The sequence below is a fragment of the Miniopterus natalensis genome, chromosome X, assembly GCF_054644295.1.
Source record: "Miniopterus natalensis isolate mMinNat1 chromosome X, mMinNat1.hap1, whole genome shotgun sequence".
Lineage (NCBI taxonomy): Eukaryota > Metazoa > Chordata > Mammalia > Chiroptera > Miniopteridae > Miniopterus > Miniopterus natalensis.
The window spans coordinates 33,606,410-33,678,498 of NC_142103.1; the positions used below are offsets into that span (position 1 = coordinate 33,606,410).

Consider the following 72,089-nt stretch of genomic DNA (forward strand, 5'->3'; position numbering starts at 1 on the left):
TTCTTTAGATTTCACATCTGAGTGATATTATATGGTATTTGTGTTTCTCTGTGTGGCTTATTTCACTTACCATAATATGCTTTAGGTCCATCCATGCTGAAGCAGATGATTAAGATTTAACTATTTTTATGGACTAGTAATATTTCATTGTATATATGTACCACTGCCTCTTTATACACTCATGTATTGATGGGCACTTGGGTTGCTTCCATATCTTGGCTGTTGTAAAGAACACTGCAATGAACTTAAGGGTGCACATATTCTTTCAAATTAGTGTTTTGGGTTTCTTTGGATATAAACCCAGAAATGGATTCCCTGAGTTATCAAGCAGTTCCATTTTTAATTTTTTGAGGAACCTCTACACTGTTTGCTATTGAAGCCAAACTGTAATCAAAAAATAAAATTTAAAAAAGGGAGCTTTTTATAACAGAGCTAAAAGGTATACATAGAGGACAGTATATTTCAAACTTGGATTACACACCCAATCAGTGAAATATTTTAAATGCCTTTCAAATATATGTACATTTATTTTTGTGTAACTTATATATAACAAACTATAAAATGAGAAGATGGTATATATGTAAAAAAAAAATGGAAAAATATGCAAAATTGTTAAAATCTTTAAACTGTACACTAAGAACAGGTAGATTTTATGATATGTGACTTATACTAAAATAAAGCTGTTAAAAGATGAATGAAATTCTGGATAAGTAATTATTTCCTGTAACTATTTTAATGTTATAATTCTATTGTCTCTTTGTTTGCATGGTTTTGTTGAGAAGTCTTCTGTAATTCTTATCTTCCTTTGTCCCTTGGGGTTGTCTTCAAGATTTTCTCTAGTTTTCAGCAGTTTTGATATGATATGCCCAGTTTACTTACTTTTTAAATTTTTATTTATTCTGGCTGGTGGTCTCTGAGCTTCTTGCAGTTTGGTTTCTGCAATTAAATTTGTAAAATTCTTGGCCATTATTTTCCCAAATATTTCTTTAGTTCCTTTTTCCCCTAGGATTCTATTTATGCATATTTTAGACCGTTCTATATTGTCTTACTGATTGTGGATATACTGTTGGTATCTTAACTCATTTTTCCTTTCTTTTATTAAATTTAATGGGGTAACATTGGTTAATAATATTATATAATTTTCAGATGTATAAGATTATAATTCAACAACTTTGTACACTATTATGCACTCCCTGCCCACAGCCTGGTTACCTTCTTTTACCATATATTTGACTCTCTTTACCCATTTTACCTATGAATTTATTGATTTAGTTCACTTGTTACTTTTTGTTTTATATTTCCATATATGAGTGAAATCAAGTTTTTTTTTTCTTTTTCCATCCAACTTATTTTACTTAGTATTACTCTTAAAATTCATTCCTGTTGTCACAAATGGCAATATTTCATCTCTATATGGTTTAGTAGTACTCTGTTCATATATATATATATATATATATATATATATATATATATATATATATGTATATGTGTATATTGTGCCCAAACAATGTATACACACACTTTGAATAATTATAAAGGCGGTGTTTATTATAATACATTTCATTTTCAAAATTAAGCTATCAGCTGTTAAAATATGTATACATTTTTTGGGACACTGTATATGTGTGTTTGTGTATGTGTGTGTGTGTATTCACAACTTTATCCAATCATTTGTAATTGGATATTTATATTGTTTTAATGTGTTGGCTATTTTAAATAATGCTCCTATGAACATAGAGGTACTTCAGGAGGGTGAAGCTAGTGGATCTTCTGAGAGGGTGATACGTGGGTCAGTCTCATGGGAAGGTGGGGTGAATGGCTCCTGCCTCAGAGCCACACAACTCAGTCACTGACACCCCCCGAGTCTGCCCAAACCTCTACACCACGGTTCAGGCAGCTGACTCCTCTGCAGCGCTCAAGCTCTGCAGGGTGGGGCAACAGGAAGCCTGGAGGGTGGGACTATTGCATTCCCCCATGCAGATTCCCTAAGGAGGGGAATGCTCCACCCAAGAAAGACAGTGTCTGCGCTGTGGGAGAGGGACTCGACACAGAGATCCTGGTGGCTGTTCCTTCAGCTTTTTCCTCACATGACTGGTCTGTTCCACCATCCCTCCACTATAAATGAGATTTTGTTTATTGGCACTTTGAGAGGGTCCCTGTGTTTCTAGCACACGCTCATCTCTCCCTGGCAGACAGAGTCCCAGATGTTATGTGAGCACCTCTTCCAGGCTCCTGTGCTCCTGGCTGGGGAACCCAGTGTGGGATTGAGACCCCTCACTCCTCAGGGGTAATCTTGGCAGCTGAGATATCCCCTCACCATCTTGGACCCTCTTATTGTGGTTTCCAGGGAAGGAATGGGTGAGGCAGGGTAAGCAGGCTAAGCAGGTTTAATAATTGTGGAGGGGCTCTGAGGTTTAGGTGCTGTCCCTAGTTGTTGGGTACCTGGCTCTAAGGTAATTAGGGCTGGGGCATACTGGTTTGAAATGTAGGAGCCCTATAAAGAAAGGAGAGTTTGTATGGGTTATATATTGGTTAGTTTGCATATAAAAGGTGCACTTACAAGTCAGTCTTTTGTTATCTCAAGGAATCATCTCCTCCCTGTTCTGCAACCTCAGATTTTGAAGCATCATGATACAGAAATATTTTTTAAAAGGGAGTTTACTTCACACTTCCAACTGCAATAGTTTTTTGTTTTTGTTTTGTTGTTTCCCTAAACCTCTTTTTTCTCCCAGCCAGAATTGGTTTCCACAAGTGCTTTAATGAAGTTTCCCTTGCTCTTCTCCCTGCAGGGTAATACTTTTTTTCATATGGGAAATAGAGGACATGGCGAGCAGTGGTTCAGCAGGGACTACTTTTCCCTTTCTCTAGATAGCACCATAAGGGAAGTTTTCACAGGATTCTCCCTGATCTTTTCTGTGAGTGACTAGTAGAATTCTTGGAGAAAAAGCCTGTATGTGGATGAAATTCCCACTTTGTCTGGGAACGGACTTGACACGTTCACAGTGGCACAGTGGTTTTTAGAAATCATTAAAGTCTTTTTTTGAGTCTTCTAACTGGCTTATGTCGCATGTGATGGTGTCTACCTTAAGTAAAAAAAAAATGCTCAAGACCTCTTTCTCCTTAGGTTTTGGGTTAGCTATTTATCCTGTAACATTGTTCCCTAATGAGTTCAAGAAAATTATACACTTTGCTCCCCCTTCTGTAGTTGTTTTCTTAACATCTATGAGCTGATAGTATAAGTAGTTTGTAAGGTTTTTCACTACAAATTATATATATATATATACACATATAGTGTTATTCAGGTTATTCAGATCTTGAGTGGCCTTGTCAATTTGTATCTGTCAAATACTTATTTGCCTCTATTATGTAGCTTGTCATTTTTGGTAAAAATGTGTTCATCATATTCTCTTATATTTTTATTACTGCTAGAATTTATAATGGTGTTCTCTCTCTCACTCCTGATACTGGTAAATTATATCTCCTGTATTTTTTGTCTGATCAGCGTTGATCACATTTATTTATCTTCTTAAAATGCTGCTTTTATTTCACTGATTTTCTGTATGTTTTTTCTGTTTTCTACTTTACTGGTTTTCACACTGAAAACCAATTTTCTTCTACAATTTACTTTGCATTTAATTTGGTTCCTTCTTTCTAGTATAAGGTCAAACTTTCACATCTTTATACTTTGAAAAATTTCAAATTAGTGCTTTGGACATTTAACACCTACCACAGTGAGCACATTTCCAACTTGTTTAGGTTTTTCATTTTACCTCATAGAATCTCACTAAATTCTGTCTGAATTTCTTTGGCCACTTGACTGTTTGCAATGGTTCAGAGCCAATTAGACTAGTCTGATAATTCAAACTAGGCAGGATGTTTTTTGTGAGTTCCTGAATTTTGTACAGAATTCTTTTGCTTATTCGCCACATTTGAGATATATAGCATATTAGTACAACTTCATGGCTATTTTTTACTTAGAAAAATGTAGTCGTTATTTTTTCATGATTATTTGGAAAGATGGTATTTTTCCAATTGAATATGGAATGTTATATCAATATATTGTTAATCAGGAAATATTTTTACTTTGGGCCTTAGCAAAAATAATGGTGTCTTTTGCCCAGCTGGTGTTGCTCAGCAGTTGAGCATCAACCTAGGATCCAGGAGATCATGGTTCGAATCCTGATCAGGGCACAGGCCCGGGTTGCGGGCTCGATCCCTAGTAGGGGGCGCGCAGGAGGCAGCCGATCAATGACTCTCTCTCATCATGTTTCTATCTTTCTCTCTCCCTCTCCCTTCCTCTCTCTGAAATCAATAACATATATTAAAAAAATAATAGCGTACCTTTAATAAGGCTGTTTGAATAAATTTGTACATGATATCTGAAGACTAAATGTCTCTTTCGTTTTGTTTTTAGCATGTAAATTGCATGAAAACTCTCTTTGAATTATGTCTCCATTCCCTTCATTTCCACTTCCATATTGCTAGCACTCACATTCTGCATCTTGCTATTTCTGTTTGGCACCTTACTCACTGCAATAAAGTAAAATTATTTGCTATATTTTAAGTACAACTGTGAACTGAACCTATTCCAAGGAAGATGTGAAATCCTATTTGCAAAATTTGATTGGCATACTGCATAACTGTTTTCACTGTTATCATTTTTGGAATGCTTTTCATTATCAAACCTATTCTGTCAAGTGTCAAACACTAATTTATGAATAATCCAGGGAACAGCTAGCTTTATTTCAGAACCCATTTGATGCTCTTTGTCAATCTAATGCCTCACTATTCTGTCACTTCTGACAGCTCAAAGGGGTGACACAAAATGCTTGATATTTTCCTCCTCAGCTGCGGAATTAGGCAGGGAGCATTTTCTCTTGAAGCTTGAGTGGCCATCTGAATTCAATGGTTTGGTTTATTCTGAACTTCTGACAATTGTATGTTTTGCCTGTATGTGTGCCCACCTTTCTGTTCACATGGCACCATGTGTTCATGCAAATAATTTATTTTTCTTTCTTTTTGACGTCCATCAACACATTCAATGTGCCTACTCCTGCAGAGTCCAACAGCGCATAGTTCTGGATAAGAATTTCTCCTGAGGAATACGAAAGTCTTATTAACAGGTTTTATTTAGAGAAACGTTTGGTGCTGTATATAAGCTAAATAAGCTTGAAATACAAATAAATCCTTTCTTGTGGGGAGTTAGAATAATCTTCATGTGAATGAAGAGCTTCCTTCTCTGCTGCTTTATGTTTTCTGGCTATGAAGCCTACAGCATCATCACTGCTCTGCGGGGAATTGTCACTTCCAGCTATCACACATAAGAAGTAAAATCATCATTTCACCTCAATGAAATCCAAACCGCTAAAAATCTGAAAATACACATTATGAAGCTGACGAGTAAACATAATTTTTAAATGTTACTTGTGAAATGTACTATTATTGGAGTTTCCATTTCTAGTATTTTCTGTCACTTTTATAAACATTTTTTAGGGGAAGTTTTTTTCTCATGCATTCTTCCTCCAATTTAATGGAAACACACACACACACACACACACACACAATTTTGCTCTATCAATATGTGACTGACGAGGAAAATAATCCCAAATATTGAAAGATAAGAATAAGTTGTCATATGTTGACTTATGAGCTGCCTTCATTTTGAAGGGGAAGTAGATGTAGTAGATTAAAAGTGAACTAATTATATTTACTTATATCACTGTAACTTGAAAATTTCTAATTGAAATAAAATTATCACAAGATTTGTTTTTTCTATTTCAAGCTTTGCTTTATTTAATTATAAAAGTTTTATTCTACTGCATTGTCTTTTATTTTTCTTATTTTTATTTTAAAAAATATGTCTTTATTGATTTAAGAGAGAGGAAGGGAGAGGGGGAGAGAGAGAGAAACATCAATGATGAGAGAATCATTGATCGGCTGCCTCCTGCAAACCACCTACTGGGGATCAAGCCCGCAACCTGGGCATGTGCCCTGATTAGGAATTGCACCGGAATGTCCTGGATCCTAGGTCGACGCTCAACCGCTGAGCCACACCAGCCGGGCTTGTCCATTCATTTTCAGATTCTCAAGTGCACTCAGAAACTGTGTTTTGATGTGCTTTGAAGAAGAACAGTTATCTGAATAAAATATCAGAGCAGAGGTATGTTGTCCCAAGTTTGTACTGTATTATAGAATATATCATACAGCACTGATAGAATTGTGGGGTAAAAAAAATCCCAAAGTAGATATTAGGGTAATATGTGGGAAGTCATAAGAGTTCCTTGAAAAATTGGTGAAACTCAAAAATGAAATATGGATTGGGATATTATGAAGAAAGAACATATTTGTGGTAAAATTTAGAATATAATTTATGGGCCACTTTTGTATATCATATTACTTAAGTTAAAGCAATAGAAAACATCAGCCCATAATCATTCAACATTTATTTAATGCACACATTAGCTTTTTTTTTTAAGTATCACTAAACTATAAAGTAAGTATAATGAAGTTTAACAAAGTTTTGTTTTGTTTTTTCCTCCATGATGACTACTTTGATTCTTTTTTTAAAAATTAACATCATTTTCCCCCAAAAGCTTTTACTCTAATTTTGGGGGTACCTGTGTTGGTGCATGTGATTAAACTACTTATTGGATTATCCAGTTATAATCTGGCCTTTTAGAAAACCAACTCAATGTAAAATTATTTTGTAGTTTTTCTTAGGAGAGTTTGGGGCACGTCTGTTGAAGCAGGGGCCTGTACTCCATCCACTCCCTACCCTTACATCTTGTTTACGGACATGAAGGAAAAGATAGAGACAGCTTAGATTTACATCTGATAGAAAGTGATGGATGTATCTTATTCGAGCTTAAAACTTGCTGTACAGACCTGATCTAGAGGGTAATTAAAAGGAAAACCTGTTTTAGCTGGAAGAGCCGTAAAAGTTAGCATTTGGATTGATCTTATTTTTTACTCATTCCATTAAGTAGCAACTGCTATTCTGAAATCCAGACCTAAGCTCACAACAAAATAAGAAGAAACAGGAAAATCAAAATCAATAAAGAATTATAAATAAAATTTAGCTGTTAAAAAATAGCTGTAAATGACATATGAGAGTGAGATTAGAATCAATATTTCAAGTTTAGTTATAGAACTGATTACATTTTTTTTTAAGAAACAATTCTTTTTTTTTTTAAACCCCGATTGATCCCCTCCACCCTTCATCCACCCCACCCTCAGGCCTTCCCCATACCAATGTCTGTGTCTATGGGTTATGCTTATAAACATAGAAGTTCTTTGATTAATCTCTCCCCACCCACCCTCCCCACCTTCACTCTGAGATCCCTCAGTCTGTTCCATGCTTCTATGTCTCTGGATCCACTTTGTTCATCGGTTTATTTTATTACATTCCACATATAAGTGAGGTCATGTGGCACTTGTCTTTCTCTGCCTGGCTTATTTCACTTAGCATAATACTCTCCAGGTCCCTCCATGCTGTCCCAAAGGGTAAGAGATCCTTCTTTACAGCTGCATAGTATTCCACAGTGTAAATGTCCCACCATGAACTTTTTTATCCACTCAGCTTCTGATGGGCACTTGGGCTGTTTCCAGATCTTAGCTACTGTAAATTGCGCTGCTCTGAACATAGGGCTGTTAACTGACCATTTTTAAAATTTCCAGGTTTTAAAATACTTGTATACTTTTTTTTAATGTTTCAGTTTGTGTGTAACATACACAGAACTACAAAAACATATGTATGTACATATGCATGTATGTATGTATGTATGCATGTCTTCATATGCTTGGGTATGTATGTGTGCCTCTCTGTGTGTAAATGTATTTTATTTTTAGTGCCAAAAACTACTTTTAAAAGTTTATGAATGCATAAAAACTGCCAAAGCCGGTCATTCTCAAAAGCTCTTGCATCTTTACAGAATAAAGCAGAATAAATCAAGAGAACTGCTTAATTTTGAAATAAGTACACCAATTATTATACAATTAAAATTACTTCTCCCTAGAAATCCCACTGATGGTCTCTGCTCAGGTATTGATATCCTACTACAACTTATACAAGAAATAAGATCTGGTCACTGGCCTCCTAAAATAGGAGAAAAAAATGGATATTAATCCACTTAATAAATCCTTTCTTCTTAAGCCTAAATTCAGAATGAAATTTGGGGCAACTAACATAAGCTGTCTATCCAGAGCTACTCACTCACAATTTCAGGCTGGAACATTACTAGTCCATAGTAGTACACAGAAATTCAGCTATCTTGTATTTTAAGAGAGAGAAAATATTGATCTAACAACTACTGGGCAGGAAAATTAATAGACTTTATCCATTTTCTTCTATTGTTTTGTGCCTTCTCCTCATAACAAGAGAACTTTTTGTATATTTGAGATAGTTTGTATCTTCTAGATATTTTGTCTCACTTTTTTTTCTTTTTTTCTGTGCAGCAACTATTTCTTACAAATGTATTCCTGGTATACTGACCTTTTTATTAATTGATAAGCTTTATTTTTATAGCAGTTTAGGGTTCACAGTAACCTTTCAGTAGAATACTCAGAAAGTTGTCATATATCACCTGTCACCAAACATGCAAAATGTCCCTCATTATTGCTATTCCCCACCACAGTGGTACATTTGTTATAATCAATGAGCTGACACTGACACATAACTAACCATCACTCAAAGTTTATATTAGTGTTCAACTTTGGTGTACAAATCATTTATTTTGAAATTAAATTTATTGGGGTCATACTAGTTAATAAGATTATATAGGTTTCAAGTGTACAATTCTATGATATGAGATCTGTGTATTGCATTGTGTGCCCACCACCCAAAGTCAAATCATCTCCGTCACCATATATTTGACCCCCTTTACCATTTACTTCCCATGAACCCCCTTCCCTCTGGTAACCACAATACTGTTGTCTGTGTCTATGAGTTTTTGTTTGTTTGTTTTTCTTGTTTGTTCATTTGTTGTTTTCAGTTTTATATCCCACATATGAGTGAAATCATATGGTCCTTGACATTTATTGTTTGACTTATTTTGATTAGCATGATATTATCAAGGTCAGTCCATGTTGTTGCAAATGGCAGTATTTCATCTTTTATGACTGAGTGGTATATATATGGCATTATATATATGCACCACATCTTCTTTATCATTCTATGTTTTTTGACAAAGTTTTATGATGATATCAATCTTCCATTGTACTATCACACAAAACAGTTTCTCAGCCCTAAAATCCTTTGTACTCTGTCTGTTCACCTTTTCCTACCCTCAACCCCTGGCAACCATTGATATTTTTTCTAGTTTTGCCTCTTCCAGAATGTCATATAGTTGGAATCAAACAGTATGTAGCCTTTGCATGTTGGCTTCTTTCATTTAGTAATATGCATTTAAGGTTCCTCCACATATTTTCATTCCATAATAGCTAATTTCTTTTTAGTGTTGAATAATAGTCCATTGTCTAGATGTACTGCAGCTTATTTATTAACCTACTGAAAGACATGTTGGCTGATCCCAAGTTTTGGCAATTATGAACAAAACTGTTATAAATATTGGCATGCAGGTTTTGTGTTGTCGTAAGTTTTCAGTTCCTCTAGGTAAATACCAAGGAGTGTGATTGTTGATTCATATGGTATGGTAAAATATGTTAAGTTTTTTAAGAAAATGCAAAACTGTCTTAAAAATTAGTGGAACCGTTTTGTATTCCCCCAAGCAACGAATAAGATCTTGTTGTTTCATATCCTTGCCAGTATTGGTGTCAGAATTTTGGATTGTGACCATTCTACTAGGTGTAGCAGTATTCGCTGTTTTAATTTACAATTCCTTAATGACATATAATATTGAACATCTTTTCATATGCTTATTTGCTATTTGCATATCATCTTTGGTGAGGTATCTGTTCATGTCTTTTGCACACTTTCAAATCAGATTGTTTTCAAATTGATGAGTTATGAGTTCTTTTTATATTTTAGATAACAGTTCTTTATCAGATATTTAATTTGCAAATATTTTATCCCTGTCTGTGCCTTATCTTCTCATTCTTTTGAGTATCTTTAATCGAGCTGTTTCAAATTTTAATCAGGCCCAACTTATTATTTCCCATATGTTTTATTCTAAGAGTTTTATAATTTTAGTACTTAAGTTTGAGTCTTCAATCTATTTTGAGGTGATTTTTGAATGGGATGTATGGACGTAATTTAACTTCATTATTTAGCATATGAATATACAATTTTCCCAATTCCAATTATTGAAAAGACTGTCCTTTCCCATTGAATGGTTTTCGTACCTTTATCAAATATGACTATATATGTGAATATTTATTTCTGGGTCCTCATTCTGTTCATTTTGCTTTCATGCCAGTACCACACTGTTTGGATTGCTATAGCTTTGTAGTAAATTTTGAAAACAGCAAGTGTTATAAATTGAACTGCTCTTTTTCAAGATTGTTTTGGCTATTTGGGGGTCTGTTGAGATCCCATCGAAATTTTATACTAGAATTTTCTATTTCTGAAAAAAAAAAAAAAATTGCCAAGATTTTGATAGAGAATGCATTGAATTTGTAGATCACTTTGAATAGAACTGACATCTTAAAAATATTACATCTTCCAATCCATGAATTGTGGATTTTTTTTTTTTTTTAGTTTTTTTGTTTTTTTTTTTATATCTTTATTGATTTCAGAGAGAGGAAAGGAGAGGGAGAGAGAGAGATAGAAACATCAATGATGAGAGAGTCATTGATCAAGCCCGCAACCCGGGCCTGTGTCCTGACCGGGAATAGGTCCCTGATCGCCTGGATCCCAGGTCGATGCTCAACTGCTGAGCCACACCCGGCTGGGCATGAATTGTGGATTTTTTACGTGTTTGTCTTCTTAAGCTTTTTCTGCAACATTTTGTAGATTTCAGTGTATAAGTCTTTTTCTTTCTTGGGTAAGTTTATTTGTAAGTATTTAATCCTTTTTCTTACTACTGTAAATGGAACTGTATGCTTTATTTCCTTTTCAGATGGTTCATTGTTAGTGTATAGAAAAGCAAAAGAATTTTGTTTGTTGATTTTACATCCTGGAAATTTACTTCATTTGCTTATTTGTTCTAAAAGTTTTATTTTTTTGTACATGTGTTTTTTTGTGTGTAGAATCTTTAGTTTTTTACATATCAGATCATGTAGTTCATGAACAGATGTAATTTTTAATATTCCTTTCCAATTTGGATGCCTCTTTTCTTTATATGATAGCTGTAACTTTTAAAACGATATTGAATAGAAGTGATGAAAGTGAATATCCTTGTCTTGTCCATCACCTTAGCGGAAAAATTTTCACTTCTTTACCATTGGGTATAAAACTAGTTGTGAATTCTTCATATATGACCTGTATTATAATGAGGTCATTTCCTCCTAGTCCTACTTTAGTGTTTTTCTCATAATATGGTGTTAAATTTTGTCAATAGATTTCTAAATCAATTGAGATTATAGTGTATTCTTTTTTTCTCTTCATTGTGTTAATATGGTGTATTACAATGATTGAATTCTGCATGTTAAACTATTATTGCATTCTAGAAAGGAATCTCATTTTGTCTTGGTGTATATTCCCTTTAATGTGCTGTCAAATTCAGTTTCCTAGTATTTGGTCAAGATTTTTGGATCAATATTTATATGGTATTGTTGGTGGTGAAAGTGAGGTGTCCTCTTTCCCACTGGGTGCTTGGGGTGTGTGTCTTTACGATAACTTGAGAAAAACAATTTTCTGAGACTCACACCAAAGGATGAGTGATTTTTATTTGCCTGGAATTATACCTCTGGGGTTCTAAAGTCCCATTTCTCTTAATCCAGTCCTGGAAGATGTGTATCTGGGGATTAAGTAGAGCTAGAAGCAAAGCCAGTATCCAAAGTTTCTTTCCATGGTGGAATTGGGTCTGGTACAGCATTATGCTAGTTTCAGTCTATTAGTCCATTGGGTGGGGTCCACATGATCAAGAGACTGTGCTAGGAGCCAAGAGTGCAAGAGAGCCAACTTCTTTGTTTAGGAGATTAAATATCTGAAATCTTCCCAAGATTGCAGTGGCTACACCTACTCTGGCCAATGACCTCTTCCCAGATGTGACTGACAGACAAATACCTTTCCTATGTCACCCAGACTTTACTGGACATGTATTTATTCTATACTTACGAAAACAGAAGGAAAAAATAAAGGTTAATGATCTGAGCAAATTATAAACCAGTTTCTGATTTTATAAAGCTGTCAGTCTAGAAGATTTTTAGATGTATGGTTAAAAGTTTCATTTGTTGGAATGAAAGCAAGCAGAGACAACGTGATCAATCCTCTTTATCTACTGTTTGAATATCTCTGGTGATGTCATCAGGTGCTCAGGTAAATTCTGCATGATTTACACAGCATCAGTGACTAAGATTTTTTAAGTGTGAGCTATTGTGGCAATTTCCCAAGCTTATATCAAGTCCTTTGGCTGTAATTTGCAATTGTAAAGCTCAAGGGGAAAAAAGTTCTAGTTGTCAATAATTCCAAGTCAAAGGATGGGATAGAAATGAAATATTAGTTTGGTGGGTTGTAGCCAAATATTTAAGAAAACTAAAAAACATTCAAGATTCAGTTCAGTTTATGGGTGACAAATAAAATTTTGAAATCAATTAATTGAATTAGAATTTAATATCTGCAACTGTGTATTATAGATTATATTGAAACACAATTTTCCTCCTAAAATCACCCTCATTTTTATACAAAAGCCAAATTAGAACCAATTTATTCACTGCATCAAATACAGTTTCAATTTGGCCTAATTAATTGCATGAACACAACAGTAGCAATTAATCATTAGAATCTTCTAAATCTGCTTTGCTAGAATCTCATAAGGAATCTCTGAATGGAACTTTGATTAGATTAGCCACTCAGGGTGAAGAAGCAACGTCACATGGTTGCCATCAAGCTTTTCCTGCAATACCTTACAGTTTTGGGTAAATCCTTCAAGTTCTTGAGGTTCCCAAAAATGTCTTGAGGTTCTTTCTTTGCCATCTCCCAGGAAAGCAATATTTGTTCCTTACCTGGAAAGACTTCCGTGAGCCATGTGAATAAACAAACTACCAAGCCATTTCTCCAAGGGGCTTATATCAGCTTTCAAAAGTCAATCTTAATTTCTTAAAGCTTTTTGCTGGCATGCAGAGTCTAGGAATGTCTCAATCATAACACTTTAGTCAAAGTCTTGATTAACGAAACTAGTTTCCAATTGTGTCCTATTGTAAAGATAACAGATTCTTATTGGATCCATGCGAAAAGACATATTGCCATGAAAATAATAGTACTCACTCATTAAGAGTTGCCAAATTCTGGAGAGAATAGGTAAGGCGAAAAATATAAATGCTTCAATATTGCTTATGAGGGTATAATTGACCAAATTGCTCCAGGGGAAAAACACACAAATTTCCTTATATCTGGAAAACAAAAAGATTTAAAAATCAATAATATTTTGAACAAAGTAATAAGAATAATATTTATTCTCAGTTCATTCAGCCCCATATAATCAATATTTGTTTATCCTGATTATTTGCCAGTATTTCCATGAACCCAGTTATTCCTTAGAGTTCTATAAATCTTCATCTAGTTCAAAGATATGACCTGCTTAGAAACCTGAAATTTAGAGTAAGTCAGAGTATTTTTCATGGGTCTTTCTAAATATGTAACATATTTGCAAATGCATCAGAGTAAAACAATGACTGTCTTTAAATGACAAAAATTAAAATGGCATGGTTATAGATCGGCAATTGATAAATAACTCTGCTTTCTGTAAGACAGAGGATCCAAGATAACAATTAGAATTACAGATGGAAGTATATCAGAACTTTGTAGACTCTTGGAGATTTTCATATACTCTCTAGAGCATCCACTTTAATAAAAATATATGTACACAAATAGAACATAGCTATTATTTTTCATTTGGCAAAACTTCCCGTGTAATTTTAAGCATATCAAATATGCCTAATTAAATTAAAACTTCTCTTTTATAAGGAGAGAGAAGAAATCCTTGAGGGATTCCAGTGGCCTCAAAGTTATTTTTAGGCTTAAGAAAAGTCACCTAAAAAGTTGTAAAACATACTTAACCAAAAGATCATAATACAAACTTTTTTTTAAACCTAGTGAGGAGCTAGATTCACATAGGCAGGCATAAGATTAAAGGGAACTAAGAGGAAGAGGGAAGCCCTCAGAGAGATGAAGTCCTGTACAAACAAGATAGCCCTGCGCAAATAGGACATGAGTCAGGGACAAGTATGACAAGTACGTGGATCCACCCAGCTGCCGGTTAAACAAAGGAAAAATCAGCTTGCCCCATGAATAAACCTGGGCAGAAGGACAGAAGAGGGGGAAACTCAGAATTCAAAGGGATTGGATGTTGCTAAGGCAAAATTTTTTGAATTAGCCAATAGAACCCGAGTAGTGAGGATACAATCCCCTAGATTGGTGAGCTTCAGCTGCAACCCTTTTGGGGATCCCTGTGGCACTCTGAGAGCTTTGCTTTCTTTACACAATAAACCTTTGTACTCTTTCTCTTGCTCTTCCATTGTCCATGAATTTCATTGGACTCCAGAAGACAAAGAACCTTGTAAGGAGAAAATCTGGTATCCCTAGGTAAAACAAATATATTTTGTGGTAATAACTCTAAAACGCATCAATCAACTTAAACCAGTTTTAAATATTTTGTCCAGGTGATGCGATCCTGCTTAGTGTATATAAGCATTTAATTTCTTTAAGCCAGTAAAATATATTACACCTTAGTTATGCCATCTGGAGGTAGAAGAAGCACCACATATAATACACAGATGGACACATATCACATAAAAGACCATAGACATAATTCAAATTACAAATTTTTGTAGAGAAGACACAAGATTTTTCATTTGCCCTTGACAGCTTTCAAGGAGATTGGAGAAAGAGGGGAAAGGTCCTAATTACCGGGCAAGAAGGCTTACTGAGGTTCTCAATGAAAGCTTTAAAGACCACCAATGAATGGTGGCAACAAAGAAAGTCTTAGCTCCAATCCAAGAAATTGCATATGTAACATCCCAAAGAGTTGTTTAAGTGGAAGTCAAAGAAACCCAGTGACAGAGATAAAATGACAAGAATAAAGTTGTCAAAATCAGGACTGGAAGGTATAGTATACTTAATAGAGAAAGGGATACAAAGAAAAGTATGTTTTGTTTTGTGAATGTGTTTACCTCATGTCCTGGGGATAGCCTTACCAATGCTCATGGCCAGATGCCCTGAGGATGGATTTATTCTGCTCAGACAAAGGATTCAACTCCAAACCAGCAAAACGAAGGAGGGAAGGGGTCCCTTTGGATATCAGAGGTGATCAGAACCTGAGTCACTGGTTCCCATCACCCAGGTGTCACCTGGGGACCATAGTGTGGGCAGGTCCAGAATGCAGGTTTACTCTCCATCTCAGCATTGATGAGGCATGTTTCCATGAAGGATTTACTCCACTGCTGAAAGGTATGTTTCTCTGCACTGATGAGGGAGACAGAGAGAGTAATGAACACAACTTCAGGTCCCATAGAAATCATTGAAGAATGTCACTGGAGAAGGATCAGTTGGGGGGAAGGGGAACTGAAAACTGACTGGAGATTTTCTTTTTACAAACGTTCTACAACTTTCGCAAGCCTTCTACAACTTTTACACACCTTCGAAAACCTTTCTAGTTCCTTTTAGTTTACCTCTTAAAAAATGTATCTGCATACTTTCTACCTTCTCTTATCAAAACCACACAATTTCTTTCCAACTTAATTAGAATTTTTTACTCTCTGAAATCTCTATTTCCAATTATAAGGAAATTTCCAAATTACAACCAGCATTCCTTAGATTGATACTTTTGTGAACACATTTCTTATCCTTTAGAGACACAGGCTCTTCTATTGGCAAACATACACTCACTTTCAAGAAACTTACTTCTGATAAAGTATAAGGCATTCATTAGCAGCTCTAAATCTATTTTATAGCTTCTCTGTAATAAAATGCCAAAAGTAAGTGTCTATCAATCAAGGTTTTCATATCTAGATATTCAATAATTTTTATCAAAATTTACTAATTTAGAAAGGAAGAGCAGAAATAAGTTAAATTGATCTACTCAGATGGCTAAGGTTTTTCCCCTCTGATAAGAATCATCTCCCAAAATTTGAATTTTAAAACGATGGCCCAGATAAGAGTTCTTGAAGAGGACCAGGTATTTACATTTCAAAAGGTCCTAGAAGGATTTGGGTTTCTTAAAGCCAATGACCTATAAGCCTTTTTAAAATAGAGCCTTTTTGAGATTTTGCAAAGGTAAAAGGATTTGGTGGACTGTGAATTGTTTCTGGAGCCACACCTCTGGCGCTGTGAAAACTTCATATATAAAACAAGGACAGCCTTTTTTAATACCTCGGCAACAGGGCTTCCACCCAAATGTTTGTAAAGGACTGACAAATTCACTCATCCATTTTGAAATATTTTTTTTCCATCTGGGTATACTTTTGTAGTTTACAGACAGTACATAACTTAGGGTCATTTCTGAGATCCACAAAGGCTTGGATATATGGAACCTCCATCCATTTCCCTTGGGAAAGGTAAAACAGGTCTAGGTGCTATACAGCATTAAAAGTAATGGTGCCACTGGCTAGCCAAACCTCTCCATCACCCAATCTATACTGGGGTCAGGCCATGTTGCAAAAGAAATTTAATCTTTTTTCTTGAGGGACTCAGGATCAAATTTTTCCCAGTTGGCAAGTATGCACCCCAAAAAAGGTCTCTACAGGCACTGTGGACTGGTTCCCCACCTATGGAGAGATAGATAGGTAACAAGCTGAGAGCTTGAGGCATCTCTGCAAGCCTCTGGGCTGTATGGGGCTGTTCTGAGTAGAGCAGGTACCCTGTGAAGTTGTTTCTGAGGTTTTTATGAAAGTTCATACAAGATGGTTAGCAAACATTCTGTCAGTCTCAAGATTAGTTTCCTCTTGTAGAGGTTCCTTTAAAATTATTCAAGCTACTCCTAGAAGCTTCTAGTTTCCAGTCAAGAAAAGCTTCCCATTCATTCAGTTTAATTTTAGAGCTGACTTTTCTAATTTTCTGTGCAAAAAATTAATTTAGGCATAAAAAGAGTTTCATTTTGGCCATCTAAAGTTGATATCACTTCCAGTTTAATCTTCCCATTTCTGTAAGTACTTGCAAGTAAGGGCTTCCTATTAATTGTATATCCCCAAGAGTATTAATGGGGGTTGGGAGTTGGGAGTTTCCAGCCTTGGAGGCATGATTTCTCATGTTAATTTTATTTTGAGATCTGCAGAGTCTGAACAAATTTATAGCTAGTGGAAATTGTGCTGCTTGTGGGTTGAGTTCCAAGGGGCTGTTACCCACCCACCCCCCCCCGCCCCGTCATCTCTAACTCTCTCATCATGTGTCTTAGTTTCTCTCCCCAGCTGTCTAATACAACTGTGAAGACCCAGAGCTCAGGGAAACCAATCTTTAGTGTGTGTCTCCAGATGAGTCAATTATTTAATTACAGTTGAGTTGTAATTCTATGAAGTCTGTATATTGCTTTGGGTAGTATGGTCACTTTAATTATGTTGATTCTTCCAAAACACGAGTATGGAATATCTTTTGATTTCTTCTTGTATTTTTCAATCTCTTTTAATAATCTTTGTGGATTTCGGTGCATAGGTCCTTCACATTCTATATTAAGTTTATTCCTAGTTATTTTATATATTTTTTGTAAACAGTGCTTTATTTAAAATATATATATGCTTGTTTCTTTACTTCCTTTTCAGCTTCTGATCCTTCAGGTGAAATCATTGGATGGGAAATATTTCCAGAAAATTGATATTTATCATTACTGGAGTATAAGAAGATGCAATGTGAGTACATGTATAATGCAGAGGAAAAAATGAACTAAAATGATAATATTTTCTCCACAATTTCAATAAAATGGAAAAAAAAAAAGGAAAGAAGAGAAAGATTAAGAATGTGAGCACCAGGTTAAAGGAGAACACCTGAAACCTATATAATTTTATTAACCAATGTCACCCCAATAAATTCAATTAAAAAAGAAAAAATAATAATCACCAATAAAAGCTAAAATTCAAAAGACCTAGAAATTATATTGAGAAACTGCATGTAAAATTATAAGCTATTTCTGTACTACTTCCTCATGGCCATAATGCTAGTTCATTTGTTATTGAAAAGATATTCAAAATTCTCATCATTATGTAAAGGAAAAGAATGAAGTTTTTCATGAATATAAATGTACTTATTTCTTGGGCTGTCCTACATTTTACTTTCTCCTACCACCGAGCATCTATAGGCTTTACCTTGCCGAAAGTCACTCAAAATCAATATAATCCAAAGCAGTTTTCTTACCAGTGAAATTTAACCTTCAGAAGCTTCTTCAAGAGCAGAAGTGTTTTAGGACAGTCATAACTTTACCATTCACTTCTTTCTTTTCATTTACTCCTTTACTTTGCAATCCTTTGCATTAGTCGCCTGAAGATTTGACCTAGAAAAGATGATAGGCAGCCAAAAACTTCAGAGGAATGTAATATCATTCCCATCTCAGGGTGTTCTGACAACACCATCATACAGGCATGTTCCATAGCTACAGAGTTTAGCATCTCTAAACACAAATGACCTTGCACTTTTCACATTGGTTTTGTTTCAATTTATAAGAAAGAACTAGCCATAGCAGCTGCAAAAAGTGGTCACACATAATGTGATCTTTAAGCAAATGTTTATTCATGAGGTACCCATTTCTCTGCCAGAGTTCTGCAGCTGACTGGTTGCTCAGCATGTACTATAATAATCACCACATGGTGCATTAGCAGGCACTGAGCAACCAGCAGCAAGGCATCTGCCATGCATTTAAAAACAAATATCAAAAGTAATTCTCTAGAAAGAAATTATAGGTTTTTATATAGACTAGAGATGATTTGACTATTTGCAGCGTATGAGACATTTTTCTTAAAACAAAGATTTTATATATATATATATATATATATAAATTTATATATATATGTATATGTGTATATATATATATATATATATAATACTACCATAAAATAATGGGTATATATATATGTGCACACACATGCACACACACAGACCCAGATCTTCCATAAAATGTAAAGACCTGTTGTTTCCTAAATAAGGAGATTTCTTCAGCTGTTTTGACTGGAATCTACAGCAAGGGATAGAGTTCAGACTATGAACCATAAGATACATATGTGTTTCTTTATATATCTAACTGGAGTAAAGTTTCATGAAACTTGAAAATGAACTGTAATATTTTTATCCTATTCTATTCCATTCATTTTCATTTTTAAAAAACTCTCTGGCCCGGCCGGGCGTGGCTCAGCAGTTGAGCGTCGACCTAGGATCCAGGCGATCGGGGTTCGATTCCCGGTCAGGGCACAGGCCCGGGTTGCGGGCTCGATCAATGACTCTCTCATCATTGATGCTTCTATCTTTCTCTCTCCCTCTCCTCTCCTCTCTCTGAAATCAATAAAGATATATTAAAAAACAAACAAACAAACAAACAAAAACTCTCTGGTTGGGACTACTAAATTGATCTCATAGAAAAATTTTATGACTCTTTATTTGAAAATCACTCCTGCAAAATTATGACACAATATGAGTATTAGTGTTTTTATTTATTTCCAACTAAAAGAAATTATTAAAGTAACACTTTAGAAATGTTAATAGGAACTGTGCTAAATTAAAAAAATATGTGTTGTTCTGTGTTACTATTAGTTTTTGTAAATATCTATAGAAGGTTTGATCTATATAACACTTGTAAGCTTCTGAATATCATGTTATGTATTTAAAAACATTAAAATATGGGCAAATTTAGAAAGAAGACATTTTTATTAATCACTCCAATTACTCTCTGACCTTGCAAATTAATATAGTTTTTTTCTGTATAATAGCAAAAATGTAAATGTAACATGTTCTACAAAGTTATTTTAAAGTTTATTTTTGTGGACTACCACCTGAATGCTTACTCTCAGTTATTTCTATCAAATCAAGTAAGACTGAAATTGGATATGAGTCCAGCTAATTTATTGTAGCTCCATCTTCGTCCCATTTGTATATTCACGAGGTCATATCTAAGGGACTAACTGAAAATAATTTTGTTTTCTATTAAAGTCTAACTTGGAAGAAATTCTCAGAGAGAACCAGTCTAATCCTAAGGTCCTCAAACACAAAGATTATCAAACAAAGAGACACCAATTGCTTTGCCTAATAGTTTTTACACAGAAATTCAAATCAGAGGAGCACTTGGTTGATCTCACACAAGGAATGAAGCCAATGCCTCCCAATTACCAATACAATTTCTGCACTGATTAGTTTTGTTTAGAGTTTATTTAAGTTTTGCTATTATAAATGTCACCGTGGTGCATATACTTTTGCTCTACCATCATCATTTAGGAGTTTTTTACATGAGAAATTGTTCCAAAGAGCAAAATCTTGAAAGTTTTGGGTAAATTACAAAAAAACTCATGGGCAGGGACAGCAGTGTGGTGATTCCAGGATGGAAGGGGGTCAGGGTACATACAAGAAGCAACCAATGAAGCATGAAGAAGTGGAATAACAAATTGATGTTTCTCTCTCTCTCACACACAAAATCAATAATAAAAAAGTTTATAACAACAAAAAAATAATTCTAAAGAGTAATGCCAATATATAGTTCCTCATGATAGTCTCTCTGATTCACCACTTTTCATTGCCTAGATAAACATTGTCTTGTAATTTAAATTTAAAAATGTTCACACGTATAGCTTATAGAAATAATTAATACAAAAGGGAGCATAATAAAAAGCAATAATACTGTCTCATTCCCCCGCAACACTCGTCCCATTTCTGAAGGGAAAAAGAGCCACCTTTAAATGTTTCCAGTTTTAGCTTTTCTGGTGCCTTATTGCATAAGTCTAAAAAAATATGATAAAATCAATATTACCAAGTTCATCATTTTAAACATCACCCATTTGATTCTTGTTATGATGGGTGAGGATTTCAATAACGTATCTTTACATTTCTTCAAAACTTCCTTACCCAAGAAAATTAAATCATTAATATTATTTCATTTATTGTAGCCTTTATAGCTTAATATAGTATGCTTATATATCTATTTCTAGACTCTATATTTTGTAAGATTAAATTTGTTATCGACCTTCCTCTTTCCCCTTTCCCTCCTACTTACTAGTTTCTGACTTCTGTATTTTTACTTTTGCAAATCACTAATAATGGCAAAATGATATTGAGTTATATTTTGTGACTATGGGTGAAATTGAGCCAAAAATGCATTAAATATCTCTCATTCTCAGTTCAAAGTCCGGTTAGAGAGGAACCATCTGCAAATACAGTTTAGGACGAGTACATTGCTGCAGGGCTCACTGAGCTGTCCATAAGTCTCTTACACACTCCAGTCACCAACCTGCCCCACCTCTAGCCCTACGGGGGGGGGGGGAGAGTGCCTTCCACTTTTTGGAAGTCAAATGAGGGTGGCAATGCAAGGGGTCCACTCACGAAGATTGGAAATGCCTGCAGGAAATGTCCTTTAGCATCTTGCAACCCCTTTGGAAGTCTGTTGGAATTCAGAACTCCCAGGTTTAATTTGGGAATAAAATATAATGTCACCAACAGAATAAAATAAAATGCCAGTTTTTGGAAGAATCTTCTGTGAACCTAGGATTATGGTCCTTTGGTTCTTTTCAGTTCCCCTTCTCTGCTTTGGGGAAAACAAAGCTCCTTGCCCTATGTCCTCTGAAATTTGTAGATTTGCTTCCATATAAAACCAGGCGATAGCTTATTTATCTGAAAGGTCTCCCAGTGGGAGGTCTTCTTGAATGTGGAATTTCAGCAGAGCTAGAAGAAGACATAGCATAGTTTATGAGAAGATAGTCCTACCCCCACTTGAGATCCCCCATCTCCCCGAGTTTGCAAAAGAGAACCCAGAGGTTCCTACTGCATGCCAGTGGTAGAAACGTATGTTTTGCCTTTCTTTAGTTAGAGCTGACTGTCTGATGTTAAGGCCTCTGCTGATACGGTGGTGCCTGCACAGTTAGTATAATCATTGTCCAGGCAAGTGTTTTGCTTCCCTTTACCTCCCACAGCTTTGTGAAACCATATCGAAAAATAGGAAGTATTTTCTTTGCTCAGCCCACGGTGACAGCCCTGCTCACCTTCCTGTTGATAGTAAATTAAAAGGCATTTGGCAGTGTAGAATTTGAGGGCTGGAGGTGAGACGATTCTGAGAAAGAGCACCTGTATAAAGCACAGATCACCTCCCTGCCATTACAAGTCACTTTGAAGTTTAGACCTGACTAGTTTGTTTTAGATTGGTTAGCAGAAAAAAAATTATTTGAGGCAAGTTTGAGAATAAAGCTTTAAAATGAGCAGAATTGAAATGTTAATATAAAAAAGAGAATATTTAAGCAGCTTAAAGTGAATGTAATATTATGGAATCTACCCAAGATTTTATTAAGATACCTGATACCCAAGAGGACAGGGAGGTTCAATATGGTACAGCCAGAGGCTACGCAGAAGTAGTCACTGGAAAAAAACAACACCCCCATTTTGTGTTTATGCCCCAAAAATGAACAAATTGAGGCTCCTCAGAACTCTGGTTACATTTAGAATTTGTAACCATACGTCTTCTGTGCTTTGTATACAGAATAACTAAAAAAGCCCCTGAAATTAATGGTTCATGTAATCATAGCAAACTCTGTTTTCATGGACATACAGTTTGACTTGTTTAATTTTTTCTCTTATATACTTTTCTTTCAGGAATACCTATTGGTATTTCTGATTTTTCCTGTATTTTGGGATTTTGCCTTATCAAGAAATTGCTCTAAGCAATGATCTTTTTTGTCTCAAGCATATTATCCTTTTTGTGTGATTTTCTTTTCATAATTAACCCTTCCGGGACTGTGTCTCCCTCTTCCATACTGAATCAGTGGAATCTAAGCCTGCAGTGCTTTCCTGGATGAGATCTCATGGTTTCTAGATTCTTACATTCTTTTCTCTTGGTTCACTCCCCGGTGTAGAAACACCCTCAAGTCCCTTATAATGTCTGTGAGAGACATCCATTTGTCCGGAGTGGAGGGGAGAATGGGTGCCATCCTCCTCTTGGCTTGCCCAGGACTCTCTCTAGCTCTTCTCGGGGTGGGGTGGGGTGGGGGCTGCTGCGAGGACAAGTGCCCCCCGCCCCGGGTCTTGCATGTCGGACTTGGCAGCAGTGTTAAGTTGCTTTTACAGAACTAATTGGTCTCCAAGAAATTACAAGAAGGTCCTTACTACTGTGTTTTGAGCTCAACATGGTTGTAGTCATCTCTTTACTGGGGCTTCCTTTTATTTGGGGGCCTGTGGACATTTGTCACTTTTTCATGGGCTTGAACTATTTCTGATGGAAGAGTGCATACAACTGGAGGGCAAATCAGGGAGGCTTTTATGGTATTTGCTACAAATGACGATGCAAGACGTGTCCTAAGTTGTTGAGCGTTTATCAAGGATTCATCTGTAGAGCTCTTTGTTAGCAGTCAGGCAGAAATGCAGACTATAGAAATGCAAAGAACTGATCACATAGAAAGAGAGCGGCCAAGATCTGGGGCATCAGGGATTGGCTGCTAATTTTGTTTATTAAAAAAGAAAATAATTCTAGATATGGCTCTCAGATTAAACAAAGTGCTGGGTTTCGTACTAATGGTACAGAACACAGTGATTTAAGGCCAAGAAAGACATCGTCATTGAAGATAGAGAATCCTTCCTGATTTCTATGAGGTTTGCCCTATGTAGTAAATGAAGATGATGTACATGTCTTCTTTTCTGGTTTTTATGTGGATGGAGCGATTATCTTAAAACATGATGGCCAAAATAATGGTGATGACATAGTAAAATCTGCTTCTTGTATTGTTGCTTCAAAAGGTCTTAAATGTCATAGAATTGTAATGAGTTCCAGATGAGTAGAAGTAATGCAAGGCTCAGAACAACAGTGGTTAGAGTTTGGTGGTGGTGCAATTAAAGAGGGTGACATTCCTATAAGAACTGAAGAACATTTGCCCCCAAGAGGAATAAATGATAGACATTTTCAAAAACAATCTCATTCAAAAATCTCCCAGAAGAACATGTTCTTGTTCCCCTCCCAGATTTTATGTTCACTTAAAAAATCTATCCCTAAGTATTAACAAAATAGATTTAAGGAATTTTTTAGAGATACTGATCTGAGTAATGAACAGATTAGGTTTTTATATAAAGATGAAAGAACAAGATATGCTTTTGTGATGTTCAAGACTCTAAAAGACTATAACACCGCTCTGGGTTTACATATATCTGTTTTATATCATCAAGTTCTTGTTGATCCCATTTCTAGAAAACAAATGCTGAAATTCACTGAATGTTATGAAAAGACCAGCCTCAACAGAATAAGAGGCTTGAGCATGTTTCACAAAAATATTCTCAAGAGGGCTACTCAGGCCAGAAACTGCGCATATATTTTCCATTTGATGTAACAAAAGTTGAAGTGCAAATGTTCTTTGCAGACTTTTCTCTTGCTGAGGATGACATTTACTTGCTTTATGATGACAAAGGAGTTGGTCTGGGAGAAGCATTGGAGATATTCAAATCAGAAGCTGAACGTTTAAATTGTCGAAGATTCTTGGGGGAAAAGGTAATGTTAAGACTTATGTCTGAGGCCCTGGCTGTGTTACTCAGTTGGTTAGAATGTCCTTCAGATACTCCAAGGTTGTGGGTTTGATCCCTGGTCAGGGCACATATAAGAATCAACCAATGAATGCATAAATAATCAGAACAACAAATTGATGTTTCTCTCTCTCTCTCCCTTCCTCTCTCTCTAAAAAAATAAATCAATAATTTTTTTTAAAAAAAGACTTACTACATATGAGGCACAAATGCAGGAGTTTGGTGTAAATTTTTCCTTTCTGTCCAGTAAGAGAATTCAAGACTATTCACAGTCATATAATAGAGATGACCCTTCTCATTCATTTGACTCAAATGATCCACCAGTATACGCAGTGGGTTTTTCTGAAAACTTTAGGCATCGGCAAGGAAACTTGAGGCAACTGGACAATTTCAAGCATTCCCAGGGGAATTTCCAACAGTCTGATAGGTGCTTTCCAGAAGGCTTCAGGTGCCTCTGGGAGGGACATTTCTGGAGGCCTCCTGAAGAGGACTTCAGATGCCCTTGGGAGGAAGATTTCAGACACCCTACGTAAGAGAACTTCAGGAAGTCTAGGGAGGACTACTGCAGGTGGCCACCTGAGGAGGATTTCAGGTAGCCTCCCAAGGAGGCCTTTAGGTGAACCCCTGAAGAGGACTAGTGGTGGCCTCCTATAGGAGGCCTGAAGGTGACTTCCAAGGGACAGTTCAGACAGCCATCTGAGGAGAATTGGAGATGACCCCCTGAGGATGACTTCAGGGGGCTTCTCTAGTGGAGAATGGATGTGATGACCTAAGGAGGGCTTCAGCAATCTTACGGAGGAAGACGTTAGGCAACCTACTAACAGAACTTCAGGTGGCTTCTAGAGGAGGACTTCAGGTGTTCTCCCATGAAGGATTTCTGGTGTTCTCCTGAGAAGGACTTCATGTGACCACCCCAGGAGCATTTCAGGCACCCCCTAGAGGAAGATTTCAGGCACCCACTGGATGAAGATTTCAGGTCCCTACCAGATGAAGGACTTTAGGAACCCTCCTGAAAAGGACTTCCAGAGCCCTCGGGAGGAAGATTTTAAATGTCCTTCTGATGAGGACTTCAGATGGCTCCAGGAGGAAAACCTCAGGGAAGCTCCTGAAGAGGACTAGAATTCTTGATGATTTTAGACCTTCTGGAGTTTAGAGCCCATCAGATGATTTTAGATGAATTTTGATCACTCAGAAGGTGGCAAGTTTGGTTTTGGAAAGCATACATGGGAAGTTTTCCTGAAGGGAGATTTATGCTTGATCCAAAATGAAATTGTTGTTTAGGTAGAATAAGACCTATTAAGATGATGGATCTTCCATTTGAGGCTAAGGTTAATGAAATTCTAGAAATTTTCCATGGTTATAAAATCAGACCTGATTCAGTTTCGATATAGTATAATGAGCAAAGATTACCTACAGCTGAAGCCATTGTTGTTATGACAAACTATAACACAGCTATGGCTGCTATTAAAGATCTACTTATTGATTTTTTTAATCTAAGTGATAGGCCAGTTGGCCCATCCAAAATTAGGTTAATTTTGCACTAGAGAACACTTCTAAATTCAAAGTTACTTCCCCACAGTATTGATGCAGTAAAATGCATTTATGGTTTTTAAAGTGTTTATTTTTAATTATCCAATAAAAAGAAACATTTTAAATTTGACCTGTGAAGAGAACAAATGTAAGCAGTAGAATGTGAGTCCAGTTTTTTTTGGCTTGGAAATTGCAGTTTACCTTTTCTTTTTTTTTTGTTTTGTTTTGTTTTTTTGTTTTTGTTTTAACTTATCTCTATTGTTGAAAGTACTACAAATGTTTCCTTTCCCCGCCACTGATCCCCTCCACCTTGCACCCCCCCAGGCCTGCCCCACACTATTGTCTGTGTCCATAGGTTATGCATATATGCATATAAGTTTTTATGTTAATCTCTCCCCACCCACTCCCCCACCCCATGCTTCTGTGTCTCTGGATCTATTTGGTTCATCGGTTTATTTTGTTCATTAGATTCCACACATGATTAAGATCATGAGATATTTGTCTTTCTCTGCCTGGCTTATTTTGCTTAGCATAATACTCTCCAGGTCCCACCCTGATGCCTCAAAGGGTAAGTGCAGTTTACTTTTCCCCAATTAAAATTATATATGTTCTTTTTTTGACAGTGGGGAAAGGACTAATTCTCTGAGTGCACTAATTTTTGTTGATGTCATGGATAAACCTCAAGACCTGTATAAAGTAGAGCTATATTTGGGGAAGATAATTTTTATATTCACTTTCATTTACATTTTGTTGTATCCATCTTTTACCCAAAATGTATAAGGAAATAGTCAGTAACCGATTGTTCAGATTTAGCGTTTTTATTGCTGACTGCCTGCAGAATTAATGCCCACTTTCTCGTCTGAGATATTACTGTGTTAAGCTTTCCATTAATTATAAATACTTCAAAATGCACATACTGTGACCGTGAAATTTACTTATGTAAAAAGCTTGGGCTATTTTTTAGATTCCACGTTCATAACTTGAAAAGTTTTATAAACATAAATAATTGCAACTAAAAAGAAGGTAGTAATATGTAACTGTTCTGAGTTTTTACATTATTTTACTCTAATGAATATTTTGAGTGTAATTTTGTAAGATGAAAAATAATCTTCTCTCAGATTTTTTTTTTTTTAAATGTCTTTATGGATTTCAGAGAGAGGAAGGGAGAGGAGGAGAGAGAAACATCAATGATGAGAGAGTCATTGATCAGCTGCCTCCTGCACCCCCCCCTGCTGGGGATTGAGCCTGCAACCCGGGTATGTGCCCTGACTGGGAATTGAACCTCAATCTCCTGGATCATAGGTCCATACTCAAGCCCTGAGATATGCTGGCCTGGCTTCCCTCAGATTTTTGAAAGAATTTCTCTGCTTTCTTCTACCATCCATTGTTGCTCATGGGAAGTCAAAAATTAGGTCCATTTGGAGGTGAATTTCTCTCTGTCTCTCCCTCTCTCTCCCTTTCTTTCTCTCCCTCCCTTTCTCCCCCTTCTTTCCTCCTTCCCCCCCACTCCTCTCCCTCTTTCCTTTGAAATTTTATAATGACATATCTAAACTGTATATCATTTATGGTGGAGTAAGTGAAGAGAACTTAGAGGAAAGACATTCAGGAGTTGAATTGTTGGGAAAAGAAACATGCATTTTAAACTATTTTATTGAACAGGCTAACTTTGATGGGGTAAAATTATGAAACAGGATCATCCCTCTTGCAGCAGCATTTTCAGACAGTCCAATCTCTCTCTCTTGCTTGTTGATGGCAAATTGGGAAAGTCACACCGTTTTTTTAAGTTACTTTCAGATAACAGCTGTCTAAATTTTGAGTTTTAAAGAAAATGTATTACAATATAAGATGAAACCTTTTTTTTTTTTTTTTTTTCAGTTTAGTTCCTTTATTTAATAGGCAGTAATAGTCTCAAAAATCTTTCTCTTCATCAGATTTTTGATCCCCTTGCAAAACTTTTGGTTTCTGAGCTTGAACATGGAGCTTTACTCCATCAATAACATGACTGTCCTGTTGTAGTGCATTCTGAAGTTCTGAAGACAACTGAATCCAGCCCATTCCTTTGTGAAAGCCAGTCTCTGTCAAAAGGTACAGTGCACTTTCGTACATGGCCAAATTGTGCAAGGTGTTCTCTCAGCTCACTCAAGGCAGCGGTCCAGGGGATTTTTCTGACAAAAGCTACCTGCCAGACAGCACTCACCCACAGAGCTATAGCGCCCCTCACAGCCATCTTTAGATTGCAGACCAAAACTCTTGTTTTTTATACTTCATACTTTACTGCTCTCAAATCCCTCTCACTTGATGCTCACGATCTAGCTGTAGCATGGAGGGATGTGCTGTGTTCTTTTCATATTTATCTCCCCTATTTGTCACTACTTCTTTTGCTTTGGCATTGAGGACTGTGAATGGTGTCAACTGAGGGTTGTTGGTGCCAATTCAACGACAACAGAAATCCCCAATTTAAGGTGCAATAAAGAAGGAAACTTTATTCAGTGCAAAACAACTTGATTGCGATACAGCAAGGCTGTAAAAACAGCACTGCTATGAGTCAGCCAGAGGGCCAGGTGGCCTGGGACCAGGACCCCCTCGACTAGACAGCTCTGCTCTGCTCCCAGCTGGTCTGCTCACTCTACTCTGGCCGACAGCTTTGGTTTTTCAGCCGAGCCAGGAAAATGCAGTCTTTAGGCTTCCGAAGTAAAGTGTGCCCTCAGAGTCAGAGGGGAATTGGCTTATATGGAGAGAAGTCCCCGCCCCTGATCACTGATTGGTATGTTTTCATGCAAATGAGGATACCAACTCGGTTCATTGTCTTGATTGGTCAGAATAGAACCACGCTGGTTGATTGGAGCTGGCAACTCTGATTGGGTGGGGAAAGCCTAAGCCCTCTTGGTTTAAATAGGACTCCAGGAACTCTGTTATAAGGGCTGGCTCAGATGGCAGGAGCACAGTGCAGGCAGGCAGCTCAGTCAGAGGCAGGCAGTTCAGATCCCACTTCTCCCTGAAGTGCATGTTTGTGCAAGAGGTCCCTGTGCAAAAATGGCTGATAGGCTCCTTTTTCTAAAAACATTGAGCCCAGTTAGCCACCAGGAACCCTTCTTAGTAGGTATCTTCTTTCTCATAATCCTTATCTGAGGATATTTTTTCCATGGCTTTTCAGAGAGAGTGGAAAAGAGAGAGAAATAAAGAGAGAAGCATTGATTGGTTGCCTCCTGCTCTCACCCCCACTGGGACCGAGCCTGCAACCAAGGTATGTGCCCTTGGCCGGAATCGAACCGGGGAGCCTTCGGTCAGAGGGCCAACGTTCTAACCACTGAGCCAAACCTGCTAGGGCAAGAGCAAATACTTTTTGATTTAGCTGGTACTATTTGCAGTTTTCTCTCACCTGTAAGGTGCTATTTAGTATATTATGTACCCAAATGTGCACTCTCTTTTTCTTGGGGTCCTTTTGCGGGTTCTATAGAGACATCTTTGCAAGAGCACTACATATTACGCCACTCCTTGGTGCAGAAGATGGAATATTTGATATACTCCCTCACCCTGTGTGAATCTCATAATATCCACCACAGTACAGGCATGACAGCAGGTACTGTAAACAGAGATCAAACAAATTTTTCATAATTTTTTGTTATATATGAAACTGTCATTTTTGGAACTATGATACCTCTCACTGATCTTGTCTTTTGTAATAAAATAAGTTAGATCTCAACATTCTACAATAATTTGGTAAATTTCTTAACATTGTATTTTACACTGATTAATGGTTAGGACTTTTTATAAATACATGATAGCCATTGGCCAATATAAAATTAGAACTCAGACACTTCAATCTCAAAATCAATATTTAGATTCTGCTACTTCTGCTGACAGTTAAATGTATGCACACATACAAGTTAACTCTGCAACTGGTTTGAGTATGTAGAACATATCAACTCTTTCTAAGTGTTGTTTAGATCAATTAATAAGTCATTAATCAGAAGAGGTAAGAGAACAACCAAAAGGGTATAGGATAAGCGTCAGTAAACTGTAGCCTGAGGACCAAATGTAGCCCGTTACCTTTTTTGGTTAATAATGTTTAATTGGAACGTAACTAAATCCATGCATTTTCTTATTGCCTTTGGCTGCTTTTATGCTACAATGCCAGATTTAAGTGGTTGTGATAGAGAGTTGATAGGATGGAAAACATAAACTATTTACTATATGAGCCTTTACAGAAAAACTTTACTGAATCCTAATTTAGAAGAGTAGGTAAGTGTTGTACTCCCTAGGATATATGCATTGCTGGACAGAAATACTTAGCTCTATCAGCATGTAATAAAAGGTTAGGGCTGCTACCAATCCTGTGAGTGACAGCAGGAGGAGGGCATTGTATTATCAGAAATTATTCTTGCTCTGACATTTTTGAAAGTCAGTAAGTCTTGATTTACATAAAAGTATCATTACACTAATTCTGAAGGTTAAGGCCTTGATAGTGTTAATGTCAATGCTAAAAATTTATCTAAAACAATTACAGTTATAAAATTATTAAGTATGCTATTAATTATTTGCATGCCAGGAAATCCCAAATCAATGGGAAGGGTGGTCAACTCCATTAACATAACATGACAAATTCTGAAGTGTTATGAAAGTTTTCAGTAGAATAAATCACTAAAGTGGTATGCATGACAACTGTGGGAGTTAGAAGAGCAGCATGCTATTTCTTATTCTGATTCACAGGTGTATATAAGGATATTTTCCTCCAGCCTACACAGTGCTTCAGTTGTATATTTACCTTCCCTGAGTTTACAGCTGTGATTTGAAGTTAAAATTAGATAAGTTAATTAAAGTGAATATTTGGTACCAGCTGTTTTTTAGAGTCAGGTGATGATTTTGTTGGATTCACCAGAGCCGAAAACATTGTAAATTCTCTCTACTTTGCCTAATTATGTGCCACAGGAAGAAGTTCTAGGAACTTTGTTTTCGTTTGTTAGAAAGAATCAGAAAACTGAGCCAGACTTGTTTCAATTTAACCTCAAGCCAGATGCATATCACCTGCTTTGGGTGTTTCATTTTTCTTCAGAAACACACACAGCTGTAGTTTGATTATGCTCTCTCTTTGTGATTGCAGTTGCCAAGACAGTGCTGGGTACAACTTAATCCATTCAAAGCAATATAAGTGACATAAATCTGATTCAATGTGAAACAAACATGTCCAGAAGTGTGTTCCTTTTAAATATTTCTTTCCATGTTATTTGTTTGCATGGCTTTGGAGAGTGGGATCTAATTCTTATAGTCAGACAAATGCTACTTGTCTATTACAATTTCTTTTCATCATGGCAAAAATTAACATTTTGAAACTGAGTTGTAAATATATAAGAGGAGGGTATTAAAGTGATTTGAGAGCTGAGATACTCTTGTTTATTCTTTCATGTGTTGATTTATTTTGTCATACCTTTTGAGTCTGTTAAATCTGATTAAATTGATAGATACATAGAGATTTACACACAGACTCACATGGACACACACACTTGTCAGGCTAATATAGAACACCATGAAAGCTATGGACTTTTAGTGGTTTACATCATTGATTCATTCAGCAATTTTTAATGATTGCATATCAGAAAACATATCAGACAGCTCAGCTCTCCCACCCACTAGCTGTGTGAACCAAGCTGAGTAATTTAATCTCTCTAATCCTTGGTTTCCTTATCCATAAAATTGGGAAAAAATAATAAAACTCAATTAAAGATTTTTTTGTAGGACTCCAGTGAGATAACATGGTACATTCTGGGTAAGGCATATATTTAAATGTATAATCATGATGCAAAAAGATTGTTTCTTAATGACATTGTTATGATATTAATATTTGGGTCCTGTCATCTTCATGGATGGCCTTGGTGACCCTGTGGCTAGCTCTCTCAACAAACTTGATGCTTTATAGATGTTTTATCTCTTCAATTTCACTCCACTTCAAACTCTCATACTCATGGCCCTAGGTCAGACATCTTGACATTCGAAATCACTCTGTTTTTAAAATATGAAACACAGATATTCAAGCATCTGATAAAAAAAAATTTTATCTTTTTATAGGTCTCTCATTATCTTGCCTCTGTTAGGCACCTCTTTTTTATTTATTGCATTGGCACTACCTTTGACACTGCAGTTGTCCTCCAGTGAACATATTACATCATCCCTTTCTTTGAAGAGTAAAATTTGTAAAAATGCAGACTTGTACCAAGGGCAGGAGGAGCTGTGCCAAGGATGGCAGGAAGTGGTTTACCCTGTGTGCACACGATTATAAAATTTACTAAAAGTTGGTTTGCTTTTTATGATCACCATGCACCCAGCAATTATAAGATATATCAGAAATTAGTACTCTTGCCCGGCCGGGTGTGGCTCAGCGATTGAGCATCAACCTAGAATCCAGGCGATCAGGATTCAATTCCCGGTCAGGGCACATGCCTGGTTGTGGGCTCCATCAATGACTCATCATTGACGTGTCTCTCTCTCTCTCTCTCTCTGAAATCATTAAAGATATATTTAAAAAAATAAATTAAAAAAAGAAAAAGAAATTAGTGCTCTTCCATGAACAAATTTTTGTTTATCTAATTTCTAAATGATTTTGGTAGTTAATGCTGACTTTTGATAATAAATATGTAAGTGCTGCTTCTAAATCCCTCTATAGGAAGATCCCCTGTATCAAAATATGATTATATCAAGAACTCTAAGAAAGGAGGAGTAAAAGCCTGAAGAAGCTTAAGCCCATTGGTATTTTAAAGTTGAGGTTCATTTGAAGATTTCCTGAGTCCCTTTATTTCCCAGGCACACAAATGTCCCAACATCCTTTGAGAAACTTGTCTTGAAGCTGGACCTAATGATCTCCAATCGGGGGTGTCATATCAACCCAGGTTTTGAAATTTTTATTTGACATATTGTCAGATACTCCTCTGGGAAAGAGTTTAATGAGTGCATAGCAGAAAGCAAATCAGACAGTTCAGCTCTACCACTCGCTAGCTTTGTGGTGCTCACTACTATTTCTTCCTCTCCATTCATTCATGCCTGGATCCACACCAATTTTTTTCTGCTTCTACAGCTCTGCTGAATCCAAGTTTTTCACAGTTATAAAAATGGTCTCTTAGTTGATAAATTTTATGGATATGTTTTTGGACTTCATTTTAACTGATATCTTCATTCCATGGGGAGGCCAAGTCAATGCCAGGTTTTAAGGCTTTTCAGTGCAGAATAGCAGTCTTGCTTGGAGGCAGTGGTGCACTCTGTGAATTGAAACCCTTCATGATCTGGCACAGTGAAATCCTTAGGGCCTTCAAGCATATCAATAAGCACACACTGCCAGTGTATTACAGGAACAGCAAAAAGTCATGGATGACGCAGCTCCTCTTCCAAAGTGCCCCCCTCTTTGGAGAATAAAATACATTACCTTGTAAGATATTGCTTATTGTTGGCAATATTCCTGGATAGTCTCCTTTTATTACTGATGTTCATCCCAGTATCAAAGTGGTTTTTATTCCTCAAAACACCATCTCTTTGATCCACCAATGGATCATGGACTTGTAGCAGCTTTTAAAGCCTACGACCTGAAGAGAACCTTTACCCAGACTATTGCTATGACTGAGGAAGACAATGAGAAGACACTGATGCAATTCTGGAAGGATCACAACATCTATGACTGTATCAAGAACCTTGTTTCAGCTTGGGGTGATATCGCCAAAGAGTGTATGAATGGCATCTGGAAGAAGACACTTAAGATGTTCATCCATGACTTCAAAAGATTTGCTAAGGATGAGGAAGTTGCCAAAAATCATTTAGACTTTGGTTGAGATGGCAAACAACTTTACCCTGGGTATGCATGGCAGTGACATTGAAGAGCTCCTGGAGGTTGTTCTAATAAGTGATCAGAAATAGGTTTTGAAATAGAAACAGAAATGCATAGCTAAAGAAGCGGCAAGAGAAAAGGAAAGTGCAGAAGAAGGAAAAAAAAGGACCTCCAAGAAAATTCACAGTAAAAGGTTTAGAAGAAGCTTTTATAAATTTCAAACATTTTAAGGAACTTGTTGAAATTTGTAAAGATTTTTATTAATAGAGAGGAATGTTCATAATCTGCTTATAAGTGAATTTATCGTAAAAGAAAGAGAGAAAGAAAGAAAGAAAGAAAGAAAGAAAGAAAGAAAGAAAGAAAGAAAGAAAGAAAGAAAGAAAGAAAGAAAGAGGAAGGAAGGAAGGAAGGAAGGAAGGAAGGAAGGAAGGAAGGAAGGAAGGAAGGAAGGAAGGAAGGAAGGAAGGAAGGAAGGAAAGAAGGAAGGGAGGGAGGGAGGAAAGAAGGAAGGGAGGGAGGGAGGGATGGAGGGATGGAGGGAGGGAAAGAAGGAAGGGAGGAAAGGAAGGAAGGAAGAAGGAAGGAAGAAGGAAGAAGGAAGCAGAAAATAAAACCAAGTTATTAGCACGTCATGCAACCTACTAAATATATTGAGTTCACTTAATTTCCACCTTTTAAAAGTGAATGGTTATAGATATATTTATAAATTAGTAAAAATGTTTTATGTAAACACTTTATACTTTGATTTGTTTAATTACTTTTATGCCATGAGGTCTTTTTTATGTGCTAATCATTGTTTAAAGGCAGGCATTTTTATTTATGCATAACAATTGTTACATATATGCCAAATATTTTTCTATGCTATTAAAAAATAGCTACTGATTGATACACTTAAACAGAATTTTATATATAAGTGAGCCAAAGATGACCTCTGTGCATTGGACCCCAGTTTATTTCTTCACAGCAGACTGACACAAATGAGCTCAAACACCTGCCATCAACCCTCAAATTTTTACCACTTGTTTTAAACATAACCGAAGATAAACAGATTTTTAGCTATACTTCGCATAGCCCATGAAAATACATTCAGCATCTATTGGCCAGGAGTAAGATAAGACCTCAAGCCACTGTTGCCCTTCAGAACCTTCTGACCCAAAAACTGTGATACGCTGCTGAGTGACATCACCTAGATGCGTAAGTCCCCTTTCCAAAATTCTTTTCCGCTGCGAGTTCCCTTCCCCTTCTTTCTCTTTGAGTGATGACCCCATGCTATAGCCTCTGTGGCAGACTCATGCTGTAAGGGATTTCCCTCGTAAGAATACTTATCACATTGTTGCTCAATAAAGCTTGTATGTTCTGTTTCCACCTTGTGGTTTATTTTTTCCTTGGTCCTACACATAAATCTGTTGCTGTGGGCATTATTGATTACTTATTTTGAGTAAGTTACTGTAAGTAATATCACTGTGTCAAAAAGCATAGACATTTTCAGCAAATTGCAAAATTATAAAAAATACCAATAAAACAAAAATGCAGATTTACCCATTTTCATATGACTCAAAATTATAGCTGATGAACTGTCTGTGTTCTTTCTGTAATTATTTATTTTTTAATTAAACTATCACATATTATACTTACATTTTCAGGCTGAATTTTTTGCTTAATATTTTAAAAATATCCATTACATCAGTAAATATCTTATAATATTAATTTATAATAATGTAGTATTCTGTTGCACAAATGTATCATAATTTGTTTAGCTAGACCTCTATTTTCAAATATACAATGTATTTCACATATGTTGTTCATCTGAAATCATAATCTTTTGGGAAAATACTTCTGCAAATATTCTTCTTTAGTCACATTAAGGAAAACTTTTAAAAATTACATTGATGAATCAAGGGGCATGCAATTATTTTAAGAGTTTTATATATGCAGCACCATGAAGAGTAAGATAAAAAAATAAAAAGTTCCAGGCCCTTGTTCCCTGATGGAAGCATGAAAAACCAACAACAACTAGAGATGGAATAAAATAACTTTATAGCCACTCTGGGAAACAGTAACAGATCTAGAGACACCAAGTGAATGTACAATAAAAAAAAAGCAACTTTCCAAGCAGTAGGAAATTTCGTGGTGTATTTATATGCCCTTGGCCCAACCCCTGGTCACTGTAATGCAATGTGGTTAGGATGAAGCAAGGACCGATTCCCAGCGGCTGCCCTTGAACCAGGTGGGAGCAAAGAAAATATTGTTTGCAATCTTCTGACCTATCTGCTTAATACTCGAAGGACTGGTCCTCTTTTTGCTTGGCTTAGAGCTCATATGGGAAGAGCAGCAAAGCTCAATTCTTAGGCTGTGAAAAGTTGCCTGAAAGAGTAGGAATTACCCATGGAAGTTAAGTTTAGGAGGATTACAGACCTGCAGCAAGAGATTGTATGTAGAGTGATGCAATAGAACATCCAGGTCCCTGAGAAGTAACTAGGGTAAGACCCTCCAGTTAATTAAGACATTCAAAAGCAGGCCCTGTATAAGGAGAAGAGAAACCACCTCCCCCTCCACTACACACACACACACACACACACACAGGAAGGCAAGCTAAATGGCCAGAAAAGACAGAACACCTTAAGCCTTCACCTTGGGCTTATTCCAAGGCTCATAACAACCTTTGATCATCAATAAAGGTCTTTCAAGGCAAGGAGCCAGTTTACCAAGACAGAGGGGAGGTTTCATGTTTGTTTAATTGTCTTATTTTGTTTTAATTTCTCTTTATTGTTGAAAAGGATGTCCCCTTTTTCCCCCCATTGACCCACTGTCCCCCACCAGGCCTACCTCACTATTGTCTGTGTCCCTGCCCTATGCATACATGCACATAAATTCTTTGGTTAATCTCTTCCCAAACCATGCCCGCTAAGCCCCTGAGGTGGGTTTTTATCAAATGCCAAATTTCAACAATCACCCTCAAAGAAAAATGTGATGGAAGGACACTTCACATGCATGGGGTGGTAAACACACAATACAGTATACAGATGATGAATTGTAGAATTGTATACCTGAAACTTATATAATTTTATTCACCGATGTCACCCCAATAAATTCAATAAAAATGCTAAATAAATAAATACACCTCAAATATAAATCATCATCATCATCATAATAATAATAGTTACCTACATCAGAGGTTGTGTGAGGACTGAATGAATTAAAAATGTTAAAAACCTAGCCCAGCTGGGCATGGATCAGTGGTTGAGCATCGACCCAGGATTCAGGAGATTGAGGTTCGATTCCCGGTCAGGGCACATGCCCGTGTTTCAGGCTTGATTTCCAGCAGGGGGCCTGCAGGAGGCAGCCGATCAATGACTCTCTCATCATTGATGCTTCTAGCTCTCTCTCCCTCTCCCTTCTTCTCTCTAAAATCGATAAAGATATATTTTTAAAAAAAAATAAATAAATAAAATTGTTTACAGCCCTAGCCGGTTTTCTCAGTGGTTAGAGTGTCAGCCCACAAGACTGCAGGTTACAGCAATTTATGATACACTGAGTGCAAATAATAGGTGAAAAGCAACTGAGCAGGCCCAAAGAGCTTACAGTGAAGTTGAAAGAAAATGACAAAAACTTGGCACTGTAATGAAGGGATTGTTAACTTGAAGTTGAGTCAGGGAGTGCATGAACTTCAATGAGGAAAAAAAAGTTAAATCTTTATTTACATTAACCTCCAAGTCAAATTTAGCATTTTCTTCAACTATTAATATAGGCGACAAATCCCAACAGTGCCCGTGGCTTTATTTCTAAGAGTAATTACAGATATTTCCATATCAAGTTATGATTCTTGCAGGTATCTCAAAATATTATTTGCCCTCATCACTACTTTGAAATTATGATAGTTATCGGACTGGCCTGCTTCTAGATCTTATTAGGTACATTCCAAAAGAAGTGCCCATCAGTAGTTGAGTGGATAAAAAAGCTGTGGTACATTTGCACAATGGAATACTATGCAGCTGTGGCTCTGTTGGCTGAGTGACATCCCATGCACCAAACGGTCACCTGTTCAATTCCTGGTGTGGGCACATGCCTTGGCTGCCCAGTAGGGGGAGTGCAGAAGGCAGCCGACGGATGTTTTTCTCTCACATCAATATTTCTCTCTCTCCCTCTCCTTTCCTCTAGCTCTAAAATCAATAAAAACATAAAAAAAATAGCCATGGGGATGTAAAGTACAGCATAGGAAATATAGTCCCTGATATTGTAATAACTATGTATGGAGTCAGATGGGTATGAGATTTATTGGATGATCACTTAGTAAGTTATGTAATGTCTAATCACTGGGTTGTACACCTGAAACTAATATAATATTGTATGTAAACTGTAATTGAAAAATAAACAAAATGTTTAAATTCAAAAAAATAAAAAATAAAAATAAATAAATGTAAAAAACAGTGATGTTAAGGGGGGGTGGGAGCAGGGTGGAGGGAATCAATGGGGGAAAATGAGGGACATCTGTAATACTTTCAACAATAAAGATAAATTCAAAATACACACAAAAAACATTTAAACAGTAATGCATGGGAACTGATCAGTTAGATTTACAGTTCAGTTGAGTGTAAATCCTAGGTGTATAGTGTGAAGTAGAAAACTTGTATATATAATAATTATATATTTTCTCAATGGTTAAGCCAGGAGTCCTAACACTTTTTGTTGAAAATATTATTTTGTGTTTGTTTGTGTTTTGTTAATGCTCATATGAGGATATATTTTTTCCATTGGTATTTAGAGAAAGTGGAAGGGAGAGAGTGAGGGGGAGAGAGGGAGAGAAACATCAATGTGAGAGAGGCACATAGACCATTTTCCTCCCCACATGGGCCCTGACTCTGGCCAGGGATTGAACCTGCAACCCAAGTATGTGCCCATAACCAGGAAACCAACCCTCGGCCCTTCTGTCCACTGGCTGACATTTTAAGCACTGAGCCATGCTGTCCAGGAAAAAAATATTCTTTATCCATTAGTTAAGAATGCCAGGTCTTCATATATTAACTTGTCAGGTATACTTTGGTTTGTTTCTATATTTTCCAGTCCATTTTATTGGTTATCATATTTTAATGTTGGATAGGAATTTTTTTTTTTTAATATGAAATCAATGAAGATTTTAGAGGAAGGGAGAGGAAAAGAGACAGAGAAACATCAATGATGAGAGAGTCATTGACAAGCCGCCTCCTGTACGCCCCCCACTGGGGATCGAGCCCCCAACCCGGGCATGTGCCCTGACTGGGAATTGAACCGTGATCTCCTGGATCCTAGGTTGATGCTCAACTGCTGAGCCACACCGTCCAGGAGGAATAACCTTCTTTTTATCTTCTGTCTATTCTTTTCCCCAGTTGTTTTGGTCCTGAGCAATTCTACTTGTAGATTGACTTAAAAGCCATGTTTTGAGCTCTAAAATCCCACTGTGGTTCTTATTGGACTTATGGTAAATTTATAAATGAATTTTAAGAGTTTGTCGTCTTTGCCATGTCAGACTTTTCAATCTATTAATGTGGTATACCTCTTCAATTATTAAACTCTTACTCAACGTTCCTCAGTAAAAATATATTGCTGCTCTTATGCACAAGACCTACATTCTTTCTTAAGATACTCATAAAAAAGTTCACATTGTATTGTTGTTGTGAATTGCATCATTTATAATTAATAAGCACAATTAGTTATTGCTGTAGTTTTTATTAATTAGCTCATTAAATTATTTATTTTTTACCCTCCTCACTTCAATTTAAAGCATTCTTGTTATACAACAAAAAGACATTAACTTATATTATCTATTTATTTATCTTTCTATACATATATATATATTTAAATTTATTTTACCTACAGTCTTAATTTTTTTTTTAATATCTTTATTGGCTTCAGAGAGAGGAAAGGAGAGAGAAAGAGAGATAGAAACATCAATGATGAGAGAGTCATGGATCGGCTGCCTCCCACACGGCCCCTGCTGGGCATCGAGCCCGCAACCCGGGCCTGTGCCCTCACCGGGAATTGAACGAACCCGGATCTCCTGGATCCTAGGTCAACACTCAACCCTGAGCCACACCCGAGGGGCTGTAAACAATTTTAATAAAATTTCCAACTTACAGAAAAACTTGCAAGAATGGCACAAAAATTGCCATGAGTTCTTTATAAAGATTTGTGATTTAAAAAAAATATTTTGTCCCATTTGCTTTATTATTACCATTCCCCTCATCGCTTTCTCTCTCTCTTAAAATCATTTGAGGGTGAGTCATTATTACCATCTTCCTTACCCCTGAGTCAATCAGTGTGTATGTCTTAAGAACAAGAACATAGGTGTCCACAGTAAAATTATAAATTTCAGAGAATTTAATATTAATGTAATACTATTATCCAATCATATCTCATCTTGAAATCTCATCAGTTTTTGCAGTATATTTTTCTATTTTTTCCTCCATTCCAATATCCAATCCAAAATCCCACATCATGTTTGTGCGATGTCTGCCTCATACTCTGTCACCTGACAGAGCTCCTCAGCCTTTCTTAGTGTTTCATGACCTCAAAATTAAATATATAGGCTAGTTAGTCATTTTGGTGGAATATTCTTCAATCTGAGGTTGTCTGATACTTTTCATTACAGGACTCAGATAATTTATTTTAGGACAAGATTAACCCAGAAATGATGTGTGCTCTTCAGGGCATTTTATCAAAATGTTAACTTTGATCACATACCTAGCCTGTCCTGTGAGAAGATACTGTATTTTTCTTTATAAGTAATTAGTAATTTGGGAGATACTTAGAGAGCATATGTAAATACCTTTGCCACATGATTATCTGCACCCGCTAGTTTTAACATTTAATTATAATTTCCTAACTCTGCATTTCTTCTACAATTATTAATTGGCCTTCAAATGTAAGGAAGAGCTTTCCTTTCTCTACATATATTTATCTATGTATTCATTTATATCGGCATGGACTCATGGATTCTACAATGTTCAAACGATTATAATACATTATTATAATAATTTAACTTGATTTTATGTTGCCTTAGTTTTGTCCAGTAAAAATTCATTAAAATTATGCTCTGTGTCCCTTAGAAGTGCTCCCATCACTTGTTGAATATTTCCTATCTTTCTGGCACAAAAAGCTGTCCCACGATCATCTTGTATTCTTCCTGCTCCAGACTTGGAATTGGCTATTTCCCCACAGGTCCCTGGAATTTGTTAGTGGGGACTGTTATCGTAAATGAGACCCTGATGACTAGATTTGCTTATTTCTACTGGAGAGCCACTGATTCCAGTTCCCCTCAGTGGAGAAAGAAAAGGGGACTCTCAACTCTACTCCACAATTAGTTCCCCTTGACATCAGCCATGTCATTACCAAGGGGAGCGTCTTAGGCACATAAACGATACAAAGGTAGAAAAAGACAGGTCTGTTCCTTTTTAGTTTTATGGTTTTTGATGTTGCACAGAAGGACGAAGTCAGCTCAGTTTTATTCCATGTGTTTAGCTTATATAGTTTTCTCTTGTACATTTTTAAAACTTATATTTTAATTTGTAATCTATAAATATTTCCAGTGTTTGTCTAGATGTAGATCCCCATGGACTTAGTGTGGAGCCTGTGAATCTGCAGACACGTTATTGGTTTTGATTGAGGAGGAAAAAAATCTTCCATTTAAGTTGATTATTTATTTTCACTTGTTCTGATTTGTTGTTCAGTAAACCCATAATTCTTAAGCTGAATATCCACTTTCTGATCTTCATATAAATTGCTAACTCTTTTCATTTCCATTTCTTTGAAGCTTGAGGACTTTCATCTTACCTTTATTGCTTACTGTTCCTGTTTCGCAGAGAACGTTTTTTCAACAAATCGTTGGTAATGCCAATCAGATTGATTTTTATTCACTTTCCTGCTGTGTATGAAATAATTTCTGGAGGTTATGGTTTCTGAGCCTTCGGGAGTAGTCTTATTTTCCTAGATCTACAATACACTTCAAATAGTCCTTGTAAGACTTTTTAAGTTTTATTAAAGCATCCTGAAGGGTAAGAGAGATGTAAGCACAATATTGCCGTAAGACAGAAAATGTGGTTTGGATCAGCCCCAGTAATTTCTTACAATTTCAACAAAAATGGAAAACCCCTATTTTTACAAGACATACATCTCTTCATTGAGAAAGAGAGTTCATTTACATGCTTTCATTACCCCCCCCCCCCCCCCAATATTAATGCTTAAGCACTTGGTAATTCATTTCAATTCTTTAACACTGACTACATCATTTCTCTCCCAAAACAACATATGGAGAGGGTTGATGTACCTAGATCATATTACAATTTTTACCATGTCAAAATTATTTATTCACTACAACTGTTTAAACATTCTATAGTACTCTACCTGGAAAAACTGAATTACCAGCATGGCCTACACTTGTTGCATTGAATAGTTCCTGCACACCAACCCACAATTCTTTTTGTTTTACTTATTTGACTGCACTTTCTACTATGAAATATACTCCTATTATCTACCGAGCTTCAAATCTTTTTTGGAGGTAGAGGGGGGATGGTTATATTTCCTAACTGGAAATGAAATATAAAGTCTGAGGGCAAGTAATACTCTGGCACTTTCACAAAACCAATACCCATGCTAAAGAGCATTGGTTGTCCAAATTTTTTGGATAATAAAACCCTTACCACCTATCTGGCTGGCAGGATTGTTCTATATCTTGCTTACTGTAGAACTTATTTCAGCTACATTTCTCTTGTTATGAGTGTACATTCTTTTCCAATTCTGCCAGTAGGTATTATATTAGTCTTATTTGGGGGGAGAGGATCATTTATTTTTTAATCTATTTTTGTGTCTTCATAAATATAAGGAAGTTGAGAAAGGGCTTGTAAGGAGCCAACATTAAAACTCCAGAAAATAGTGATTAGCTTATTGTGTAAAATATCATATTTCCCTTATTTCCCTTCTTTTTTATGACAGTTACAGCATTTAAAAAAAATCTTTACTAGGAGTTTTAGTGGAAATCTTCATGTTTTTATTTTTTTGAAATGGGCCACAAGATTCTAAGCTATTTTTCCATTTTCTGAATCCAGTTATGCATTTGTTATATTTTCTTCAAATTGAAATACACCCATCTTAACATTTTAAAAGAAAAGGGATTGCAGGATATGGCTCTTAAAAAGAGAAGTGTCTGTGGAAAGTTTCTTACTTTGACCTAAAAGTTCACTTCCCTGATAAAACCACCTTCCTAAGAATATGACAGGTTTTCTCACCAGTCAGTCACATCCTCACTGGACACTTAAGATATGCTGAGAATCACTCTAGATACTGTTATGGAATAGAAAATGAGATATAGAGTACTTATTAATCAAGGACCCTATAATATTGGGGATACTTGCTTCAATTTTTTCACCCTATATGAAGAATATGATTTTATAGAGTACAGGGTGCCCCCCAAAATGTATAAATACTTTAACAGCTGATAGTTCAATCATGGAAATAAAATGCATTTTAATAAACACTGCCTTTGTAATTATTCAGAGTGTGTGTCTACATTTTTTGGGTGATACTCTCTATATCAGCTTCACTGAATTTGGGACAGAGTAAGATAATATGCTTTAGTTGCATACTTAACACAATCATTTTCTCATTTCACTTAATAGCTCTTTACCAAAAAGTTATTATGATACGGCTTCAAAAGACAATATGGTAAGAATTCAAAGAAAAAGAATATATTTCTCCTGGCTTGGCTCAGGAGCTCACATACTAATGCAGGAGACAGAAGCAAACACCAGCTATGGTATTATTATTTAGCATGAATGTAAACCTCTGGGAGTAGGGGGAAAGTGATTAATTTAATCTTATATACTCCCTGTCTTTCTGACTTGGCGAGTATCCCCAACAAACAAGGGCCTGCTGTATGGAAAGCCCTCAATAAATGTTTGTTGAATAAATAAATGGATAAGATTAGAGAAGCTTTCAAAGAAAGCTCCAGGAAATGAGTAATAGTTGGGTAAGTCAAGATCTGGAAAGACACTCCCAGGAGAAAAGGGATGGAAAAAACTTTCCAGGCAGAAAGAAAAACATGAGTAGACTTACACAGAGACAAAAATTAATGATTTGTGTGAGGAGCAGCAATTAGTCAACTGTAGCAAAATAATGTCATGCGCATTTAGCCTTGATTTTGGAAAGTTTCCTTGGGGCCAGATTATGAATGACAATGGATGAAACCCTAAGGAAATTGGACTTTATAGGTTATCAGAAATCACTGATGATTTCCTAGCCACAGAATGAGACCCTGTCTGAGTTATTTGTAATAACAGAGAGAGAAAAAAGTGAGGAGCCTGACTCAAACTTTCATAAATATTTTTAAAGTATTATAAAAATAGAGATTACAAAACAGTCTTCATACATTGTAACAAAAATTTCTCCAGAGACTAAGATGTGTTTTTTTAAAAATATGTTTTTTAGAGAGAGGGAGAGAGAGGCAGAAACATCGATGAGAGAGAAACATCATGCGCGCCCCCTCGCGGGGATGGAGCCCGCAACCCGGGCCTGTGCCCCGACGGGAATCGAACCCTTACCTCCTGGTTCATAGGTCGATGCTCAACCGCTGAGCCACAGGCTGGGCAGATGTGTTGCTTTCTACACAGGTAATTTTTTCATAAAACTGGCATTTTAGACAAACCACCTATGAGCCAAATGTGGGATGTGTTGCTGTGTTCCTTCACCTCGTGACATTGTGTCATGTGTCACCCTGTACCAGATTATTTTTATGGGCGATTTGGGGAGTGCGGACAGGCACAGCATTTTAACAACTACAGTATGAGTTAGCTATTATCAACAACTTAGAACTTCTCTTTTACAGCTGCGCCACATTTAAATACTACTTCTGCATGAGTGTATGAGGACATGTGGCTAAGAATGCTTGTCATTAAAAATATCATCCAGCCTGGCCGGGCGTGGCTCAGAGATTGAGCATCAGCCTACGACGCTGCACAGTTTACCTTTCAAGTTGGCATATTTCAAGGTTTGATTCCCGGTCAGGGCACACGCCCAGGTTGCGGGTTCGATCCCCAGCAAGGGGGGTGCAGGAGGCAACTGATCAATGACTCTCTCATCATTGATGTTTCTCTCTCTGAAATCAATAAAGATATATTTTAAAAAAACACACAACTTCCCCCACCCAAAAAAACGCCCCATCATCCAGTATCCATTATCTGATGCCTATTATATTTGCTGCAGATCTAGTGGCTAGTATGTGACATTATAAGTGGTCTTTTCTAATGTGGAGGATCTTGAGCCATTTTACCGGCAGTAGCAATTTGGATATTTTCCATGAGCACAGGAATTGTCTCTAACAAATGGTTTCTGAACGTTTTCAAGTAATCAGCAGATGGTATAAAAACAAAACCCCAAATAAACTAAATTAGAAATAAAGAATGTGAGAATGCCCTGGTCATGCTTCTGCCTCCACTGCTATCATCGTAGCTGTAAAATATCCAGATTTAAATTGACATTAGCTGAGGAAGTGCATGTGGTTTCATCTGCCCTTTGTGACGGCTGCTTTATGATATTTTTCCAAAAGAATATATTACACTAGAGCATGCCCTTGTAACCTGCCCACGTGCACTTTTCAACACCATGTCTGCTGTAGTATAAAAAGTTCTTATATTTCCTCAGTAAAATAGTTGATAAGTCCATGATCATGCAGAATTAAATATGTCGACTTGAAAGGTAAACTCTGCAGGTGACAAAACAAATATGATTATATTGACTTTAAGACATTTCATTTGGTTCCTGAATTTGTATTAAATTTTGTAATCTTTCAAAAGCTCCAAGGTATGTCCTATCAGGCAAAAAAGAATCACTAGTTAGGGCTAAGGTAATTGTAGCAATATTTAAAGTGCGCACAGCACCATATTTCAGTCACTGATGTGATCATTTACGAGTAACCTATTACAGTTTGTTAGCTCAGAAGTGACCTTTTTCTTGTAAGCAAAGGGCACATTTTACAGCTTTCTGAACATGTCTTATCTACTTAGAAGGCTTTAGAGAAAAGTAAGATGAGGTGACATTTAGTTTTATTCTAGTTCATTGCCATTAACTTCCTGCTGCTGACTTTCAGATAGTTGTGTATGGCCCTTAATCAAGAAAGAAAAGAAAAAAAAGCCACCTCCTCTGTATGCCAAGGAAATGTGTTGAAATGTAAAGATAATAACAAAAATTGGAAAAGATGAATAACTTCTGCCTGGATTCTAGCGCAACGCTTAAAGATCTGTAAGAAATACTCCAATAATCAAGGTTTCCATCAAACTGCTCTTTACTAAAAGCTCATTGCTCCAACAACTGGCACCGCCTCTGAGCAGCAATAACTTACAGGCTCCATTTCCACTGCCTGAAATTTACATGAGCAGCAGAAAGATCACAGGATAGGAAATGATTCTGATTTTGAGTTTCTTCCCAGTGTTGCGATCGCATTCAGAATGCAATTCCATTCCCAGCTCTGCCGGGCCATTTCGTATACTCAGTGCCTTGCTTTGCACCCTGTGGATCAATTTAGCTATGAAGTTAACAAAGTATGGAAGCTTTCGACGAGCATATATTCACCCGTGCACTTGCTATACTTTTCTCTGCAGTGTGCTTAATGGATTTGGACATAAAATCGAAGGCGTTTCACAGGCTGTTTGGTATGTATGGGAAATCACAGTTCAGAATGAGGTTTTCATTTCAGTTAATTTAATGTTTGGAGTCTGTCAGATATACTGAGATGGGTAGTTATACGATGTATACAACGACAGGATCAGATCTCCCCCCCCCCCCCATGGTTATCTTTCCTTGAATGTGTTCATTAAACTGATAAATGATTTCCAACAGAGAACATTAGAAATGCTCCAGACTTTGCAGAACAAAAGGAAAAGAAGACAAATTTAAGCTAAAGTTCGAATCTCATATGGAACCTTCTAGTACAAACTGAAACCTACCCCGGTCTTGATTGTTATTTTGATATGGTCATTTTCTTTTCGCTCTTGGTTATAATGATATCCCATATTTTGAATAAAAATATTCCACCCCCCTGTGCTAATGATAAACAGCAAAGAAGTAAAAATAATTTAACTCAAATATTGTGACAAAAATTCACTTTTACCTGTATTGTTTAAAGTAGTATTTTGCATTTTCTAATATTGCATTTGAAATTATTGTAAACTGAAAATCACATTTTGAGGAACCATCTCCTTTTATTAGATTAATTTGGAAACTATTCTCTAAAAAATAGCTTTTTGCTCATAAATGATTTTTCCTTTATGATTTGAGTGCTTTATTGCAATCTTTTGTCAAATTTTCTGTTGCTTAATTCACATAATTAATTTTTTTCTCTCTGTTTCCACCATAGGATAAAGTTAAACTCTTTGTCCAGAAAGCACCTGCTTTTTATTTTGGCTTTCCTTTTTTAACCGAATTTTATCGATTTTCATTTTAAAAACGAGACAAGCGAATTTTCTTAAATATATATGCAAATCATAAATTTTATCTAAGAATTATTACACTCTTAAGTGATCATCAGTAATTTGATTACAAATCCATGCAAGTTTATAAAGGCACATTTTGTGTATGGGAGGAAAAATAATTTCAGAGGACGGTAAATGATAATTTTCCCTCCTTCGTATATGATCAGTAATTACTGTGTTAAAGTCACTTAATAAGCTTGTTTTCTTAGAAAAAAAATGAGAAGCTCCAAGAATCCTATATAAAGCATTAAATCCCATTAAACCGCCTCTGTTCAGTCCCTGTTACCCTGGGAGAGTGTCTAAACACATTTAGCAGCCATTACCTTCATGTTTCAGTGAGATAATGTAGCTTTATGTCAGACAATAAATAGCCTTACATGCCTGTGGTCCGAGTGGTCCCTTTTACGAATATGATGCATCACCTAGGAGTTGTAATTACGCATAATCTGTACCAGGGAATTAGCTAGGACAGATGTCAATCCCACTCTGAGTGGAAAAAGAACACTATCATCAAGGCAACTGCGGTATTTTCTGATCAGGATATAAATTACCGTTCTCTTCAAATTGATTCTTTGGCTTCAGCTTTTTGCTCATACAAAAAAGTGAGCAGAATGAAAGACACTCGGAGCCAACTGTCAGTGACCTACAAACATCTGTCACGAGAAAGATAAGGCGCGGGTCAGGAGCTGCAGCTGAGCGCGTAAGTGATGGGTTGTCTCTGCTGCAGAAATAAGGAAGCCGACCCGCTTTTATCCAACTGTGAGAATTAAAGTTGTCACATCAGAGGTTCTAAATTCAAATCCGAGCACTTTAGAAATCAGTAAACATTTCAGAGCGAAGGTGATGGATACCTTTTAGTTATTCGCCTCCAACTTCTTCCTTGTACAGGCATTCGTATGTCTTTGTCTCTTTTTTTCCAGCCGCCGTGCTATGCACACAGCAAAAATTAGACAAATAGGTGGTGAGTGACTGATTCACAACTGTGACAGGCGCCCCTTAAAGCTCACCCAGTGAATGCACTAAACGTTTTGTCTCAGTTGAAGAAACAAGTCTACAAAACAAAACAAAGACTGAGATTAAAAATACTAATAGTTACTGTTATTAAAATATACAAGAAATGTATGCCTTGCTGCTATTTTCTTAAATCCAAGATTCTCATGAGGGGAGCCTGTTTACTCACAAGAAAGGGAAAACTCTGAAATATGTGGTTTGTTCTGCAGGCTTTCTTGACTCTCCAACCATTCCACTGGAACGGCCTCATCACTAGTATGAAAACTCCAGTTTGATCAGATCCATCAAGATGAAACCAGGAAAGAGAACCATGAGAATTTAAAGGAGATTAATTTTAATGCATGTGGTTTTTCCCCACGGATGATGGGAGAGCTGAAAAGCCAAAGAGGGAACAGTGAGGCAAGTAGCAGTAGCAAGAAGTCCCCCCAAAGCCTGGGCTAGAGAGATGTGGTACTTTCGCGGGGTGAAAGCTGAGCTAGGGCAGGCCCACCTGGCAGCGGCTGGGCCTGTGGGGGAGAAACAGGGGCCTGTCCTAACCTTGCCTCTGAGCGGTACCCCCCCTCGGCTGAAGTAAACTGGCAGGGGAGCCCGGGTAACACAGCCCGCAGTGGTCGAGCCCCCTCTGTACAGAGCAGAGCGCCCTTAATAGCAAGTGAAGGGTGACAATGGGTAGGAGGGCAAGCGGGCTGGAGGTAAGCATGGGACAGTGCGGACCGTGTAAGATACGCTCCTCCGCCTGCTCTCAAGGAATCAAAGACACATGGCAGTAGGTCCACAAAGGCATGACAACTGGCAGATTTATTGTGTACAACGTACATATTACATTAAAACATGAGCGGAGCTTCCTTGCGTTCTTTCTAGAATAACCATTGAGAAAGATTGCTGGACAAGGCCATTCAAATTAAGCTTTCATTTTCTATTTTTCTAATCTTGCAGGCATACAAATATATATATATGTATATATTTGATATACATCTAAATGATGTATGTACCACACACACATATGAGAACAAATATTAAAACACTGAGGAGAAAAGATTGCTAGATAAAGCAGTTTTAATTTAGCTTTCATTTTATGTTTTTCTAGTCTTATATAGGAATACATATAAATAAAGACATGGATATGGTTAATATACATATTTATATGTATATATTTATATAATATACATATTATATAAATAATATATAATATACATATTATATACATATTATACACATATTTATATAATATGTATATTGCACATGTATACACACATAGGTGCTCACTACCACTTCAGTTTGACAGACTTCTTGCAGCATTATTTCAATGATGAATTTTTACATCATCATTTTTTTTGAATGGCTGGCCAAGATGTCAGTGCCAAAAAAACCAGACTTTAGGTTTATCTTCTCTGCCTTTGATCCCTGTTTTGCAAACACGTAAATATCAAGAATCACCTATCATTTTATCCTCGATGCCGTATTTTACACATAAGGGCTGGAAAAATGTGTTTCTTTGTTAGATAACTCATTTAAAGGCATACTGTGCGTGCAGGCACCACATCTTAATATACCTCCAGTAAAAACATACACAATTCAAACATGGAAATTATGCACTGAAGAGTGGAAGCTTCAGATGGGGCAAGCCATTCCCAAAGTGACTTGAAACTTCAGTGCCAGCAAAGGAGACAGAATCAATTGTCTTTGGCAAAAAGATCTAACCCTGGGAATCATCTTCTGCACATGCCCGTTTTGGCCTCTTTTATACAGTTAGCTATCAAATAAAAACTTTTTGGGGGACTGTCTCTCATACCATTCTTTCCTTGTTTATCTTCCCACCATCCATTCTTTGACATAGTTCTAAGCTCAGTAAATATGCAGTACACTTTAGAAGTTCCTAATAGAATAACAATAAGGATTACCAGAATATGGTTTTTACTCATTGAGAATCCCATGCAATTTGCTGAGGGTAATCAGAAGCTTTATGATTCTTCTTGAAGCCAGCTAGAAAGACGTTATGATGACAATCGCACAGAAATTAAGAAATAAAGGAACATTTTCAGTGGATGAAAAAAATGAACCAGAAAACATATCTTTTGATAAAATTCTTTTGAATCCACAGAGTGCAGAAGAATAAGGACTGTTGGGGAAGAACTTAAGCCGAACTTAACTTATATATCAGATATAGACACAGCTTATTAAGCTGATCAGGTTAAAAAAAGGTTAAAAATTGTCCAATTGTCTATTGAAGAACACTTCCGTTGTTTCCACTGTGAATAATGTTGCCATGAACATAGGGGTGTATATATCTTTATGAAAAAATGTTTTCAAATTTTTGGGTAGGTACCCAGAAGAGGGGTTGCCGTATCATAAGGTAACTATATATATAAATGTATATATACATATAAATGTATCTTTATTGATTTCAGAGAGAGGAAGGGAGAGGAAGAGAGAGAGAAACATCAATGATGAGAGAGTCATTGATCGGCTGCCTCCTGCGCGCCCCCTGCTGGGGATTGAGCCCGCAACCCGGGCCTGTGCCCTGACCAAGAATCAAACCGCGATCTCCTGGATCCTAGGTCGATGCTCCACCGCTGAGCCACACTGGCCGGGCGGTAACTATATTCTTAATTTGTTAGAAAACTGATACTGTTTTTCATCGTGGCTGTACCAGTTTACATTCCCACCAGCAGTGAATGAGGGTTCCTTTTGCTCCACAACCTAGACGCGGTGCATATATACAATGCAATACTGCTCAGCCAGAAGAAAAGACAAAATACTGCCATTTGCAACAACATGGATGGACCTTGAGGATATCATGCTAAGCAAAATAACTCAGAGAAAGCTGAGAACCATATGATTTTACTCATGTTGGATATAAGACTGAAACTCATAGACACAGACAACAGTGTGGTGGTTACCAGAGGGAAGAAAGTGGGGGGTAGTGAAGGGTAAAGGGGACCAAATATTTGGTGATAGATGATTCTACTTTGGATGGTGGGCACACAAATACAATATACTGATCGTGTATCATAGAAATGTACACTTGAAACCTATATAACCTTATTAATCAGTGTAACCCCAATGATTTTAATTAAAAAGTTTATAAAAAAATTAATAAATCAATTCTCAGTATCTTCACATTAAAAAAAGGTTGTGGTGATAAAAATAATTGGTTTCTTTGTTGCTTTGACCAGAAACATGCTTTTGCAAAATTATTAAATAGGTGTTTTCAAAAATCACTTTGTTGTTTTTATATCCACCTTCTGATTTTTAGCCCCTCCCTTCTCTTGAAAGAGCTCAGTGTTCTTATGCCACGCTGGAAGAGAAATATAATTAAGCATGCTAATTCTCAAAAAAGTGTTATAACAATTTTCTGCGATAAAACACTTTTGACAGATGTAAACAGAATCAAGAGAAAATATTATGAGCATTAGCTAAAATTGATTAATTGAATGATTTTCTAGCCTCAGAGTGTGTATTTTCTAAAATATTTTTTATTGATTTTTAGAGAGAAAGGGAAAGAGAGAGAGAGTGAAAGAAACATTACCTACTGAGCCACACCAGCCAGGGCTCAGTTAGAGTGTTTTGATGATTTAGTTTCTTATAGGGTAATGGCAGCTACCTAAATCTGAACTTCTCTACATTATTCCAGAAATTATATTATGTATGACCAGAGCAAGCTACACCTATAGCATAACAGTATAAGTAAGTGTACTAGGTTGAGTAATATTCCCCTCCAATTTATGTTCGCCCTGAAACTCAGAATATGACTTTATTTGGAAAAAAAATCTTGCTAAAAACAAACATAAATTGCAAGCAAATAACCCTCTGCCAGCACAAACTTAGCTGCTTTTGTTTCTTTTTCTAATTAGGTATTTTTCCCTTGGTTGCTTTACAGCAAGACTCCAACTTACCTGACTGGGATAAATGCATTCAGGCACCTTTGTAATTCTTTAACATACCTTCAGTTTTACACAAATATGGAAGTAGGAGGTACTATGAAGAATAAAATTAGCAACAACAGAAGACCCTCACTAGATTGATTAATACTAGGTACAAACATAGATTCCTGACTTTGCTCTACAAAAATGCAGTTGAACTTTTTTGAAAATTACACATTAAAATGGAGAAATTTATTGTATCAAATGAAAATGTGCGATCACATATAAAATTGAATTTGCAAGTTTATAGAAAAATGCTACAGAAATTAATCACAGTATTTAATATTTATATATACCTATCTTACTTTTTGCTTTTCTATAACTTTTTTATATTAACTAGTAGTCTGAATAATATTAAAAGATAAAAACTACATAATAATTTTAAAGGATGGCTGTTATTAATCTTGCAGCTGAGGTCCAAAAAGGAAAAAAAAGCTAAAGAGCTTAAATATTTGGGAATGAGAATTTATGTTAAATAATATTTAACACTTAAAAAAATTCCAATCCCATATTTAGACTGCCAAGCTATATTTTCTTACTAAAAATGGAAATAATTTTAATAGTAAGTCTGCATGTTTGACTAAATTTGGTAATGCATATCAATTTTCTTCTAATTGTGCTATATGTGCAAAAATGGGTAAGTTGATGGTCAAGAGAAACCAAAATCCTAAGTCTCTGAACTCAAATTCTGAAGTAAAATCTGACAACTTAAAATGTAAAATGAATTTGCAAAAATCTAAGTATTGAAATGCATTTCTGAGTATGGAAGTCATAATGTGACTAAGGGATACGGTAAAATTTTAAGTATAGTAATTATGGGACATTGTTTTGAAATTCCTTTATGTATTTCATATTTAAATACAAATAACATTTATGGAGAACCTAGTGAGCTAGGTGATTTCACATGTTGTATTTCATTTAACACTGTCAATAATCTTCTAAAGAGGTAGTAGTATAGTTTACTAAAGCTAAGAAAACTGAGGCCCTAAAAATAGATTAACTTGATAAGAAAATTTGCAAATAAAAGATAAAATATTTAAATCCAGATATTTTTAATTCAAGTCCAGCAATATTTCTATACTAATAAGTCATATTTATATTAACTCCTAAGAATTATTAAGCACATGCTAGTCATTCACTTTCTTAGGGCATTAGTAATACTTTTTTTTTTTTTTTTACTATGAAAACCCTCAGGAGGTAAGTACTAATATTCTTTATTTTAATGCATTATAAACATGTAGAGTTAATATAGTGTTACATATGGATGTATAATTTATCAATTTAATATGTTATATTTGTAGGTGCACTTTGACACACATTATCTCTTGATTTTCTCAACAGCACTATATGACAGGAAGCTCTAGTATTTATTACTCTTATTTTATACTTAGATGAGTCCATTGAAGTTCAAAGAAGATAAATTAATGGCATAAGTATATACCATTAGTAAGTTTTTGAGCTATATTTTGAAATAATGTCTTCCCATTATTAGTTCAATTGATTTTAATTTGTTGAATATATATACATATTCATTGGTTAAATGATGTGTTCATTGGGTTGATTATGAACCCATTTTACAAGTAATGAAGTAAAATTCTTTATGTCTGTTACAAATTATGTATCATATCATGCTGGTAATAATAAAAGCTCTCTTGTTCAAATAATCAAGGTTGGAATTTGGTTCTGATGTTGTTTTGATTTTGACCCATTGCATCAGAAAGCATGCCCATGTTTCAAACATAATATTTTCCTTTTATCATTTCAACTTATAGGATAAATTTTCCCAGGCATAATTATCATCAACTAATATTAATATTCTCATACACTACTTAACTGAAGCTCAGTGCCTTATTCTAAATTATAGAAAGGGCAATCAAATAGAGTAACTGACTGCTCTCTGATTAAACAAATAAATTAGTATTTTTAGAATCTTGAATGGTGTTTGGGTACTAGCTTGGTAATGTAGAAAATAGTTAAAACTTTGCATGATGCAACAGTGACATATCGGGCAGTAGAATTTATACTCAGTGATATTTGCCAATTTGGCTCTTATTGTGAAGTGTTCCTGTCCCTATTTTGCTCCCTTGGAGATTCATTCAAGATGCCTTATAGAATATATGGAAGCATTAATGAGACGTATCTTTTCTCGTAAAATTCTGTCACTTTGCAATGGGAGAACCAATGAAGGAATAATACACTACAGCAGGCATCAACAAACTTTCTTGTAAAGGGCCATATAGTAAATAATTCAGGTTTTTTAGGTTGTACATTTTCTGTTGCATCTACTCAACTGTGTTGGTGTAGCCTGAAAGCAGCCATAGACAATGCATAAACAGCTAATCCTGGCTACTTTTCTTTTGTAAGGCAGTAGACTGGATTTGGCCCAGGTAAGTAGTTTGTGAATCCCTGCAACTTGAATCAGGGAATGTCTACTCACCTCTTTGTTCAAACTATATAAAACCTGTGTCCAAATTAAACCTGTCTTTATGCAAAACTTCCGGTCAAGATGGTGGCATAGGTAAACGTGGTACTTGTCTCCTTCCACAACCACATCAAAATTACAACTAAACTACAAAACAACCATCATTCAGGACTGCCTGAAATCTGGCTGAATGGAAATCCTACAACCAGGGAATTAAAGAAGAAGCCACATCAAGACTGATAGGAAGGGCCTGGCTGGGTGTGGCTCAGCAGTGGAGCATCGACTTAGGACCCAGATCGAGATTTGATTCCTGGTTAGGGCACAGGTCTCGGTTGCGGGATCGATCCCCAGCAGGGGGCATGCAGGAGGCAGCCGATCAATTACTCTCTCATCATTGATATTTCTCTCTCTCTCCCTCTCCCTTCCTCCCTGAAATCAGTAAAGATATATATAAAAAAAAAAATCAAGTCTGATAGGAAGGGAAATTAAGAAAAAAATATACCTACTTGCAACCTATTAACAGGAAAATAAAGTTGAAACAGGATAATAAGATAAATGTTAATATGACAGTTGATAAGACACTATTAAAATTTTTCTTATTACATAAACCAAATATTCTTTCTTTTCCTAAGTATTGCCTTCTTAAAAGTCATTAAAAGGTTCTCACAACAGGTTTATAAACACCTTTTATTACCTAAAATACTTGAGCTTCCTTTCATCTTTTCAACATTTTACCCAAAAGATAGCAATTCAGAGCTCTTCTGAGATTTTATCTCTTTTAAATGCTTTGAACCCTTGCATTTATTTTTAAATTATGTTCTTTCTGATAAAGGTAATTAATAAAAATTTCTTTCAAGATATTTATTTAACAATATTGAAATAGTGATCTATGTTCAATGCAATATATTTTGTTTCAACCTGAATTTTCTAGATATGCTTGGTCTTAAATGATGTAAATCTTTAATCAAACTTTTGCTTTCTATATGGTAATTTATTGTTAGTTGGGAGCACTGCTTTACTTTTAAAGGTCACATCAGCTTCAAATGGACCAGAGCAGTACTTACTATCTCATTCTGACAGATCTACACATACATGCGTATATTTGTTCTGCTGTGACAGAGATAACCCACATCTCATGCAATTTAGGTGAATAGAAAGGAGTATAAAAAAGAAAGAATACCAAGGGCATGCTTATTTTATTTATTTTATTAAAAATGTGAATAAAGTTATGCATTGTCTTCACAGTGTTATAACAACATTTTATTTTTTATTAATTTTAAACAGTTTATTAGGGTGATATTGGTTAATAAAATTATATAGGTTTTAGGTATACAATTTCACAATTCATTATCTGTATATTGTATTGTGTGTTCACCACTCCAAATAAAGTCTCCTTCCATTACCATTTATCCCCCCTTTACCCTCTTCTACCTTCTCCCACCTCCATATCTCATTGTGATTTTAATTTGCACCTCTCTGATGATTCATGACACTGAGCTTTTTTTCATATGTCTATTGGCCATCTGTATGTTCTCTATGGAGAAGTGTCTATTAAGATCCTTTGCCCATTATTTAATTGGCTTGTTTTTCTTGGTGTTGAGTTGTATTAATTGTTTATAAATTTTGGATATTAGCCCCTTATCAGATATATCATTGGCAAATATGTTTTTCCATTCAGTGGTTTCCCTTTTCATTTGTTGATGGTTTCCTTTGCTGTGCTAAAGCTTTTTAGTTTGATGTACTCCCATTTGTTTATTTTTTTCTTTGTTTTCCTTGCCCGAGGAGATATATTGGCAAAAATACTGCAACAAGAGACATCTGAGATTTTACTCCTTATATTTTCTTGTAGGATTTTTATGGTTTTGCAACTTACATTTAAGTCTTTAATCCATTTTGAGTTTATTCTTGTATATGGGGTAAGTTGGTGGTCTAGTTTTATTTTTTTTTTTGCATGCACCTGCCCAATTTTCCCAACACCATATACTGAAGAGCCTGTCTTTACTCTATTGTATGCTCTTGTCTCCTTTGTCAAACATTAATTGACCATAAAGTCATGGGTTTATTTCTGGGTTCTCTGCTCTGTTCCATTGACCTATATGACTGTTCTTATGCCAGTATAAGGTTGTTTTGATTAAAATGGCCTTGTAGTTTGATACCAGATATTTTGATACCTCCAATTTTGTTCTTTCTCAAGATTGTTGAAGGTATTTTGGTTCCATGTAAATTTTTGGAATATTTGTTCTAGATCTGTGAAATATTCCATTGGTACTTTAATAGGAGTGGCATTGAATCTATAGCTTGCTTTGGGCAGTATGGACATTTTAATGATGTTAATTCCTTAAATCCATGAACACAATATATGTTTCCACTTATTTGTTTCTTTCTTAATTTCTTTCTTCATTGTCCTATAAATTTCCAAATACAGATCTTTTACCTCCTTGATTACATTTATTTAGTTACCTTATTTTTTTGTTGCAGTAGTAAATGGGATTGTTTCCTTAATTTCTCTTTCTGATAGTTCATTATTGGTGTATAAAAATGCCACCGATTTCTGAATATTAACTTTGTATCCTGGTACTTGCCAAATTCATTTATTAGATCTAGTTGGATTTTGTTGGAGTCTTCAGGGTTTTCTATGTACAGTATCATGTCATCTTCAAATAATGACAGTTTTACTTCCTCCTTTCCAGTTTGGCTGCCTTTTATTTCTTCTTGTCTGATTGCTATGGCTAAGACTTCCAGTGCTATGTTGAATAAAAGTGGTGAAAGCAGACATCCTTGTTGAAAAAAAGGGGACAAAAAGAAAAAATGTCTTATGCCACCCTGATGTTGACATCGCTCCCAAAATCTCAAACCTTTTCCCCCCCACTATTTATTTGATTTTTGAAACAGTTCTATAAAGGTAGGTGGGCTTTATTATTTCTACTTTTATAGATTATGTAAAGAGGCTTTTGATAGTTGATAAAAGTATTACCTAATATGATTTTTTTCAAGTTCACACACATAGTTGCAGCTAGAACTAGAGCCCACATTTTCAAAGGAATATATTTCACTTTAAATTTTATTTACTAAATGTGTAGTAGTCTGTTGTATTATCTATTTCATAAATTAAAAAATAAATTTTTATATGTAAAAATTAATTTCATAAATTAATAAAATTAACATTAATTTATTTTCCCAAGGAACTGCCCTAATTTTCCCAAAGGTAATGTAAAAGATTTTAAAAATTGAAGTTCCATTTTTTAAATTTTTTAAAAAATACATCTTTAGATTTCAAAGAGAGGAAGGGAGAGAGAGAGAGAGAGAGAGAGAGAGATAGAAACATCAATGATGAGAAAGTCATCATTGATTGGCTGCCTCCTTCTTGCCCTCTATTGAGGATCAAGTCCACTACCTGGGCACGTGCCCTGACCAGGAATCGAACCAAGATCTCCTGGATCATAGGTCAATGCTCAACTGCTGAGCCACTCTGGCTGGGCCCATTTTTCTTAATTTTTGAACCAAAGTCTGGTCAAACAGCAGGATGAGCACAAGTACTGTTTTTCCCAAGATAGGTCTTGTCTTTTACTACTTGCCTTTTGGTTATTAACAGAATTCTTTCACTCTGAAAATGCCTCACTTTTTATAAGAAATTAGATAGTTATCCTATGAATATCAGAAAATCATTCTGCTCTAATGGGAATATAAAATTAATCTTGATGCCCAAAAGTAGCTGGTCTGCTCAAAGTAGGAGCTAGATACTATGTCTCGGTGAAGGTGTAACCTTTCCTCATCTTCATTATACTCCTTAATTAATATTCTAATTTTATTCCCTTCTCCAGAAATCTTGTCAGTTTGACTATGAGACTCATAAATGCAAAATATTTTTGTGTCTGTAACCGAAGGTAGACTTTATCATGCTTATTGGCCCAATCTTCAAATGTCCAGTGTTGGATGCTGATGACCTATTTAAAGTGCCTTCTCATTGTCCTCTTAGACACCAATTTCACTTGCATATTAATTCAGATCGACAGTGTTACTTTTCTTATGTTTCTGAAACATTTCATTCAACCATCTTCATGCTGGAAATAGTGTATATTTCTAAAATGAATTTATAATGAATTCTAAAAGGCCTTTATAATTCAGCCTTTGCTTGCTTTTTTTTTTTTAAGCCTCTGCTTGTTTTTCAGGCTCATTTTTTATTTACGTCATCTTTACTCTAATTCTAGATTATTTTATTTTTTAATTTTAATTTTTTTAAAAATTTATCTTTATTGTTGAAAGTATTACAGGTGTCCCATCCCCCCCCAATTGACCCCTTCCACCTCGCCCCCACCCCCTCCCCAGGCCTTCACCCCATAATTGACTGTGTCCATGGGTTATGCATATATGCATGTAACTTCTTTGGTTAATGTCTTTCCACCCTTCAACCCCCTCTTCCCTCTGAAATATGATCGTCTGTTGCATGCTCCAATGTCTCTGGATCTATTTAGTTTGTCAGATTCTTTTGTTCATGAGCTTCTTCTTAAAGACGACCCTTCAACATTTCATGTAGTGCTGGTCTGGTGGTGATGAACTCCTTTAGCTTTTCCTTGTCCGTGAAGCTCTTTATCTGACCTTCAATTCTAAATGATAACTTTGCTGGGTAAAGAAATCTTGGTTGCATTTCCTTGTTTTTCATCACTTTGAATATTTCTTGCCACTCTCTTCTGGCCTCAAAAGTTTCTCTTGAGAAGTTAGCTGACAGTCGTATGGGTGCTCCCTTGTAGATAACTGATTGCTTTTCTCTTGCTGCTTTTAAGATTCTTTGTCTTTAACTTCTGGCATTTTAATTATGATGCGTCTTGCTGTGGGCCTCTTTGGGTTCTTCTTGTTTAGGACCCTCTGTGCTTCCTGGACTTGTAAGTCTATTTCTTTCCCCAGGTAGGGGAAGTTTTCTGTCATTATTTTTTCAAATATGTTTTTAATTTTTTGCTCTCTTTCTTCTCCTTCTGGTACCACAATAATATGAATGTTGGGCCTCTTGAAGTTGTCCCAGAGGCTCCTTATACTATCTTCATATTTCTGGATTCTTTTTTCTTTTTGCTCTTCTGGTTGGGTGTTTTTTGTTTCCTCATGTTCCAAATTGCTTATTTGATTCTCAGAGTCCTCTACTCTACTGTTGATTCCCTGTAAATTATTCTTCATTTCAGATCGTGTAGCCTTCATTTCTGATAGGTATTTTATTAGGTCATCGATGGTCTCACTTGTTTTCATAATAGTCTTACTAATATGCTTGAGCATCCTTATAAACAAAATTCTGAACTCTGTATCTGTTAGCTTGCTTGGTTCTATTTCATTTAGTTCCTCTTCTAGAGATTTCTTCTGTTCTTTCCTTTGTGACATGTTTTTTTGCTTGCACATTTTGGCTGCTTCCGGGTGTTTTTTTCTATGTATGAGGTAGAGCTGCTATGTCTCCTGGAATTTGTAGAGTGGCTTTGTGTAGTAGGTGTCGTCTAGGGTCCAGTGGATCATCCTCCCCAGCCACCTGAGCTGGGCCTTCTAGGTGCTCCCTTGTGTGGGTTGTGTGCACTGCCCTGTTGTAGTTGAGCCTTGGTTGCTTTTGCTGTCACTGGGAGGAATTGACCCTTGGGGCAATAAGCTGTGAGGACCAGCTGCAACTACAGCCAAAGAGCTGCTGTGCTAGAGGCACCCCTATGGAGCAGGATTTACTTCAGTGGAGCTTTGGGGTTCACTAAGTGTGCCCCTTAAGTGTGTCACTTGTGGATGTGGTAGGGTTATAATCCTGTGTGGTTGAGTCTGGCCACCAGATGCACTGTCTCTGAGGCCTCCCAGGAGGTGCAAAGTCAGTCTCTGCCAGTGCCTTGCCCAGGGCCACCCAGCATGAGCTACACAGCAAACCGTAGTTGGCTGCTCCTTGTGCTGGGCTTCGAGGTGCCCAGGAGAGGCCCAGCTATGAGCCAATGCAGGCTGCCGCTAGTGCCAGGCCTGGGGCCGCTTATCAAGCCCTATGGGGCATGATGCTGCTTGTTTGAGAGATTTTAGGAAAGTCCTAAGCATGAGGCTCGAGAGGCCACCTGCACAGAAAAGCCCCTGGAAATGGCCTGGATGAGCTTCAGGTGGGGAGGGGCGGGGCCTCTGGGAATCACGGGGCGGGGCCAAAGGTGAGAGTCAGGTGCTGCCGATTCAAATATGGCGCCTGCCTGTCAGCTGTGTGCGGGTAGATCTTGCCAAAGGAGCAATGGCCTCTGCCAGCCCTTCTGCCTGGGAGGAAGCCGCCCCTCCAGCTCTCACACCAACTTCAGGCAGGTTAGTTCCTCCCCGAGTGTCCCAGGTCCTTTCAGGCTGCTGCCCGGCGCTGGGCTCAGAGGGAGCGTCCGAGTGAGTCCGTGCGCGGGCCCTTTAAGAGGAGCTGCTGGGCTTCCCGCAGCCTCCAAGACCCTCAGTGACAGTCCCCGCTGGCTTCACAGCCTGGAGTTGTGGGGACTTCTCTTCCCAGCCCTGGAGCCCTGGGCTGGGGTCCTGCTGTTGGGCTGGGACCCCTCACTTCTCGAACCCGGGCTGCCGAGATGTCCTCCCCGGTGTACCTGAGGCACCGGGTGTGGGGCCTCGGCCGTGTCTCTGATCCAGCCCTATCGGCCTCATCCCCGCCCCTCCTCCCGCTCTCGGGGCCGCCTCAGCTCCCTGGTTGGGGGGCTTCTGTGCAGCTGGATCTCAGGAGGCTCTGAGTGACGGTGGTTCTGTATTTTAGTTGTGATTTTGATGCGGCTGCAGGACGCGGCGGGTGCAACTGTTACCTACGCCGCCAGCTTGTTCCCTTCCCCTCTATATTTTTTTATATCACCATATATGTGATCTTAGTTATAACCCAGCAAGATAAACATTGTTATTGCCATTTTACAAATAAGGACACTTAAAGTGGATAGACTTCTTGTATAAGTTATAAACAAAATAAATCAAACACCTAAAAGCCCTTATAGTTCATGAAGAAGATTTGAAGCCTTACCTGCTCCACTATTAAGCCGCTGCTCTTTCTATTGCACAATGCCTTATATATTTCCTCATAAAATATTACCATTATTAAAGCAGATAATCTATAAGTAAAATTGTCCACTTGTCACTGGTATTATTGTATGCAGTGACTGCTTCATGCCACATCTTTGATTTGTGCTCTGAATGTGTGAGTCTAAAGAAGGAGCCTAATTAAAAAACTCAACCATAAAGTGACTATTAACATTATAAACTTAGGACTACAACATGAGAGCTAATTTTAGAATGAGATAAGGAAAAATTAAGAATTTCCCACACATGAAGAGATACTGAGTCAGGACTTGTGAGTTCTTGTTTGGTACCTTATCAATAGATCTTTTATTTTCAAATCCACTTTTTGGCCTTATTTTACATTTTTACATCAATTAGGGAAATATCAAAATGTACTAATTCAGGAATGCTTTGTTCAGAACTAATATTGCTGTGTGACTATAACTGAGAAAGCATCAGAAAATGTTTTTAGTCTCTAATTTAGGCACTCCAGATTAACTGTTCCAAACTATTAATTGAGGAAATACCGGGGCATCGAAATGTTCAACTTTTATATTGTCAAACATTCTTTCTCCAGAAACTGATTAGTTGCTTATTTATTGAAAGCTTATCTTTCAGTGCCAGGCAGTGACTTCTTTACTGCTTGTATTCACCATCATCAGACAATCATCAAACTGGATTAAAGGCATTTTGGGATCCCTTGCTATATTGTATGCCTGTGGCCAAAGTAGCAATTGCAATTTTGGTTAACTCTGTCTAAAAAGCTGAACTAACTATGCAGCAGCCTTGATGAATCTGCAAATTATTTTATAAATATCAGCTGTCACATTATATACTACAAAAGGCAGTGTTAGTAATATTTTTGTTGATAAACTACTCATGTACATTAGAGCATATTTCAAGATTATCATGATATGAAATACTTGATGAATAATTTTGCACCAGCATGATTATGAGAAAAGGTAGGAAATGCTGTTTTTAGAAAACATTCCTTTAAACTTGGAAATTTTATTCTGACAAGTTTTTGGATGAATAGATTACTGATACTCTTGGTTGCATTCATGGTTCTTTTACTTAAGAAGTTGAATTACATAGTATTTTGAGTATTACTTTCTTAAACTGTTGGGGATAGATTTTATTTAGTTTTAAAATTTAAAACTGTAGGAGGTTTGGTTAAGGTTTTGACTGTCAATGATAATGGAGAAGACTTTAAAATAAAATGCATTTTTATTATGAAATAGAAATCACCTCTATTGAGGCATGCCTTTTTATTGTATAGAGACATATGGCTTTGTTACCATCATTTGGTATAACTTATTTATTTTTAAAAATATGTTTCTATTGATTTCAGAGAGAGGAAAGGAGAGGAAGAGAGAAATAAAAACATCAATGAGAAAGAAATATTGATAAGCTGCCTCCTCCATGCTCCCTGCTGGGGATTAAGCTCACAACCCCGGCATGTGCTCTGACCCAGAATCTAACCAGTGACCTCTTGGTGCATGGGCCAACACTTAACCAACTGAGCTAAACCAGTTGGACTGGTGTAACTTATTTTTAAAAAATGAACAAAAAATTGTTTATCCAATAAGCTTGTGATACTATGTAACAACCAAAATTTGCTATATCTTTCACAACTTTTCTGGGAATTCCCCCTCTCCTGTACAACCCTCTCAAGGTATGGCAGTTTATTTTGTATAGTTACTGTGTCTTAGACTCAGGAAAAAATACTGATGCACTTCTTTTTATACTTGAATTTATTGGGGTGACAAAGGTTATAAAATTATAAAGGTTTCAAATGTACAGTTCTACACTCCATCATCTGTATATTGTATTGTGTGTTCAGCATCCAAAGGCAAGTCTCTTTCCTCACCATTTATCCCACCTTTACCCTTTTCTACCTCCCCCCACCTACCTTCCCTCTGGTAATCATTATACTGTTGTCTGTGTCTATGAAGGTATTTTTAATTTTAATTTTAATTTTTTTTTTTTTCTTAATCCCTTCACCTTTTTCACCCAGCCCCACAACCCCCTTCTGGAGACTTGGACAGTTCTAAGTGTGTTTTTTGTATCTATGGGCCTGTAGTTATTTTGTTTGCCTCCTCAAATGTGCAGAAATCTACTTGAGGCTACAAGAATCATAAAGAAATGGAAATCACAACTCTATAATTAAGCATAGAAAATTGGAAGCAACCAAAATTTCCTTAAACAGATGAATGATTAAACTGTGCCACAAGTGATGTTTGTATCAGGGAAAATGAAACATTCCTTTTTTCTGTTCCCTTCCACTTACAACAAATCCGGCATCCATAACTGAAAAAAATGTGCTTCTGCATAGCCCACCAGGATACCCGATAGACCCATCCATCTGTGCATTTAAAAGTGGGGGGATTTGACCTTCAGTGAGGCTATGGAGCCAAGAGAACTGTTTCCTGCTGTCTGCCTCAGGATTCCAGCAAGAGGCCTGCCCATGGACCTCTGGGGCTCTCCCACTCGCGGATGGAGCTCCCTCAGCAGAAACTGTACAGGTCAGGAGAGAGTAGAATAATATATTCAATGTATACTGAATGCTCACTCTCACCACTTCTATTCTATATAGTCCTGAAAGTCCTAGCTAGAGCAGTTAGACAAAACAAAGAAATAAAAGACATCCAAATCAGAAAAGAAGTAAAATTGTGTTTGCTATGATATGATTTTTTGTATAGAAAATCTCAGAAACAAACAAAACTGTTAAAACTAAATGATTTTAATAAAGTTGAAGAAAACAAAATATACAGGAGTTTATTATATTTCTTTAACCTAATGATGAAACATCTAAAAAAGAAATAAAGAAAACCACCCCATTCATATAGCATCAAAAACAATAAAATACTTAGGAATAAACTTAACCAAGGAAGTGAAAGGTATACACAATGAAAACTATAAGACTTTGCTGAAAGAAATGAAAAAAGATACAAACGAATAGAGACATCTCATGTTCATAGATTGGAAGAATTAATATCGTTAAAATATCCCTACTACCCAAAGCCATCTGCAAACTCAATGCAATACACATCAAAATACAAGAGCTAACTTTTGCTGAAATGGAAGAAACAATCCTAAAATTTGTGTTGAATCACAAAGACCTAGAAAAACCAAAGCAATTTTAAGAAAACCGAACAAAGCCAGAGTATCATGCTCTCTGATATCAAACTGTACTACAAAGATATAGTAATAAAACAGCATGGTACTGGCACAAAAATAAACACATAGACAAATATGTTAATATTCAACAAGTGAGCCAAGAACACCCAATGGGGCAGGATAGTCTCTTCAACAAATTGTTCTAGGAAAAGTGGAGAAACACATGCAGAACAATGAGAATGGACCCTCGTCCTGCACCACTCACAAATATGAACCCAAAATAGATCAAAGACATAAACATAAGACTTAATACTATAAAATTCCTAGAAGAAAACATAGGGCAGAGGTTCCTCAATATTGGTCTTGACAATGAATTTTTGGAGTTAATGCCTAAAACACAAATAGCAAAAGTGAAAAAGAAAAGGGGGGGGGGGAACTAAATCAAACTCAAAGATTCTGCCCAGTAAAATAATTCACAAAACAAAAAGACAACCTACAGAATGGTAAAAAAAAAATTACAAACCATTTATTAGATAAGGGGTTAATATTGAAAATATTTAAAATACCCATACAACTTAATAACAACCCCCCCCCCAATTCTGATTTAAAAATGAGCAGAATAACTAAATAGATATCTTTCAAAAGAGAATATCAAAATGACCAACAGGCACATGAGAAGAAACTCAACATCACTAATAATTAGAAAATCATACATCGAAACTACAATGAGATAGCACTTCAGACCTATTAGAATGGCTATCATCAAAACGACTGGGCATCAGGTGCTGGCAAGGATGTGGTGAAAAGGGGACCTTTATACATTGTTAGTGAAAATGTAAATTGATCTTACCACTATGGAAAACAATTTGGAGGTCTCTCAAATAATTAAAAATAGACCTACCATACAATCTAGCAATTCTACTTCTGGCTACATGCCAAAATAAATGAAAACAGGATTTTTAAGAGATATAGACACTCCCATTCTCTAGCATTATTAACAATAGCCAAGATTTACAAATAACCTAAATGTCCATCAGCAAATAAACAAAAAGACACAATAGAATCTTTTTCAGCCTTGAGAAAGGAGATAATCTGCCATTCGCAACTACATGGATGGACACTGAGCACATTATGCCGAGGTCAGTCAGACAGAGAAAGAGAAAGTCAAATACTGTATGATATCAGCTAGATGTAGATGGAAAAAAGTCAAACTCATAAGAAATAGAGAGTAATATGGTGGTTACAAGGGGTGGGGAGTTGTTGGATAAAATTTATATTGTTTAAGGATATAAACTTGTAATGAGTAGCAAATAAGCCACAGAGATATAATATACAGTATAAGGAATATAGACAATATTATACTAATATGTGTAATGTGATAAATATCGGTACAAGGCAATCATATTACAATATATAAACGTCTCAAGTAACACATTTCACACCCTAAATTTATACAATATTATACATAAAATTTGTTCAATAAAAATAAATAAAATAAATACACCGTGGCCCTGGCTGGTGTGGCTCAGTTGGTTAGGCATTGCCCTGCGCTAGGATAGGTTGCCAGCTCTATTCTGTCAGGCCCAGGCCCGAGTTTGGGGGTAGATTCCTTGTAGGGGGCTTGCAGGAGGCCGCCTATTGATGTTTTGCTCTCTCTCTTCCTCTCCCTTCCTCTCTCTATAAAAAAACCCCAAAACTTTAATAAATAAATAAACAAACTGTGGCACATCCACCCCATGAAATACTACTCAACAATATAAAGGAACAGATTCCTGATACCCACAAGTTGGATAGATTTCAATGCTATTGCCAAATTTTTATTCTAATATGTTAAAATTACATTCCAAATTATGCCAGGTCAAAGACGAAATACTTCATGATTCTATTTATACAATATCTTTAACGTTAATAAAATTATATAAATGGTGAACACACTAGTGTTTTCCATGAGAAAAGGACAGGATCAGTGTGACTATAAAGGATGGCGTGAGGGGATTCATTTGTGGTGATGGAAAGTTCTGTATCTGAATTGTGCGGATGGTTATGAAAGTCTCTCTATTAAACGCTGGTGAAATCTGAGTAAGGTCTCTAGTCTAGTTCATGGTATGCTACCAGCGATAATTCTCTGGATTTGATATTGCAGTATAGATTTGTAAGAAATTACCTGGGAGAATTGTACATGGGACCTCTCTGTACAAGTTTTACATCTTGTGTGTCTATCATTATTTTTAAAAAAAGTTAACCACCTAATGTTAAATTAAGAGTATATTAAGGTTCTTTTTATTTGAGACCAGGTAGATAATTTAGGAGTTTATTGAAATAATTCAGGTGAGAATTAATAAGGTCTTAAAAGTGGAGATGAAATCAAGAGGATATATTATGTATTTATTAAGGAGATTTAATTGATTGGACTTGGGAAGCTGAATAAGAGATAGGAAAGATGTCATTTGTCTTCAATACACCATATACAAGGTGGGGCAAAAGTAGGTTTATAGTTATGAATACATGAAACGCAGACTATATTTTTGCATTATTTATTAATTACTGTATTATTTTCCATATAAACAACTACAAACCTATATTTGCCCTGACCTGTATATGGTTAAGCTCGTGGGTGGAATGGTAACATAGCCAGGGAAAGAGTAAAAAAATGTGCCCGCGTCTCTAGATTGTACATTAGCAAATTAAATTCACACATTTCCTAATATTTAGCACAGATTTCTGCATATTGAAGTTACATGACCGCAAGAAATAGACAGCTACACCTTCGTTTTTTTGTGCTTCACAGGTGCTGTTTTTTTTACACACTGAAGGCAAGACCCTTCACCAGCAAAAAGATTACAACTCATTGTGATACTCATTTTATGATGATGGTCTGGAACCAAACCTGCAATTTCTCTGAGGTATGCCTGTACTGGATAATCATTGTAGAAAAAAATACATTAGATATTTTAATTAAATTATTTATAAGGAAAAAAAGAAAATTGAGCTTCACTAAATGCTCTCGTATGAATTGATCCAGTAGCCCTCACTCAATCTTTGTGTGAGGCCTACTTTATAATACACCAAGAAAACTGAGGGGAGAATTAGAGCCTCTCAATGCAGAATCCTTACTAGCCGCACCCTGACTTTATTGTTCATTTTCATCATGATATCTGCTATTCCCGTGTAATTCCCTAGTTTTGTCTTAACTCATCCTCGCAAAATGAAGCCTTAAAAAGAAGGATTAAAGCTGATTCTAAGATGTAAACATAGTGAAATTTCAACAACATTTTTCACGTTAATTGTTGGATGGAATTACAAAATGACTATCATAACTTAGTGAAGTCCTGTTAACAATGGTCTTCTCCCATTTTAGGTCTACGTATTTTTTGTAAGGCATCTTTAGCCACTGCTATATCTATTAAATTAAGGTTTGAAATAAACTTTTCTTAAAATAGATGTTCAAATCAATTTACCACATAGTGATATATCATTTTAAATATCATATATCTTCAGCTCTATCTTTCATAATCAAGAACCATGTTAAAATGTTTAATTTTCATTACATTCCTTGTCCTTTTGTATGTGTGCATATTTGTGTGTACATTGTTTATGATAGTGTAGTATTTACAAATAAATATACATATATTGGAAGTGCATGTTAATTTTTCTTTTTTTACTGAAAGATGTGAATATTTAAAAAATTTAGAGATCACTGCTTTGACTTATTTTCAAGACCTAAACCTGTGAAAAACAGATAATACAGAATAATACGAAGAATATTTTGGGCTATATGAATGAAAATGAATAAATACCTCAAATAATCTTAACCCAATAAAATTATATTAAAATTAGATTAAGTTCCAGCAAAATTATGCAAAGGTAACTTTAAAATTACAATTGACTTTTAACTCTGCATTGCAATCTTTAGTCTTTTTTACCATATAACAGGATTTTAATTAGCATGCTTCATTACATTCATAATTATGCACTCTAGTAGATATAACCCTCTTAAGCTGGAAGGGGATATTTCAATTCAACTACATGTGTTAGTTTAAATTTCAGTTAGATGTGTTGTGTGTTTCATAGTACAGTTTGACAGAAGGGTTTATAGAAGCTGTTAGCAAAATAATGAAAAAAATCATAAGGTCTGTCCCAGTATTAGAAGGTAACATTTTCAGTATAAAGCAGAGAGTACAAATGTGCATATAGTGTGAGGCTAAATATTTAAAATGTATACATCAAACCATGGATATAGGCTGGCCCATGGCCCATATACCCAAATGAGACCCTGTAACCTGTTTCCCAGGAAAAGCTCCCAAGAACGGAAGGCTGTGCTTCACCCTGAGGGTCAGCCCAGATTTTCTGAGACAGAAAAGATGGAAACTAGGCACTGGCTGGATCTCCTGGGAAGTGATTGATACTAAAAACAACCTCGGTTGTAAGATAGCAACTTTAGAAAGTAATAAAACAGCAGAAAACTTATTATTATTTAGAAATTTAAATGCAGAATTCGGAAGCAATTAAGATAAAACTAATTCCACAACAGTGAAGACTCCATTAATGACTGTCTCTAACATACAAAACAACATGTTCAGGGATATAAATTTGTTTCAGTATAAAAGGTCAATATGTAGTACAAAGTGTTATATTGCAGTCTTAGATAAATTGTTTAGAAGTTTGTGAGAAATATGTTTCTGAAAATAAAACAACAGTTTTATTTGGAATGTATAAGTAACCTTTAAAATGGATCTCAGCCAAATTTTTGGAATGTACACTTTAATGATTTATCTAAGTAAATATAAAAAAAGATGAAGGAAAGCATGAGACTAATCAAATATATGGGGAAAATAGTATATCTCCTAAATATGAAGTCATTAGCAATTATAGCTTTGAGAGGGAGAGAGAAGGTGTTATAGTCCCCAATTATTTTCTTCCATTTTGTAGAATGCTTGCTCCTGATCCATATGCTTTGATATTCATAGTTAGGAATCCAAGATATTGCCTATAGCAAGTAATGGAGCAATGGCAACAATAGGCCCTAACATGCCTTGTGGTTTATTTGTAATTAATCTCACTTGGGGAAAAAAAGCACCAAGATGAAGTAACATTTAAATCATTTTTCTCCTAATCAGTCACTGAAAAACAAGCTAATATTAAAGTAGAAAGAGAGAGTATTTATGTTTTCCCAGAGTGAAAAATTTCTTATTGTCTTGTACATTTCTTCTTCCCCTAAATCACAATCTCTCAGCCATTTTTCTTTTATTTCTTACATAGTATGGTGTTTTATAGGAATATATGTTTGTATGGGAAAATAATAAATATTTTCTAATCCTTGAACCCTTACATATGATAGTGGAGACGGGATAAAGGAGTACTAAAGCTGATTTAAAACTTAGATTTTGCAAATTTATTTTGGTGCTTTGAAATATATATCTTGCCTATGAAATTTAGAAATCTCATTGATTTAATTTATGGTTTATGTGTGTGTATGGAATAAAATCTGAAAACCCGAAAACAGATAACTGTGTTTTAAAGTGCTGCTTAAAACATCAAACTCCCCTTCATCAGAAAATTTTTAAGAAATGCTAGTTCTTTTGAACGTTATCTTCCAAAGTCAGCTGTCCTTTAAAAAAGTTTTTTGAGTTATTATTGTTAGAGATGAGGCCAGATTAACTAGGAAATAATTTCACTGCACTCCTGAAAGCTTGGTTAGCTTCACCATTCCTGACCCATTGTAAATACAGTGATATCCCAACAAATAGAAAAGCTCAGATCAATGTTCATTTTGGCCTCGGGAACACACTTGAAACAATAGATATAAATGAATTTAAGGGACCTTCACATTGAGAAAAATGTTTAATTAGAATTTATAGCACATATTTATACTATGTATTATGTGTAAACCACTCATATGCAGCATAATTCCGATTTTGTAGATACTGAATTAACAGCAATAGCTACCATTTTGGAGCATTAGTGTGTGGATATGAGGGCCAAGGTTAAATCCCTTTTGACAAATGAAGACAGGCCCTACAAATCACAGACTTAGTATCTGCTAAACAAACTAAAATGTGCTGAAAATCATATTGGCATTGCTTTGAAACATGTCTTAGTCGATGGTAAACACTTGCTGCATATCTCTTGCACCAGACTGTACATACAACAGTTATTAAACGAGGTCTGCTCCAAATCTCATGATGGCTCCATTCCAACTTTCTTCCACTTCTCTTATTATACAGCACAGTGAGCCTAACTGGAAGTTAAAATAAAGTCTATTATGTATATATACTAATGTAAGTTTATATATATATCCAAATATAACTTACATATATATATATATATATATATATATATATATATATATATAAATTTGTGTGCATCCCTTCAAATATTGACACCAGAAGATGTAAATTCTTAAATATTAAGTTTTGTTTTAATCCATTTTCTAAGATCACATTAAAAAAAGAGAGAAATGTTTAAGTGATTGTACATTTTTACTTAAAGGCAAATTAAATAATATACATAGTGCTCGACTGGGTATGGCTCAGTGGTTGAGCATCGCCCCTAGGATCCAGGAGATCGTGGTTCGATTCCCGGTCAGGGCACAGGCCCAGGTTGCGGGCTCGATCCCCAGCAGGGGGCGTGCAGGAGGCAGCTGATCAATGAATCTCTCATCATTGATGTTTCTCTCTCCCCCCCTCTCCCTTCCTCTCTCTGAAATCAATAAAGATATATTTAAAAAATAATAATAATATATGTAGAATAATTAAATTATTCTTGTACTTTTAAAACAGGCTATTTACTGTGCCAATTAAAAATAACCATTATCTGAAATGTTAATTCTTTACTACACTAAGAAATTTTCTAAATGATTAGAAATACAAAAGAGCTGACCATAAATTACTTTCTATCTTTACAAAAGAAACAGTCTTTCAGTATTATATTAGTATTTACCTCCCCTACTCACACACAGCAGAAGATACATTTTGTTTTAGAAAACAAGCAAAATGATCAGGAAAATTACTTTTCATTTCCATATAAGTAATAT

General features: G+C 36.1%; 2 pseudogenes; one reads left to right on the top strand and one right to left on the bottom strand.

The window, feature by feature from the left end:
• Nucleotides 1–23,349: 23,349 nt before the first annotated feature.
• On the top strand, nucleotides 23,350–25,326 carry LOC107526902 (RNA-binding protein 12B-like; annotated as a pseudogene).
• A 2,842-nt stretch (nucleotides 25,327–28,168) lies between these two features.
• On the bottom strand, nucleotides 28,169–28,487 carry LOC148090453 (SRA stem-loop-interacting RNA-binding protein, mitochondrial pseudogene; annotated as a pseudogene).
• Between the last annotated feature and the right edge of the window lie 43,602 nt (nucleotides 28,488–72,089).